The sequence below is a fragment of the Heptranchias perlo genome, chromosome 13, assembly GCF_035084215.1.
Source record: "Heptranchias perlo isolate sHepPer1 chromosome 13, sHepPer1.hap1, whole genome shotgun sequence".
NCBI lineage: Eukaryota > Metazoa > Chordata > Chondrichthyes > Hexanchiformes > Hexanchidae > Heptranchias > Heptranchias perlo.
This window is the reverse complement of record NC_090337.1, coordinates 58266821-58338696: the sequence shown is the minus strand read 5'-3', so window position 1 is coordinate 58338696 and position 71876 is coordinate 58266821. Positions and strand designations below refer to the sequence as shown.

At 46.2% G+C, this 71876-nt stretch overlaps 2 protein-coding genes across 3 annotated transcripts; one reads left to right on the top strand and one right to left on the bottom strand.

Annotated features, from left to right (window-relative positions):
• Positions 1-15290: 15290 nt before the first annotated feature.
• Positions 15291-19464, top strand: LOC137331179 (G-protein coupled receptor 55-like). Of its 2 annotated transcripts, XM_067994777.1 has the most exons (3): positions 15291-15466; positions 16230-16352; positions 17491-19464. In XM_067994777.1, the coding sequence occupies exon 3, from the start codon at positions 17500-17502 to the stop codon at positions 18460-18462; it is 963 nt and encodes a 320-aa protein (XP_067850878.1). In that variant the 5' UTR covers positions 15291-15466; positions 16230-16352; positions 17491-17499; the 3' UTR covers positions 18463-19464. The 2 variants fall into 2 exon arrangements, with proteins under 2 accessions (XP_067850878.1, XP_067850879.1); XM_067994778.1 differs by lacking the exon at positions 16230-16352.
• A 17257-nt stretch (positions 19465-36721) lies between these two features.
• On the bottom strand, positions 36722-71159 carry LOC137331178 (NLR family CARD domain-containing protein 3-like). Its single transcript, XM_067994775.1, has 11 exons — positions 71142-71159; positions 70070-70207; positions 55128-55172; positions 51283-53089; positions 48610-48696; positions 45754-45840; positions 43650-43820; positions 43385-43555; positions 42204-42374; positions 39515-39685; positions 36722-38076 (listed from the first exon to the last, which is right to left on the bottom strand). The coding sequence occupies exons 1-11, from the start codon at positions 71149-71151 to the stop codon at positions 37911-37913; spliced, it is 3024 nt and encodes a 1007-aa protein (XP_067850876.1). The 5' UTR covers positions 71152-71159; the 3' UTR covers positions 36722-37910.
• Positions 71160-71876: the final 717 nt, after the last annotated feature.

Genomic DNA, 71876 nt, shown 5'->3' with positions numbered 1-71876 from the left:
CTGAATGAAGAAATTTCTCCTCATCTCAGTCTTAAATGGCCGACCCCTTGTCCTGAGACTATGACCCTGAGTTCTAGACTCTCCAGCCAGAGGAAACAGCCTCTCAGCATCTACCCTGTCAAGTCCTCTCAGAATCTTATATGTATCAATGAAATCACGTCTCATTCATCTAAACTCTGGCAGATGAATTTTAATGCAGGGAAGTGTGACCTGATTCATTTTGGTAGGAAGAATGAGGAGAGAAAATATAAACGAAATGGTACAATTTTAAAGGGGGTGCAGGAACAGAGAGACCTGGGGATTCACGTACATAAATCGTTGAAGGTGGCAGGACAAGCCGAGAAGGCTGTTAAAAAGGCATATGGGATCCTTGGCTTTATCAATAGAAGCATAGAGTACAAAAGCAAGGAAGTTTCTTTAAACCTTTATCAAACACTGGTTAGGCCTCAGCTGGAGTGTTGTGTTCAATTCTGGGCACCACACTTTAGGAAGGATGTCAAGCCTTAGATTTACAGAGGAGATTTACTAGAATGATACCAGGGATAAAAATACTTCAGTTACGTGAAGAGATTAGAGAAGCTGGGGTTGTTCTCCTTGGAGCAGATAAGGTTAATGAGAGATTAGATAGAGGTGTTCAAAATCATGAATGATTTTGGTAGAGTAAATAGGGAGAAATTGATTCAATGGCAGAAGGGTCAGTAACTAGAGGACACAGATTTAAGGTAATTGGTAAAAGAACCAGGGGCGACATGAGGAAAAAAATGTTCACACAGTGAGTAGTTATGATCTGAAATGCATTGCCTGCAGATAACTTTCAAAAGGGAATTGGATAAATACTTGAAGGGGGAAAGTTTGCAGGACAGTGAGGTAAGAGTAGCAGAGTGAGACTAATTGGATAGCTCTTTCAAAGAGCCGGCACAGGCACGATGGGCCAAATGGCCTCCTGTGCTGTATCATTCTCTGATCCTATGATTCTAAGGAAGCCTTCGGTCTCCCGCAGCCCTGATTGCCAGCCTCTCCCCCCACCCAGCCCTCTCGATCGCGATGCTCTCCCCTATCCTGATCGCGACCTCCCTTCCCTCTCCGAACATGAGCTCACTTTCCCCTCCCAATTCCGGCCTACCTTCCTCCTCCCGATCCTAGCCTCCCTACACCCTCCCGATCGTGGGCTCCCTCCCCTCTCCCGATCGTGACCTCTCTCCCCCTCCCGATCGTGACCTCTCTCCCCTCTCCCGATCGTGGGCTCCCTCCCCTCTCCCGATCGTGACCTCTCTCCCCCTCCCGATCGTGACCTCTCTCCCCTCTCCCGATCGTGACCTCTCTCCCCCTCCCGATCGTGACCTCTCTCCCCTCTCCCAATCGCGGCCTCTCTCCCCTCTCCCAATCGCGGCCTCTCTCCCCTCTCCCGATCGTGGGCTCCCTCCCCTCTCCCGATCGTGACCTCTCTCCCCCTCCCGATCGTGACCTCTCTCCCCTCTCCCAATCGCGGCCTCTCTTCCCTCTCCCAATCGCGGCCTCTCTCCCCTCTCCCGATCCTGGCCTCTGTCTCCTCTCCTGATCGCGACCTCTCTCCCCCACCCGATCGTGACCTCTCTCCCCCCCCCGATCGTGACCTCTCTTCCCTCTCCCGATCGTGACCTCTCTCCCCTCACCTGATCACGACCTCGCTCCCCTCTCCCTCTCCCGATCGCGACCTCTTTCCCCTCTCCCGATCGTGACCTCTCTCCCCTCTCCCGATCGTGACCTCTTTCCCCTCTCCCGATCGTGACCTCTTTCCCCCTCCCGATCGTGACATCTTTCCCCCTCCCGATCGTGACCTCTCTCCCCTCTCCCGATCGTGACCTCTCCTCTCCTCTCCTGATCGCGACCTCTCTCCCCCTCCCGATCATGACCTCTCTCCCCTCTCCCAATCGCGGCCTCTCTCCCCTCTCCCGATCGTGACCTCTCTCTCCTCTCCTGATCCTGGCATCTCTTCCCTCTCCCGATCCTGGCCCCTCTCTCCTCTCCCAATCGCGGCCTCTCTCCCCTCTCCCGATCGGGACATCACTCTCCTCTCCCGATCGCGACCTCTCTCTCCTCTCCCGATTGTGGCCTCACTCCACTCTCCTGATCCTGGCATCTCTTCCCTCTCCCGATCCTGGCCTCTCTCCCCTCTCCCGATCCTGGCCTCTATCCCCTCTCCCGATCCTGGCCTCTATCCCCTCTCCCGATCCTGGCCTCTCTCCCCTCTCCCGATCCTGGCCTCTCTCCCCTCTCCCGATCGTGGCCTCACTCTCCTCTCCTGATCCTGGCATCTCTTCCCTCTCCCGATTGCGGCCTCTCTTCCCTCTCCCGATCGTGACCTCTCTCCCCTCTCCTGATCACGACCTCTCTCCCCTCTCCTGATCACGACCTCTCTCCCCTCTCCCGATCCTGGCCTCTCTCCCCCTCCCGATCGCGACCTCTCTCTCCTCTCCCGAACGTAACCTCTCTCCCCCTCCCGATCGCGACCTCTCTCCCCTCTCCCGAATGTGACCTCTCTCCCCTCTCCTGATCGCGACCTCTCTCCCCTCTCCCGATCGTGACCTCACTCCCGTCTCCCGATCGCGACCTCTCTCTCCTCTCCCGAACGTCACCTCTCTCCCCTCTCCCGATCGCGACCTCTCTCCCCTCTCCCGATCGTGACCTCTCTCCTCTCCTGATCGTGACCTCTCTCCCCCTCCCGATCACGACCTCTCTCCCCTCTCCTGATCGTGACCCCTCTCTCCCTTCTCCCGATCGTGGCCTCACTCCCGTCTCCCGATCGCGACCTCTCCCTCCTCTCCCCATCGTGGCCTCTCTCTCCTCTCCCCATCGTGGCCTCTCTCTCCTCTCCCGATTACGGCCTCTCTCTCCTCTCCCCATCGTGGCCTCTCTCTCCTCTCCCGATTACGGCCTCTCTCTCCTCTCCCCATCGTGGCCTCTCTCTCCTCTCCCGATTACGGCCTCTCTCTCCTCTCCCCATCGTGGCCTCTCTCTCCTCTCCCGATTACGGCCTCTCCCTCCTCTCCCCATCGTGGCCTCTCTCTCCTCTCCCGATCGTGGCTTCTCCCTCCTCTCTCGATCGTGGCCTCTCCCTCCTCTCCCGATTACGGACTCTCCCTCCTCTCCCCATCGTGGCCTCTCTCTCCTCTCCCCATCGTGGCTTCTCCCTCCTCTCTCGATCGTGGCCTCTCTCTCCTCTCCCCATCGTGGCCTCTCTCTCCTCTCTCGATCGTGGCCTCTCTCTCCTCTCCCAATCGTGGCCTCTCTCCTCTCCCGATCGCGACCACTCTCCCCACTCCCAATCGTGGCCTCTCTCCCCTTTCCCGATCGCGGCCTCTCTCCCCTCTCCCGATCGTGACCTCTCCCCTCTCCTGATCGTGACCTCTCTCCCCCTCCCGATCACGACCTCTCTCCCCTCTCCTGATCGTGACCTCTCTCCCTTCTCCCGATCGTGGCCTCTCTCTCCTCTCCCGATTACGGCCTCTCCCTCCTCTCCCCATCGTGGCCTCTCTCTCCTCTCCCCATCGTGGCCTCTCTCTCCTCTCCCGATCGCGGCCTCTCTCTCCTCTCCCGATTGCGGCCTCACTCTCCTCTCCCGATAGCGGCCTCGCTCTCCTCTCCCAATCGTGGCCTCTCTCCCCTCTCCCGATCGTGGCCTCTCTCTCCTCTCCCGATCGCGGCCTCTCTCTCCTCTCCCAATCGTGGCCTCTCTCCCCTCTCCCGATCGCGGCCTCTCTCCCCTCTCCCGATCGCGGCCTCTCTCTCCTCTCCCGATCGCGGCCTCTCTCCCCTCTCCCGATCGCGGCCTCTCTCCCCTCTCCCGATCGTGACCTCTCTCCCCCTCCCGATCGCGGCCTCTCTCCCCTCTCCCGATCGTGACCTCTCTCCCCTCTCCCGATCGCGGCCTCTCCCTCCTCTCCCCATCGTGGCCTCTCTCCGCTCTCCCGATCGCGGCCTCTCCCTCCTCTCCCCATCGTGGCCTCTCTCCCCTCTCCCGATCGTGACCTCTCTCCCCTCTCCCGATCGTGACCTCTCTCCCCCTCCCGATCGCGGCCTCTCTCCCCTCTCCCGATCGTGACCTCTCTCCCCTCTCCCGATCGCGGCCTCTCCCTCCTCTCCCCATCGTGGCCTCTCTCCGCTCTCCCGATCGCGGCCTCTCCCTCCTCTCCCCATCGTGGCCTCTCTCCCCTCTCCCGATCGCGGCCTCTCTCCCCTCTCCCGATCGTGACCTCTCTCCCCCTCCCGATCGTGACCTCTCTCCCCTCTCCCGATCGGGACCTCTCTCCCCTCTCCCGAATGTGACCTCTCTCCCCTCTCCCGATTGCGACCTCACTCCCCTCTCCCGATCGCGACCTCTCTCTCCTCTCCCGAACGTGACCTCTCTCCCCTCTCCCGATCGCGACCTCTCTCCCCTCTCCCGATCGCGACCTCTCTCCCCTCTCCCGAATGTGACCGCTCTCCCCTCTCCTGATCGCGACCTCTCTCCCCTCTCCCGATCGTGACCTCACTCCCGTCTCCCGATCGCGACCTCTCTCTCCTCTCCCGAACGTCACCTCTCTCCCCTCTCCCGATCGCGACCTCTCTCCCCTCTCCCGATCGTGACCTCTCTCCTCTCCTGATCGTGACCTCTCTCCCCCTCCCGATCACGACCTCTCTCCCCTCTCCTGATCGTGACCCCTCTCTCCCTTCTCCCGATCGTGGCCTCACTCCCGTCTCCCGATCGCGACCTCTCCCTCCTCTCCCCATCGTGGCCTCTCTCTCCTCTCCCCATCGTGGCCTCTCCCTCCTCTCCCGATCGTGGCCTCTCTCTCCTCTCCCGATTGCGGCCTCTCCCTCCTCTCCCCATCGTCGCCTCTCTCTCCTCTCCCCATCGTGGCCTCTCTCTCCTCTCCCGATTGCGGCCTCTCCCTCCTCTCCCCATCGTGGCCTCTCTCCCCTCTCCCGATCGCGGCCTCTCTCCCCTCTCCCGATCGTGACCTCTCTCCCCCTCCCGATCGTGACCTCTCTCCCCTCTCCCGATCGGGACCTCTCTCCCCTCCCCCGAATGTGACCTCTCTCCCCTCTCCCGATCGCGACCTCACTCCCCTCTCCCGATCGCGACCTCTCTCTCCTCTCCCGAACGTGACCTCTCTCCCCTCTCCTGATCGCGACCTCTCTCCCCTCTCCCGATCGCGACCTCTCTCCCCTCTCCCGAATGTGACCTCTCTCCCCTCTCCCGAACGTAACCTCTCTCCCCTCTCCCGATCGCGACCTCACTCCCCTCTCCCGATCGCGACCTCTCTCTCCTCTCCTGAACGTGACCTCTCTCCCCTCTCCTGATCGCGACCTCTCTCCCCTCTCCTGATCGCGACCTCTCTCCCCTCTCCCGATCGTGACCTCACTCCCGTCTCCCGATCGCGACCTCTCTCTCCTCTCCCGAACGTAACCTCTCTCCCCTCTCCCGATCGCGACCTCTCTCCCCTCTCCCGATCGTGACCTCTCTCCTCTCCTGATCGTGACTTCTCTCCCCCTCCCGATCACGACCTCTCTCCCCTCTCCTGATCGTGACCCCTCTCTCCCTTCTCCCGATCGTGGCCTCACTCCCGTCTCCCGATCGCGACCTCTCCCTCCTCTCCCCATCGTGGCCTCTCTCTCCTCTCCCCATCGTGGCCTCTCTCTCCTCTCCCGATTACGGCCTCTCCCTCCTCTCCCCATCGTGGCCTCTCTCTCCTCTCCCCATCGTGGCCTCTCTCTCCTCTCCCGATTACGGCCTCTCCCTCCTCTCCCCATCGTGGCCTCTCCCTCCTCTCCCCATCGTGGCCTCTCTCTCCTCTCCCGATGGCGACCTCTCTCCTCTCCCGATCGCGACCTCTCTCCCCTCTCCCGATCGTGGCCTCTCTCTCCTCTCCCCATCGTGGCCTCTCTCTCCTCTCCCCATCGTGGCCTCTCTCTCCTCTCCCCATCGTGGCTTCTCCCTCCTCTCTCGATCGTGGCCTCTCCCTCCTCTCCCCATCGTGGCCTCTCTCTCCTCTCCCGATGGCGACCTCTCTCCTCTCCCGATCGCGACCTCTCTCCCCTCTCCCGATCGCGGCCTCGCTCTACTCTCCCAATCATGGCCTCTCTCCCCTTTCCCGATCGCGGCCTCTCTCCCCTCTCCTGATCGTGACCCCTCTCTCCCTTCTCACGATCGGGACCTCTCTCCCCTCTCCCGATTGCGACCTCACTCCCCTCTCCCGATCGCGACCTCTCTCTCCTCTCCCGAATGTGACCTCTCTCCCCTCTCCCGATCGCGACCTCTCTCCCCTCTCCCGATCGCGACCTCTCTCCCCTCTCCCGAACGTGACCTCTCTCCCCTCTCCCGAACGTGACCTCTCTCCCCTCTCCCGATCGCGACCTCTCTCCCCTCTCCCGAATGTGACCTCTCTCCCCTCTCCTGATCGCGACCTCTCTCCCCTCTCCCGATCGTGACCTCACTCCCGTCTCCCGACCGCGACCTCTCTCCCCTCTCCCGATCGCGACCTCTCTCCCCTCTCCCGATCGTGACCTCTCTCCTCTCCCGATCGTGACTTCTCTCCCCCTCCCGATCATGACCTCTCTCCCCTCTCCTGATCGTGACCCCTCTCTCCCTTCTCCCGATCGTGGCCTCACTCCCGTCTCCCGATCGCGACCTCTCCCTCCTCTCCCCATCGTGGCCTCTCTCTCCTCTCCCCATCGTGGCCTCTCTCTCCTCTCCCCATCGTGGCCTCTCCCTCCTCTCCCGATCGTGGCCTCTCTCTCCTCTCCTGATTGCGGCCTCTCCCTCCTCTCCCCATCGTGGCCTCTCCCTCCTCTCCCCATCGTGGCCTCTCCCTCCTCTCCCGATCGCGGCCTCTCTCTCCTCTCCCGATCGCGGCCTCTCTCTCCTCTCCCGATTGCGGCCTCTCCCTCCTCTCCCCATCGTGGCCTCTCTCTCCTCTCCCGATTGCGGCCTCGCTCTCCTCTCCCGATCGCGGCCTCTCTCCCCTCTCCCGATCGTGGCCTCTCTCCCCTCTCCCGATCGAGGCCTCTCTCCCCTCTCCCGATCGCGGCCTCTCTCCCCTCTCCCGATCGCGGCCTCTCTCCCCTCTCCCGATCGCGGCCTCTCTCCCCTCTCCCGATCGCGGCCTCTCTCCCCTCTCCCGATCGCGGCCTCTCTCCCCTCTCCCGATCGCGGCCTCTCTCCCCTCTCCCGATCGCGGCCTCTCTCCCCTCTCCCGATCGCGGCCTCTCTCCCCTCTCCCGATCGCGGCCTCTCTCCCCTCTCCCGATCGCGGCCTCTCTCCCCTCTCCCGATCGTAGCCTCACTCCCCTCTCCCGATCGTGGCCTTAATCTCCTCTCCCGATCGCGGCCTCTCTCCCCTCTCCCAATTGCAGGCTCTCTCCCCCCTCCCAAGTGCCAGGGACCATGCTCAAAGTTACCCTGCTGCGGCTTCCTGCCACTGGTTTTTCGCTCCTGGCCGTCGGCTCGGCTTTCCATTTGGCCGGCTGCCGAAGGGAAACGGATATAGAAAATGATAGTGAGATCCCGCCTTTAAGTTTAGGCCGGACCTCTGCGTCCCCGGCCCTGCCTGGTTCTTCGGCCGTTTTCGGCCTCCACAGTATGTATCAGGGCCATTATGTCCGTTAGCTGCTTGACACTGTCGGTATCTGCCAGGTCCAAGTTATGCAAAAATCTCCAACATGTTAAAGCAAACAACAGGAAACCAAACTCTGAGGAATCAGAGATAGAAATTTCTGTTTTTGGTTTTGGAAAGGAGTTTCTAATGGCGATACTTGTGGGTATGCTGCAGTTTGAGTTTGTTTTTAAAGTAAATCAATGCGAATTAATAATCTCAATCTTTTAACTGCCGTATTAATAAAATAGCTGAGAGATTTCACAGCTTTCATTATTACTCAATGATGTGCAGCTCGAGCACATTTTGAACAATTCTGATTTGTTACTCAAACTAAAGGGAAGTGGTTAGGGACAGCACGCAAAGGCCCTCCTTCAGGACATTGGCTAAACCACAACCTCACCCCTGATAGATGCCCTGCGCAAAGCAGTTGTTGTTTTCAATATTTCTAATTCTTGCTGAATGAGGTTAAACCAGGTGTAGACACAGACTCTAACAGGGGTAAACAGCTCACTCATCACAGACCCCAATAAACCCAGGGTGTAAACAGCTCTACGTGAATTGCTTGGTCCCTGCATTGATTTTGCATTGTTGGAACCCAAAGTATTGTGCTAACCTGCTACATTAATTGCCATCATCAATTTTAGCCATTTCAGGTATTCTGAGACAGTGGGATATTTTTGTCCAACTGTGGACAAACTATGCTTCCTATTGAAGATCTCATGAAGTCTACAAGTGCATACCTGAATTATAAGGATTGAGAATTGGTGGACAGACAGGAAACAGAGAGTAGGAAAAAACGAGTCTTTTTCGGGGTGGCAGGCAGTGACTAGTGGGGTACCGCAGGGATCAGTGCTTGGGCCCCAGCTATTCACAATATATATCAATGATTTGGATGAGGGAACGGAATGTAACATTTCCAAGTTTGCAGACGACACAAAGCTGGGGTGGAATGTGAGCTGTGAGGAGGATGCAAAGAAGCTCCAATGTGATTTAGACAAGTTGGGTGAGTGGGCAAGAACATAGCAGATGTAGTATAACGTGGAAAAATGTGAGGTTATCCACTTTAGTTGTAAAAACAGAAAGACGATTATTATCTGAATGGTGACAGATTGGGAAAAGGGGAGGTGCAACAAGACCTGGGTGTCCTTGTACACCAGTCACTGAAAGCGAGCATTCAGGTGCAGCAAGCAGTTAGGAAGGCGAATGGTATGTTGGCGTTCATTGCAAGAGGATTTGAGTAAAGGAACAGGGATGTCTTACTGCAGTTATACAGGGCCTTGGTGAGATCACATCTGGAGTATTGTGTGCAGTTTTGGTCTCCTTATCTGCCCTTGCCATGGAGGGAGTGCAACAAAGGTTTACCAGACTGATTCCTGGGATGGCAGGACTGACGTATGAGGAGAGATTGGGTCGACTAGGCCTATATTCACTAGAGTTTAGAAGAATGAGAGGTGATCTCATCAAAACATATAAAATTCTAACAGGACTAGACAGACTAGATGCAGGGAGGATGTTCCCGATGGCTGGGGAGTCCAGAACCAGGGGTCACAGTCTCAGGATACGGGGTGTGCCATTTAGAACCGAAATGAGGAGAAATTTCTTCACTCAGAGGGTGGTAAACCTGTGGAATTCTCTACCACAGAAGACAGTGGAGGCCAAGTCATTAGATGTATTCAAGAAGGAGATAGATATATTTCTTAATGCTAAAGGGATCAAGGGATATGGGAAAAAAGTCTGGCAGTGTCATCACCTTAAGAAATGCTTTGAATAGATGAAATTAATATGTTAAGTTGTTCACAATCATGTTATTTTGTGGGCTTTGATTAGGTAAAGGACATCGTGAAATGTAATCTGCTGAGCTTATCTTGGGCATGGCTGCAAAATCGATCGGTTGCAAAGTATCCTGCTATATGACCGGATAACTCTGACCTTGCATTCTTGAACATAAACTGCAGCGGCTGATGATCGGTAACCATTGTAAACTGAGCTCAGCACAGGTAAATGTGGAAATACTGGCTGGTTCGTACAGCAGCTGATGTCTTTCTGTTTGTGACTAGTGTTCAATAGGTGACAATGCTTTGCTTGTGTATGGTCTTACTCAGGTCATATGCTGAGATGAATTCCTTTTGACAAATGCAACACCAAAGATGGGGAGGTTGGCATCTACTGTCACTTCTATTGTTTTCCATGGGTCACAGTAAACCTCTGTTGCTCACTTAATAATCCTTCAGCATTGCTAGTGAGGACAGGCAGTGATAGTCATTAATCAAGGCTGATAGTAGAGAGATAAAGCTGGCTATCATCGATATACAAAAGAGGACTTACTCCCTGCTAATGTATAAAGTCACAGAGGGGCAACATATAATTAAGGAATAGGAAGGGGGCAAGGAGGTGACCACATGGGCACTGGAGGAGAAACCACTGCAGAAGATGTGCTGGCCATGTTGGGATTGGCCAGAAGGAGTCATGGAAGTAGGCGTGGGCTATGTGAGGCAAGTGTCACTGTGGTAAAACACGGAGGAGAGGCTTTGGTGGAAGACAGTGCAGTCAATGATGTCAGAGTCAGCAGAGATGACAAAGAGGACAAGGAGGGATAACGCATTTGGTCATAGTTACACAAAATGTCATTAGTAACACTGCCCAGAGTGCTCTCAGTGCTGTGAGAGGGACAGAAACTAGACTGATGGGATTTGAACAGGGATTGGTGAGGAGGTGTACATGGAGTTGGGTGGTGATGACATTCCAAAGCCTTAGGAAGAGGAAGTTCGAAATGGGGCGCTGGATAGAGTGGATGGAGTAGTTGAGGTTAGGCTTTTTAGAGCAGGGAGATTATAACAGCTTTGAAATAGGAGGAACAGCACCTCAGGTGATGGAAAGTTGACAATGTTAGCAAGAATTGGACCAGGGACAATAGTTGAGTACTCAGGAGCTAAGCCCAGAGGGAGTCAAGGGAACAGGAGATGGGTCTTGTGGGAGGACATAAATCTGGTCCTCATTCTGAATTCTTTATTAATATTTCTCATCCATCTGAGCATGTCTTAGAATGCCTGGAGGACCCACCCATCTGCTCTATTTAAAGGGACTGTGCAGGATTTACAGGTTAGTTGCTAAATTATTGTTTCTGGCTGCTGATGCATTTATAACTGTTTTTGGAGCTCTCCTATACTTGACTAGGGGACATAGCCTAACATTTAGAGCCAGGACATGCAGGAGTGAAGTTAGGAAACGCTTCTACACGCAAAGGGTGGAGATGTTTGGAACGCTCTTCTACAGACGGCAGTTGATGCTAGCTCAATTGTGAATGTTAAATCTGAGATTGATACATTTCTGTGAACCAAAGGTATTAAGGGATATGGGGCTAAGGCGGGTATATGGAGTTAGGTCACAGGTCAACTATGATCTGATTGAATGGCAGAACAAGCTCAAGGGGCTAAATGCCACTGCCACTTGCTGCCTCCTAATATGCGCCACCTTCTTCTGCAAGAAAATGGGACGTGTGTATGGATGATGTGCCTGTCATGGTTGAATAGCTGCCAATGTTTGTGGCCTGTGAGTTGTGGGTGGATAGCTTGAAACAGTGGTAATGTGTAAGGGTGAGAGGAAGTATTTGATTGGCAGAGTTAAGTACTGATGGAAAGAGATTGTTGGTATGTGGGTGATGGGGGGTGTAGTGCGTGGTGCAGTTGGTTGGAGACGCCACTTGACAGTTAACCTCACTCACCTTGCCCACTCGTGTCAAAGCATTGAACTTCTTCCTGCACTGCATCCATGTTCGTGATGCTGTGCGCCTGGCATTGACTTTGCCCCCGCTGCCTCTCACTGCCCTTTCAGCCTCTGCCTGGAGGGCCTCTTGCCCCCCCCACCAACCCCCACCCAGCGGATATAGGATGTCCCTCCTTCAGTCCACCTCCTGCACCAAGGCCTCTAGTGCATCAGCAGAGAAACTTGGTGCATGCTGTCTTGCAGACCTGGTACAAACTCAGATCAGCAGATTGGTGAGGTCTGGCATGCAGATTGGAGGATGTGGGATTTAGTAGTGCGCAACCTTTATTCAATATTTTAACATAACTCATCAGTTTGTAAACATAGGGACGGGAGCTGTATCTGTGCTTTACATCTGCGATGTCTGATCTCTGTTCAGACTCCGTGCAGACAGCAGACTGTTGTTTTCAGCCAATAACAGGTACTGGCTACCTTTAAGAGATTTTAAGAGACATCCTCCCTTTAAGAGATTTGGGCTCCCCCTGCTGGTGGAAAGTGAACATTTCCTTGAATCCTCATGTCAGGCCTGGTTTTTAACGCTGCTTGCAGGTAAGTGCTCAGGTCGGACAAATGTCTCGTCCTGCCTGCGCAGGAAACACCAGGCGCGGGTTAGTCGCGGATCGTGGTCTCGTCGAATATAACCCCATAGAATCTTATAGCACAGAAGGAAGCCATTCAGGCCGTCTTGCCTGTGCCGGCTCTTTAAAAGAGCTTTCCAATTAGGCCCATTCCCCTGCTCTTTCCCCATAGCCCTGCAGATTTTTCCCTTTCAAGTATTTATCCAATTCCCTTTTGAAAGTTACAATTGAATCTGCTTCCACCACCCTTTCAGGCAGGGCATTCCAGATTATAACAACTCACTGCGTTAAAAAAAAAATCTCATCTCCCTTCTGGTTCTTTTGCCAATTATCTTAAATCTGTGTCCTCTGGTTACAGACCCTCCTGCCAATGGAAACAGTTTCTCCGTTTTTGTAAAACACTTAAGTGTTCCCTTTTATGTTACCTGCTAATATTTTCTCATATACTCTCTTTGCCCCTCTTATTTCCTTTTTTGATTTTCCTCTGCTGTTTCTATATTCAGCTTGGTTCTCTACTGCATTATGAACCTGACTTTTATCATAAGCCTCCTTTTTCTATTTCATTTTAATCTCAATTTCTTTAGTCACCCAGGGAGTTTTAGCATTGGATGCCCTTCCTTTCCCTCTCATAGGGGTGTGTTTACTCTGTACCCAAACTGTCTCTTCCTTGAAGGCCTCCCATTGCTCATTTACTGTTTTACCTGCCAATCTTTGTTTCCAATCTACCTGGGCTAGATTCCTTTTCAACACTGAAATTAGTCCTCTTCCAGTTGACTTTCTTCACCTTTGATTGCTCCTTGACCTTTTCCGTAACTACTCTAAACCTAATGATATGCTCTTATGGAGGCAGAGGGGATGGCTGAGGTACTAAATGAATACTTCACATCTGTCTTCACTAGAGAAGAGGATGCTGCCATTGTAGCAGTAAAGGAGGAGGTAGTAGCGATATTGGATAGGATAAAAATAGATAAAGAGGAGATTCTTAAAAGATTGGCAGTATTCAAAGTAGAAAAGTCACCCGGTCCAGATGGGCTGCATCCTAGGTTAGTGATGGAAGTAAGGGTGGAAATTGCGGAGACTCTGGCCACGATCTTCCAATCCTCCTTAGATGTGGGGATGATGCTGGAGGACTGGAAGATTGAAAATGTTACATCCCTGTTCAAAAAAGGGGAGAGGGATAAACCTGGCAATTACAGGCCAGTCAGCCGAACGTCGGTGGTGGGGAAACTTTTAGAGACAATAATTCGGGACAAAATTAATTGGCACTTGGAAAAGTCTGGGCTAATAAATGAAAGTGAGCACGGATTGGTTAAAGAGAAATCGTGTTTTACTAACTTGATTGAGTTCTTTGATGAGTAATGGAGAGGATTGATGAGGGTTGATGTTGTGTATATGGACTTTCAAAAGGCATTTGATAAAGTACCACATAATAGACTTGTTAGCAAAATTAAAGCATATGGGATTAAAGGGACAGTGGCAGTGTGGATACAAAATTGGCTAAGGAACAGAAAGCAGAGAGTAATGGTGAACGGTTGTTTTTCGGACTTGGGGGGAGTATACAGTGGTGTTCCCCAGGGGTCAGTATTAGGACCACTGCTCTTTTTGATATATATGAATTACCTGGACTTGGGTATACAGGGTGTAATTTCAAAGTTTGCAGATGACACGGAACTCAGAAATGTAGTAAACAATGTGGAAGATAGTAACAGACTTCAGGAGAACATAGACTGGTGACATGGACAGACACATCACAGATGAAATTTAACACAGAGACATGTAAAGTGATACATTTTAGTGGGAAATGAGGAGAGGCAATATAAAGTAAATGATACAATTTTAAAGTGAGTGCAGGAACAGAGAGACCTGGGGGTGCAGATACACAAAACTTTGATAGTGGCAGGACAAGTTAAGAAGGCTGTTAAAAAAACATACAGGATCCTTGGCTTTATTAATAGAGGCATGGAGTACAAAAGCAAGGAAGTTATTCTAACCCTTTATAAAACACTGGTTAGGCTTCAGCAGGAGTATTGTGTTCAATTCTGGGCACCGCACTTTAGAAAGGATGTCAAGGCCTTAGAGAGAATGCAGAAGAAATTTACTAGAATGGTGTCAGGGATGAGGATCTTCAGTTATGTGGAGAGACCGGAGAAGCTGGGGTAGTTCTCCTTGGAACAGAGATTTGATTGAGGTGTTCAAAATCATGAAGGGTTTTGATAGAGTAAATAAGGAGAAACTGTTTCCGGTGGCAGAAAGGTCAGTAACCAGAGGACACAGATTTAAGGTGATTGGCAAAAGAACCAGAGGCAATATGAGGAAACTTTTTTTTTACACAGCGAGTGGTTATGATCTGGAATGCACTGCCTGAAAGAGAGGTGGAAGCAGATTCAGTAGTAACTTTCAAAGGGGAATTGGATAAATACTTGAAAGGAAAAAATTTATAGGGCTATGGGGAAAGAGCAGGGAAGTGGGACTAATTGGATAGCTCTTTCAAAGAGCCGGCACAGGCGCGTTGGGCTGAATGGCCTCCTCCTGTGCTGTACCTCCTATGATACTATGATCACTGTTTCCCAAATGCTCTCTCACTGAACCATGCTTCACTTGCCCCACTTCATTCCCCAGAACTAGATCCAACACTGCTTCCTTCCTCATTGGGATGGAAACGTACTGATCAAGAAAGTTCTCCTGTACACATCTCAGGAAATTCTCCTCCTCCTTGCCCCTTTACATTGTTTTTTCCCAGTCTATATTAGGATAATTGAAGTCCTCCATTATCACTACTCTACTGTTATTACACCTTTCTGAAATTTACTTGCATGTATGGGATAATTTAATTTGCATGTTTATTTATTAAGCTATCGACAAAAAATAGCAACACTCCTGCTTCAACTATATTTTCTTTTTCTAAATGACCAGAAATCAATAATTTTAGGTTCGCCCTCCTACCATATTTCTGAACAGGTTCCTCCCGGGTAGACCTCCTACATTGGTTGCTCGACTAGATGCCCTGGCAAGATTCCTTTGCTTCACTGCCAATCTGCTGTACTGGTGTTTGCTGATCCCATTTGAACAGGGGTTGGGCTTAAACTGGGTTTATTTAGCTCGGTATTTTGTATTCCTTCTGTTCAGTTACCGTCTCAGATTGCTGTTGGTTTCACTGTCTAGCTGGGCACGATATTCTCAAAACGTTCTTTCATTTTCAAAAGCTGTTATGACTCTAACACCCACATGAAGAAAACCTGTTAACCACTAAATTTTTCTCAGTCACGCCAGGAATATTTACAGCCCAGCAGGTCCTGAGCTGGGTAGAGGGAGAGTTAAGAAAAAAATGGAACAATGCTGGGACTGGGGCAGGCAGGGGGTCAAATATGAGCTCAAAATCACTCCAAAATGGATGCGAAGTGCCACGCCAGACACAGAGGGAGCACGGCAAAAATCATTGCGAGAAAAGGAGCCTAAATCAGAAATCATCTGAATGAGAATGGAGCCAGGGAGTTGCAGGGGCACTGGCCGGTGAGTTTTGCCGAATTGTAAATATTTTTTTCTGGGCTAAAAGAGCCTGGGGAGAGAGGCAATGGGCATCGGATGTGGTTAGAATTTCTAGTGTTGTCAAGCATTTTAGATGACGTACAGATATTTATACAAGAGTGGCCGAGGTGTACTCACTCACCTTCCAGTAAGCCTAACATTGACTAATATACTGTAAGTACACCTATGTGTTTAGAAATAATTCTAATGAAATGGAATGATGCATTTCTACGTGTTTTAGAAGTTTGCTTGACGCGCTGGTGGTTTTGTGTTGTGAGGTGTAAAGATTCTTCAAGGTGATTTAACTACTGGGGGCAGAAGGTTTTAGAGAAAATGCATGCACACAGCTTATAAAATATATTTTATATAATAAAATACACCCATATATGTAGATACAATTGGCAGCTTCGCTTTTAGAATTTATAGGTAGAAATGTTTTCAAAAACCACTAAACAGAAACAGATTTAACTCAATCACGAATGCAGTAAAGCCGCTACTAATTCAACAACCTGAGACGACCGATTTACAGGGAAGAGCCGGGTTGGAGAGAAGATTGAGTTGGAGCAGTGGTCAGATTGTGGTCAAATGAGAAGAAAATTATTCCTGAAATGACATGTTTAAATTGATTATCTCAACTATGTAATATACAGCCATGTAAATTTCACAATTTGCAGCATAAAAATCATTCAAAAAGTATAATTAAAAACCACATTCAAAACAATCCCCTTTATGTCATAAAATCTATCAGGAGTGGAACGCTCACTGACCTGGGTCTTCTCGAACTCGATTGTCCTGCTGGATCTGGCCCTCCAAAACAAGGCAACTCTCCATCCACAAGAGTTAGCTCAGTTGCTGGGTCATTGAATTTCAGGTCAGTCTGAACATTAGATTTGCTGATGTTAAATTCTTTGCCTAATGATCTCTGACTTTTGCTAGTTCTCTACACTACCATTTTCACTCTGCCCTGTTGATCGTGCCGAAGCCATCCTGTCTTTGTTGCTGTAGAGAATGCAATTAATTTTTTCAAATTCCCTGATGTATTTATTACACGGGGCACAAATGCTGCTGAAAACTGAGCATCGAATTGATGGATTGCTTGATACAATCGATTAGTCGTCATTGTTGGGGGGGTGGGGTGGGGAGGTTGGAGGCCAATCAAGATTGAGATGGCCAACTTGTTGGGACAAAGAAATGAAGCATGGAACCAAAATAAATGGTTGACATCCTGAACAGAGGAATTGGTGAGTTAGTTGAATGCAATTTATACAAATGACATTGATTTTTGACCAGGAATTTTTAAAATTAGTTGGTTCAGTGGATATTTCAGCATTTGAAAACATCCGACAATATCACAGCTCAGAAGCCTTACAAATGTTAAAAGTTCAAAGGAACTGCTGATGTGTAAGTATCTGCAAGCGAGCGACGGTAGGTCTTGTGCATAATGTTTGAGATAGAATCATAGAATCATACAGCACAGAAGGAGGCCATTCAGCCCACAGTGCCAGTGCCTGCTCTTTGAATTACTCGCCCGCTCTTTCCCTATAGCCCTATAAATGTTTTCCTTTTCAAGTATACATCCTTTTTGAAAGTTACTATTGAATCTGCTTCCACCACCCTTTCAGGCAGTGCATTCCAGATCATAACAACATGAGATAAGAGAAAGATATAATAGAGGGTAGAAAAGATGGCGTATCGTACGAATGCTTAACAAACTCGTCCCAAACTCCTCTCTCTCTGCTATTTTATTGCAGGCACTAGCCTGTTTATTTTTAACACCTCTGTTAAAGCAGATGAGGGAGGAATTTGATATGAGCGCATTAAAGGGGTAGCTTTACGAGTCTATGCTGCCTGAATTTCTAATATGTTCTGCTGGTGGTTGAAACTGTCTGTCGGCAGTGCTGTAAATGTACCACTCGCGTCTTTGTACAGTATCATCATCAGCCGCGATTTCTACCCTCGCGTGATTTAAAGAAAGTGATTGGGCTCTAAGACATGCTTCCCCTTTGCAGGACCAGGCCATGGATCTGGGCCACCACGGCAACTCAAGCCCACGCTGTGAGTTCAACACGAGCAAGGAGGAGAACACTATGCAGCTGGTTATCTACATCCCCACCTTCATCCTGGGGCTGCCCTTCAACCTGCTGGCCCTCTGCATGTTCTGCTGCAAGATCAAGAGATGGACCGAATCCACCATTTACATGAGCAACCTTGCCCTGGCGGACATCTTGCTGCTGTTCTCCCTTCCTTTTAAGATGCTTAACCAGGATGGGGGCTGGCCCTTTGACAGGGCCTTCTGCTCCTTCGTAGAGTCCCTCTACTTTGTCAACATGTACGCAAGCATCTTCATCATCACTTCTATCAGCATCGATCGCTATCTTGCCATCATCCACCCTTTGAAGGCGAGGGCTTTCCGATCCCCCCGGAACACCGTGGCAGTCTGCCTCACCATTTGGGCTTTTGTCTGGCTGGGCAGCATCCCCATCTACAGGTTCCACGAGAGCCCGGACTCCAGCGTAAAAAGCATCGCCTGTTTCCATGGGTTCTCCGATAAATCGTGGAACCCGGGCCTGATTGCTTTCGTGGAACTGGTGGGCTTTGTGATTCCGATGTTTGTTATGGTCTTTTGTTCAGTCCGAATCATTAGGAAACTTCTGCAGAGACAAAGTGAGATCCCCGGAGACTGCCAGGCCTGCATCAGAATTATCACTGCCAATGTGGCAATCTTCATCTGCTCATTTGCGCCCACCCACCTTGGCATCTTCCTTCAGTTTTTAGTGAGGCAGGACATCATTGGCACTAATTACTGTTCGACTCGAAGAGGCATCAGTTTATTCATTCAAGGTGCCATGTGTTTAGCCAATGTCAACTGTTGCCTGGATGCTATTTGTTACTATTTTGTGGCGAAGGAATTCCGGGACCAGGGCTCACGCACCAAGAGATCCTTGGCTTCCATTTTCTCAATCAATGAAGTGAATGTTTAACCAGATTCAGAGCTGCTTTGCCGCACTCACTGAGAGGTCTGTGCCACATCTTCCTCTTACACGCTTGGCCCTTGGTATTTCATTAGACTACACGCTCGCTATCACTGTGGTTTATTCACCATACTCCCCTGACTATTTTTTCAGTGTTTTTTCTATGGAAAGAACTTACATTTATATAGCACCTTTCACAACCTCAGGACATTCCAAAGCGCTTTACTGCCAATGTATTTTTAAAGTGTAGTCACTGTCGTAATGTAGGAAACACGGCAGCCAATTTGCACGCAGCAAGGTCCCACAAACAGCAATGTAATAATGACCAGATAATCTGTTTTAGTGATGTTGGTTGAGGGATAAATATTGGCTCAGGACAACGGGGAGAACTCCCCTGCTCTTCTTCCAATAGTGCCATGGGATCTTTTACGTCTACCTGAGAGGGCAGATGGCGCCTCGGTTTAATGTCTCACCTGAAAGACGGCACCTCCAACAGTGCTGCCCTCCCTCAGTACTGCGCTGGAGTGTCAGCCTAGGTTTTGTGCTCAAGTGTCTGGAGTGGGACTTGAACCTCCTGACTCAGAGGCAAAAGTGCTACCACTGAGCCCCTGCCCCTAACCCCACAGATTCTTAGAAGGTTCAGTATTTATTCTGCACAGTCCCTAATTACAGGTGTAGTATCTTTTGGGGGGTGGGGTGGGGTAAGATTTTTGTGACATGGTCCCTTTAAGGATAGTGAGGGGGACAGTGAGTGATATGTTCTGTGTGGTCATAGCTTTCCTTGATCGTCAGTGCTGTGAATGTCTTTGTCAAATATTGAGAGAACAAAACTATAATGCATTAAAGATCATACTGTGTCTCAGCGTTAGCCAACACTTGTAACAGCAAACTCAAAACCTGAGCACCAACTTCAGTCAGGAACAGTCACAGGTAATTGTGTGAGTGCATTTAGGCTTTCCCTCTGCAAGAGAAACAGGCAAAAAAGAAATAAAGTATGTTAATCTTAATCCACATCTTGTAGTAAGAGTCATAAATGTTGTCTTAAAGATAATCTGTTCTAACTCACTTTTACTGATATTGTGCCTCTATATGGGTTGAATTTTCCTTTTACATTTTTAAAACTCCACCAATCCCTTCACTTTGTTTTCATTTCAAACATTTCTGTCTCTTATACGGTTGGCTCTTTGAATATTAGAACAGCAGCACTTAATGTTTGTAGGAAACTCCTTTGGCTACTTCTTGATAGAGTTGTTAACCCGTTTACTTTAAATTAGGTAGAAACCGCGATTAAAATAGGAGGTTGAGGGATGCCATTGCTCTTAGCACAATATTTGAAGAGCCTGTTTTCAAGGTACTTGAGTTTTTACAGGTGCCTAATGATGTCCCAGTGGAAAAAAACACTCCTCAGTGTGGTCCTGAGCCATATAGATTGGGAAGGTCTCAAATTCGATGCCTGCTATTTGCTGAATCATCATTGGTGATGGGGGAGGAGGGGCTACAATTGGCCTCAGCACCCCTAGACTAGTGAGAACAAAAATCAGCTTGGCTTCCTGATCCCTGTTGGAGGTGTGTGTGTGTGTGTGCACGCGCACTTGTGCATGGGTCTGTTTGTGTGTGTGTGTGTGTGCGCGCGCGCACTTGTGCATGTGTGTGTTTGTGTGTGTGTGTGCGCGCGCACACTTGTGCATGTGTGTGTTTGTGTGTGTGTGTGCGCGCGCGCACTTGTGCATGTGTGTGTGTGTGTGCGCGCGCACTTGTGCATGTGTGTGTTTGTGTGTGTGTGTGTGTGCGCGCGCACTTGTGCATGTGTGTGTTTGTGTGTGTGTGTGTGGGTGTGCGCACAGACATTAGGTGAAGGCAGGTTTGGGCTTGGTTGTGATGCTCTCCACTGTAGAATAGCCTGCTGATACTCATTACCTGAACTCACACATAAAGAATGGCCATTTTAGTCAGGCACTAGATGGATCTAGGCATCCATAGAACTATACCCCAGCAAGAGTCAGTGTGGGAGCCACACATGCTCCACCCATTGGTACTGGGCATTTAACAGCCCAGCTCTAATTTTAAGGTTATGTCCTCCCTTGTTCTGAAGGACCTTGCGTTTAGATAGCACCTTTAATCAGTAAATACCTGGTAGATGGATGAGTCCAGTTGTGCCTTCAAATCAAAGAATAACAAAGCCATAAAATACTGGAAACACTCAGCAGATCAGATTGCATCTGTGGAGAGAGAATCGTAGAGTTAATGTTTCAGGTCGATGGCCTTTCATCTGACCAATTGACCCAAAACGTCAACTCTGTTTCTCTCTCCGCAGACGCTGCCTGACCTGCTGAGTGTTTCCAGCATTTGCTGTTTTTGTTTCAGATTTCCAGCATCCGTAATATTCTGCTTTAAAGAATATCGAAGCTTCATGTGAAGTATGTAACACCCTGCTTGTTAATTTCCTTACAAGAAAATCTAGTGCACTAATATTGTGTTACAATCTGAAGCAAAAGTGATGTAATTTTAACAACGAACCATGACTAATAGTAATAATTGCTAGCCTACTGCCCAGGGTTGTAAACTTTAATTGTGTGCCTGCAGTCTGCTTGACAAATTTTAGTACAAATCGATCAATCTAATGGCCTAATATTCTTGTATTTTAAAATGTGTTAAAGAAAGGAAGAACTTACATTTATCTTGCGCCTTTTACGACCTCAGGATGTCCCAAAACGTTTCACAGCCAATGAAGTACTTTTGAAGTCCAGTCACTGTTGAAATATAGGAAATGCACAGCAAGCTCCCACAAACAGATAAATGACCAGATAATCTCTTTTAGTGATGTTGATCCAGGGATAAATATTGGCAAGGACACCAGGAAGAACTCCTTGCTCTTCTTTGAAATAGTGCCATGGGATCTTTTATGCCCACCTGAGAGGGTAAACAGGGCCTCGGTTTAATATCTCATCCGAAAGACAACACCACCAACAGTGCAGCACTCCCTCAGTACTGCACTTGAGTACCAGCTTAGATTTTATGCTCAAGTCTGTGGAGTGGGACTTGAACCCACAAATTGTGACTCAAAGGAGAGAGTGCTACCACTGAGCCACAGCTGACACCTCTATTTCTGTATTCATTTTTAACCAGTTATTGCAGTATCTCCATTTTAAAAGCGGGCCACCACAGCTTTGCAAAGCATTAAGCGCCATTGATGGCAGAAGGATTGAATACCAAAACCAAAGATAAATGTAGACAAGAGTCGGATTTGTTAACCTTGTACGGTAGCCAAGGTTTCTGTTTCTGGTAGATTTCCCTTTGACTCATAACATTATTTTACCAGTGCTGCTGAGTTGGTAAAACGTTCAGGGCCAAGAGCGTGAGGAAAGCCACTGAGATAAGTCTTAAAGATTGTGACCATTTAGGAAGATAAAGTCTGTGTAATCTTTCCCTATCTAGTGTGCACACAGGTTCTAGACGTACCACGCAGTAGTACTTTGCATACTATGCATTAGCAAGTATACTGGGCGCATTGCGCAGTAACTAGTATAAAGAAATGCTTGTACAGACCAATCATAAAAAAAATCATAAAGCAAAAATAGGGATTTTGCTGACTAACAGGTTCAGAGAAGCTATTAATATTGCTCGAGTGTTTATTTCGGAGCCAGATAGAAATTAAATGTAGACATTTTCAGAACGTATTATACGAGAAGTAAAGTCACATTGAAAAAGGGCTGTTTCAAATGTGAATTAGCCAAAGGGATCTTGTTATAAATGAAGCTTTAATTAATTTACAGTTTAATGGAGATGAGTGGCCATGGCCAGTGCCAAGTGTTAACAGACAGTAGCCATGATGTGGAGATGCCGGTGATGGACTGGGGTGGACAAATGTAAGGAATCTTACAACACCAGGTTATAGTCCAACAAATTTATTTTAAAATCACAAGCTTTCGGAGATTATCTCCTTCGTCAGATGATTGAATGAAAAATCATCTGACGAAGGAGATAATCTCCGAAAGCTTGTGATTTTAAAATAAATTTGTTGGACTATAACCTGGTGTTGTAAGATTCCTTACAACAGACAGTAGAACCTACTTCCCTAAAACATTTTAAAAACAGTTTGAAACATTCTAGACGTTGAATGCTGAAAATAAAGCTTCTTCCTGTCAGGAACCACTGTTTTCACAGATGAGATACACTTATACAACATGCACAATAAGAAACTTTGTTAAATTTCCTGTTGGTTTGTCATCTCATTATGAATATTCATCTAAATGTACACAAAATGGTTAATCTTCACAGTGAAAGAAAAAGACTTGCATTTGTATAGCAACTTTCATGACCTCAAGATGTCCTAAAGCACTTTACAGCCAATTAAGTACTTTTTGAAGTGTAGTCACTGTTGTAATGTAAGAAATGGGGCAACCAATTTGCATACAGCAAGATCCCACATACAGCTATGTGATAATGACCAGATAATCTGTTATTAGAAGTTGATTGAAGGATGAATATTGGCCAGGACACCAGGGAGAACTCCCCTGCTCTTCTTCAAATAGTGCCGTGGAATCTTTTATGTCCACCTGCAGAGGGTAGATTGGGCTTCGGTTTAACCTCTCATCTATAGGACAGCACCTCTAACAGTGCAGCAAGCCCTCAGAAGTGCACTGTAGTCTCTGCCTAGATTTTGGGCTCAAGTTTCTGGAGTGAGGACTTGAACGTACAACCTTCTGACACAGAGGCGAGAGTGCTACCACTGAGCCATGGCCGACAGTGATTCCTACTGTCATCATCACTGTGCAGAGTAACCATTTTGTGTAGATTCATTTACTGGATGATCTTGCCTGACTGAATTGTTTCCCTGGTTCTGTTCTTCCACCTCTCTCCCTTTCCTCCTCAAAGGTGCTGACTCTTGCTGGAGAATTACAGGTGCAGGTTCCTAAGGTAGGGTTGCCAACCCTCCAGGATTGTCCTGGAGTCTCCAGGAATTACAGATTAATCTCCTGAACACTGCTGCGAGCAACTCGGGAGAAAAATCATAAGGGCATTAAAAAATATTGTTTATTTTCATTTTCTTTGGACACTTTCGCTTATTAGTTATAAAAATATTGGAGATGGGAAAAAAGGCTGCATGACTGGGCGGGGCAGTTTGAGGCAGGAGGTCATGTGATGAAACCTCCAGGAATATATCCAACCAGAGTTGGCAACCCTATCCTAATGTGACTGAGCTAGTCTCACACCAGTCATATTACCATGGATCATGAAAGGCAGTTTTTTATTACCAATTTAAAAATCCAGATTGATTGAGGTCTCATTTTTGACATTGAAAAAAGGGAGAAAATGAGCTGGAAAAGAACTGGAGCCCAAGAAGCCCAGTGAAATTCAGAGAAAATCAATAAAAAGCAGTTTTTATGTTCAACATTTTTGATCCACAAGAAAACTAGGAGGAGGGGGATAAGGAGTGAAAAAAGGAGGGGTGAGGATCTTCATTTGACATGAGTGCAATTTGAGACATGGGGCTTGATGTTAGCAGGGCTGCGGGTTCGCGGCGGGGGGGCTATTGGGCGCGTGGGTAATGTGCCCGGTGAAATTAGTCTGCCCCCCGCGCGATCGCAGCCCAATTCGATCCACTTACCTGGTCTTCCGGGTTCCCCACTGCTGATCTGCGCGTTGGGTGGGCTGCGCATGCGCAGTAAGCTCTGTCAGCTGGAGGAGCTCTATTTAAAGGGGCAGTCCTCCACTGACAGATGCTGCAACAAATAGCAAAAATTACAGCATGGAGCAGCCCAGGGGGAAGGCTGCTCCCAGTTTAATGATGCCTCACTCCAGGTATCAATACACGGGGTGAGGAGGAGGAGGAGGACAGAGATCTTCCCCCCGGCGGGCGGGAGGAAGCGGCCTGCCTCTGCCACCAGGAAGGCCTGGCTCGAGGTGGCAGAGGAGGTCACCAGCACCACCAACATATCGCCCACCTGCATACAGTGCAGGAGGCGCTCCAATGACCTAAGTAGGTCAGCCAAAGTGAGTATACTTACTCATTCCCCTACACTCCATCTGCCACATCACCACCCCCACCCCACATCTCCTTCTGCACTGCCAACACTACTCTGTCACGTCACCCCTCATACCCACTCAAACCTCATCCTCATCTTACCTGCACTTACTCACCTCGCCAGTACTCATCCCGCCACTACCACTCAACCCAATCCTCATACAATCTCATGGCTCTATCTCATACTCACCCTCTCGTGCATCTCTTTCACAGTCAGCCTCACTCAACCAGCCACTACCTGTGCTGCAGCCACAGGGCATGCATCACATATGTGCAGTAGGCAGCATAAGGCAAACGTGTCGTGAGCATGAAGGGGATGCACAAGGGTGTTTGAGGGTTTGTCATGGTTTCTACTTATATTTAATTTCCGACCAACTCACATCACATATTATATTGGCACCACTACTGCCAAGTCTTTGCGAATCTTGTCTGGTTTGTGCAATAATGCCCTTTCCTGAGGATCACTATGGAGACCCACAACTGATGCCACCCATTGTGTCACTGCAGAGTGGGTGTAGGTGTATTTGCAGGGCTCTTTTGTGCAGACGACTGAGAGACGTCGGCGATGTCCCCGGTGGCACCCTGGAAGGATGCGGAGGAGAAGTTGTTGAGGGCAGTGGTGACTTTGACAGCGACAGGTAAGAAGATGGTGCTCGGGACAGCCGGGTGCAGCTCGGCATGAAGGAGGCTGCAGATGTCCACGACTACATGTCGAGTGACTCTGAGCCTCCGTGTGCACTGCTGCTCAGAGAGGTCCAGGAAGCTGAGCCTCGGTCTGTGGACCCCGTGGCGAGGGTAGTGCCCTCTGCGACGCATCTCTATCTGCGGTTGCCCTCCCTCCTGCTGTACAGGTGGATGTGTCACAGCACTGTGTTGTGGAGCTCCACGTGTCAGAGGTGGACGGCGTGGACGGCGAGGCTGGTGATGCTGTTCGCCTTCCGAGGAGGTCATGACTGCAGCTACGACGGCCCCCATCCGGAGGATGTACATCTGAGGGGGTCCGCAAGGTAGGTAATTGTGTCCTCACACCGGGGTTACGGTTCCAGGTCAGTGAATTTTATTGTTAGGAGGAGGGTGGTGGAGGCCAACCTTTGTCCAATGTGACGGAGGGGCCACCTGTGGAATGCACCTTTGCAGCTGCCACAGGCTGCTGGCTGCAACACCTCCGTTTGAACTGGGAGTGTTTCCCCCAGTATGGGAAACAGTATCAGTTCAGTGTAAAATCCCACCCCTCCTAATAAAACAGCTCAATCAGGTCTGTAAACGACCTGAACAAGCAACATAAATACTTTCAAGTGGCATCCCGCTGGCTTTAATTGCCTGCGGGATTCCCACCTGCGGGGGCTGCGCGCGCACGCCAGCGCGTCAGTGGGGAACCCGGAAGTAGGCGGGTTGGAGCCGGGCTCCGAACCCGCTCCGGGATTCCCCGATTTTCGGAGCCTCCCCACCAGGAACGCACCCGATAGCGGGTGCTAAAATGATGCCCATGAATTTCTTTGTGCACATTTGCCATTTTTATTACTTGTACAAAAGAGAAGAGTAAATAATTACAGAGCATTGCAAAAAATGTAAAAATATGACAGTATCAAGCTGGAACCGACTCCCAAGGCAAACTCCCCCCAGAACCATGTACCCCTTTTCAGTCAGGACGTTCATTATTTATATATTTATTAAAGTATGACAATCGATAGGTTACCGACGACAGGGGTGATGGTCGTTGGGACTAGGTGAGGGATAGGATACAAACTGCAAAAGTTTTGGATGAGCTGAAGTTTACCAAGCTGGAGAATGGGAGGCCAGCAAGAAGAGCATTGGAATAGTCAAGTCTGGAGGTGATGAAGACATGGAAGCCTAGAGGAGTATAGAAAGTACAGGGATGACGTAAAAAAGGAAATAAGGAAAGCAAAGAGAGAGCATGAAAAAGTATTAGCTAGTAAGCTTAAAGAAAACCCAAAGATGTTTTATCAGTACATTAAGAACAAGAGGATAGCAAAGGAAAAGGTGGGACCTATCAGGGATGATAAGGGTAACTTGTGTGTGAAAGCAGAGGATGTGGGTAGGGGTTTAAATGAATATTTTGTCTCCGTATTCACAAAGGAAAGGTATGATCCAGACATAGCAGTTAAAGAGGAGAGGTGTGAAATATTGGATATGGTAAACATTACGAGGGAGGAAGTACTAGAGGGACTGGAATCCTTGAAAGTTGATAAGTCACCAGGGCTGAATGGATTGTTTCCTAGGCTATTGAAGGAAGCCAGGAGGAAATAGCGGATGCTCTGAGGATCATTTTCTAATCCTCACTAGATACAGGGGAGGTACCGGAGGACTGGAAGACTGCAAATGTAGTACCATTGTTTAAAAAGGATACGAGGGAAAGGCCGAACAATTATAGGCCGGTCAGTCTTACCTCGGTGGTGGGAAGACTATTAGAATCAATACTGAGAGGTAGAATAAACTGTCACATGGAAAGGCATGGTTTAATCAGGGATAGTCAGCATGGATTTGTTCAGGGAAGGTCATGCCTTACAAATCTGATTAAATTCTTTGAGGAAGTGACAAGGAGGATTGACGAGGGTAGTGTAGTGGATGTTATCTACATGGATTTTAGTAAGGCATTTGACAAGGTCCCACATGGCAGACTGGTCAGAAAGGTAAAAGCCCATGGGATACAGGGAAATGTGGCGAATTGGATCCAAAATTGGCTCAGTAACAGGAAACAAAGGGTAAAAGTCGATGGATGTTTTTGCGAATGGAAATCCGTTTCCAATGGTGTGCCACAGGGCTCAGTGATGGGTCCCTTGCTGTTTGTGGTATATATTAATGATTTGGACTTGAATGTAGGGGGCATGATTGGCAAATTTGCAGACGACACAAAAATTGACTATGTAGTTGATAGTGAAGAGGATGGCTGTAGACTCCAAGAAGATATCAATGGGTTGGTGGAATGGGCGGATAAGTGGCAAATGGAGTTCAACCCGGAGAAGTGTGAGGTAATGCACTTAGGGAGGGCAAACAGTAAAAGGGAATATGCAGCAAACGGGAATATATTGAGAAGGGGTAGAGGAAGTGAGAGACCTTGGAGTGCATGTACACAGGTCCCTGAAGGTGGCAGTACAGGTAGAATCATAGAATCATAGAAGTTTACAACATGGAAACAGGCCCTTCGGCCCAACATGTCCATGTCGCCCAGTTTATACCACTAAGCTAGTCCCAATTGCCTGCACTTGGCCCATATCCCTCGATACCCATCTTACCCATGTAACTGTCCAAATGCTTTTTAAAAGACAAAATTGTACCCGCCTCTACTACTGCCTCTGGCAGCTCGTTCCAGACACTCACCACCCTTTGAGTGAAAAAATTGCCCCTCTGGACCCTTTTGTATCTCTCCCCTCTCACCTTAAATCTATGCCCCCTCGTTATAGACTCCCCTACCTTTGGGAAAAGATTTTGACTACCTTATCTATGCCCCTCATTATTTTATAGACATCTATAAGATCACCCCTTAACCTCCTACTCTCCAGGGAAAAAAGTCCCAGTCTATCTAACCTCTCCCTATAAGTCAAACCATCAAGTCCCGGTAGCATCCTAGTAAATCTTTTCTGCACTCTTTCTAGTTTAATAATATCCTTTCTATAGTAGGGTGACCAGAACTGTACACAGTATTCCAAGTGTGGCCTTACTAATGTCTTGTACAACTTCAACAAGACATCCCAACTCCTGTATTCAATGTTCTGACCAATGAAACCAAGCATGCCGAATGCCTTCTTCACCACCCTATCCACCTGTGACTCCACTTTCAAGGAGCTATGAACCTGTACTCCTAGATCTCTTTGTTCTATAACTCTCCCCAACGCCCTACCATTAACGGAGTAGGTCCTGGTCTGATTCGATCTACCAAAATGCATCACCTCACATTTATCTAAATTAAACTCCACCTGCCATTCATCGGCCCACTGGCCCAATTTATCAAGATCCCGTTGCAATCCTAGATAACCTTCTTCACTGTCCACAATGCCACCAATCTTGGTATCATCTGCAAACTTACTAACCATTCCTCCTAAATTCTCATCCAAATCATTAATATAAATAACAAATAACAGCGGACCCAGCACCGATCCCTGAGGCACACCGCTGGTCACAGGCCTCCAGTCTGAAAAACAACCCTCTACAACCACCCTCTGTCTTCTGTCGTCAAGCCAATTTTGTATCCAATTGGCCACCTCACCTTGGATCCCGTGAGATTTAACCTTACGTAACAACCTACCATGCGGTACCTTGTCAAAGGCTTTGCTAAAGTCTATGTAGACCACGTCTACTGCACAACCCTCATCTATCTTCTTGGTTACCCCTTCAAAAAACTCAATCAAATTCGTGAGACATGATTTTCCTCTCACAAAACCATGCTGACTGTTCCTAATCAGTAGATAAGGTTGTGAAGAAGGCATACGGAATGCTCTCCATTATTAGCCGAGGTATAGAATAGAATAAAAAGCAGGGATGTAATGATGGAACTGTATAAAACGCTGGTAAGACCACAGCTGGAGTATTGTGCACAGTTTTGGTCACCACATTACAGGAAGGACATAATTGCTCTGGAGAGAGTGCAGAGAAGATTTACAAGAATGTTGCCAGGGCTTGAAAATTGCAGCCACGAGGAGAGATTGGATAGGCTGGGGTTGTTTTTCTTGGAGCAGAGGTGGCTGAGAGGTGACTTGATTGAGGTGTACAAAATTATGAGGGGCCTAGATAGAGTAGACAGGAAGTACCTGTTTCCCCTAGCGGAGAGTCAAGAACTAGAGGACATAGATTTAAGCTGATTGGCGGAAGGGTTAGAGGAGACATGAGGAAAAACTTCTTTACCCAGAGGGTGGTGGGTGCATGGAATTCGCTGCCCAAATTGGTGGTAGAGGCAGGGACCCTCAACTCTTTTAAAAAGTACCTGGACCTGCACCTAAAGTGCTGTAAGCTGCAGGGCTATGGACCGGGTGCTGGAAGGTGGGATTAGAATGGGCACCTGGTTGTTCTTCGAGCTAGCACAGACACGATGGGCCGAATGGCCCCCTTCTGTGCTGTATCTTTTCTATGGTTCTATGGTTCTATGGATGAGGGCTTCAGTTGCAGATGGGCTGAGGTAGGGGCGAAGGTGGACAATGCCATGGAGCTGGAAGTAGGCAGTCTTTCTGATGGCTCAACTCTGGGTTCAATATGATGCCAAGGTTGTAACAGTCTGACTCAACCTGAGATAGTGGCTGGGAAGGGGATGGAGTCAGTGACAAGGACATGGCGGGGGTTGAAGACGATGGCATCGGTTTTCCTAACACTTAGCTGGAGGAAGTTACGGTGCATCTAAGACTGGATATCGGATAATCAGTCTAACAACACAGAGGCAATGGAGGGGTCGAGACAGGTGGTGGAGATGTAGAGCTGGGTTTCATCAGCATACATGAGGAAGGTGATTGTATTTCTGCGAATGATGTCACCAAGTAGCAACATGTCAATGACGAAAAGGAGGGGGCCAAGGATAAATCCTTGGGGGAATCCAGTGGAAATGTCGGGGGTAGGAAGCAAAACCATTCCTGCAGGTGCTCTGGCTGTGATTGAATAGGTAAGAGTGAAGCCAACCATGAAGCTGGGCAATGAAGGAGAGGCGTTAGAGGGAGATGATGTAGTCAGCCAAGTTGAAGGCTGCAGAGAGGTTGAGGAGGACGATGAGGTCACTCACAAAGAATGTCGGTTGTGACTTTGGTTAGGACTGTTTCCGTGCTGTGGGAAGGATGGGATTGGAGAGATTCATACGGGGAGTTGTGGGAGAGATGGACACAGATCTGGGACCTTGTGGAGGAAAGGGAGGTTGGAGATGGGGCTGTAGTTGACGTGGCCAGAGGGGTTCAGAGTGGATTTTTTAATGAGGAGGTGGTGGCAGTGCTTTTGAAATGGAGGGGCACGATACCTGAGGAGAAGGAACCATTTACATTGGGCCTGGAAGGGAAGTTGGGTGGTCAGCAGTTTAGTCAAGGCAGCAGCAGCTGGGTCTCATGAATGAGATGAGATGGAGAGGGCATGGAGGAGATGAGAGAGAAACTAGCGAGTACGGGAATTAGGGATAGGTCAGGATGGGGACTGGGGAAGGGTAGGTAGGGTGGTCAAAGAGAAGGGGGATAGCAGCAGAGGCAGTAGATTAATAAAACAATGTAAAGTAAACAATGAGCATTATGAGGTTTTGTTAAAGGTGATGGACTGAAATTGATCGATGCCAGTAGTGTGAAACAGAATCATGGAAAAGAAAATCGGGCTAAGTGTAAACGGGCTGCTGATTCGCGATGGGCCCGTTTCACGCTAAAGCCGTAGACCAATTTCACCTTTAATGTTTATGTTAATTTAGAACTGACTTGTCTTTCTCTATATTGATAATAATAATGTTTAATATATTGAATTTAAATAAATATTCAGTCCCCTTCCCAACTCGCACCTGTAATTCCAGTTTTATGTTCTGAAGTGTTGGAATAAACCTACAGTTTTGCACTGTGACGCGGTTTCTGTCTCTCATTTCAAGCAACCTGTACGTTCATGTGGATTAGGAACAAGGACCCAGAAACTGCCACGATCCTGATCTCCTGCCATAACTTTGGAGGGAGATCAGGATCATGGAGGGAAAATGGTGAACCCCGGAGGAGCCGCGTAAACAGATCAGGGGAACCCCTGCGGGAATCCCAGGCCAAGGAGCTTTCCCTATTCCCTATTCCAATATTAAAGATGCTCCAATGGTCACGTCAGTGTCAGGTGGGCTCGGTTAGTAGTTCTCACCCCTCTGAGTCAGAAGGTTGTAGATTCAATCCCACTCCAAGGCTGCACTGAAGCCCCTAGAGTGAACGCTGTGCGTAAGCAGTGTGGCGGAATAGTGCTTCGCCTGACGTCTCTCCTCTGCACCCTGATTTCCTCATGGGGCTAATGTGCATATCCAGGGTGTTGAGTGGGTTGTCCCCACTGTTAAAATTAGACAGCCATGTGGTGAAGGATAGAATACTAGAGCCTGGTCTTTGGCTGTTTCTAAGCCTTTATTCATAGAGATTCCCCTTGCACACACCACACCCTAGCTAAGCTCTCCTATAAAAAGGATACAAGAGAGTCCCCAATTGATACCCACCACCTGAATACAATTAACACTAATTGATATAAATTATAGAATTAACACCCACAGCCTCCTGCTGGGTGCATTCTTGAGAGCCACAGGGAAATGAAGCATCGCTGTAGGCTTTGAAGGCCTGTGGCTGCTCAAATGGGCTAGAGAGTCTTGGGGCCACGGGAGAGCCTGTGGAGGGAACATGGGAGATCGAGCTGGGGCTGAAAAGTGTGGAAGTGTATGACTTCCATGGAAGGAGGGTCATGAAGATGGGAAGCACACAGGGGCTTACAGTCGATATAATATAGTAGCTTATAGTAGACAAAGTAGCCCACTGACTCCCACAGCTCCCTTGTTTATCCTTCCTCCCATCCCGCTTTCTGCAAGGACTCTATTCCATTCTCCCACTTTCTCCATCTCTATCGCAACTGTTCCGACGATGTCACCAGAGCTTCTGAAATGTCTTCTTTTTTCCTCAGCCGAGGATTCCCCTCCGCAGTGGTTGACAGGGCCCTCAACCCTGTCCATCTCATTTCCTGCACTTCCGTCCTCACTCTTCCCCTCCCTCCCAGAACCATGATAGGGTCCCCCCCTTGTCCTCACCTTCCACCCCACCAGTCTCCACATTCAACAGATCATCCTCCACCACTTCCGCCACCTCCAGCGCGATGCCACCACCAAACACATCCTCCCCCTCCCCTACCATTTCAGCATTCCGAAGGGACCGCTCCCTCCTCGACATACTGGTCCACTCTTCCATCACTCGGTCTCCAGCCAAAGGCACCTTTCCGTGCAAGCGCAGGAGATGCAATACCTGCCCTTTCACCTCTTCCCTTCCCACTGTCCAGGGCCCCATACACTCCTTCCAGGTGCAATAGTGATTTACTTGTACTTCCACCAACTTAGTATATTGTATTTGCTGCTCACGATGCGGTCTCCTCTGCATTGGGGAGACCAAAAGCAGATTGGGTGATCGCTTTGCTGAACACTTCCGTTCAGTCCGCAAGCCACTTTAATTCTTCATCCCATTCCTAAACTGTTCCAATGAAGCTCAACACAAGCTCGAGGAACAACACCTCATCTTTCTCCTAGGCACTCTACAGCCTTCCAGCCTTAACATTGAGTTTAACAACTTTAGATCTTAAACACTGCTCCCATTTTCTCGGACAGCAGGTAGGCTGCATCAGAGCTACTGGGAGTGGAGGGGATGTGGGCTGGTGCTTGGGGTTGGGATACCCCTATTGGTACACGGCTAACGGGGTGGTCCGCACTCCCCGGGTCTGCCTACCTTTCTCCGCCACCTTCCCAGGCCACGGGAGCCTTCTCTTCTTTGCCAGATTTTCCATGTTTCCCTCTTCCTCTGCTGTTCCACTGGAAAAGTGGGAGGATATCCATCTCATCAGGTGTCTGCCATGTTTGTGTTGCACATCATTGTCCAGCTAACCTTTTCAGTTAGCATAAAGTGCTCATGCCCAAAACAGGCAAGGGCTACATTTAAATATTATAATTTATGTAAATTATTTCCTGTCTGCTGCAATTAGGATCGTGTTCGGCCCTGTGCCCATCTGCAGTGTGTGATGGAGCTCTTAAAGAAGCAGAGGCATTTTAGCCTCTTTTTGGAGGGTAAATGTGAGTTTTACGGTATATTTTTAGTACTAGTTTGTTTTTTTTTATGCAGAATCTAAAACAGCCGACTGTTGCCTTGAAATTAACTGGAAAGCTTGAGGCTTTTACACAACTTTAGCAGAACAGGAAGGTCTGGGGACAAAAAGTGTGGATATGAAAAGCAGACACTTACAATACAAACTTCCGCAGGAGCTTAGGGAACTCCAAGGCACCTGGGTACAAATTACAAAAACTTGTGGTCAGCAAGTAAATTGAAAATTAATGATGGGAGTAGTTTTTTAAAGTGCCTGAGATATAGGGCAATGTAAAATCTAATCTCTCACTTTGTTTTATCTGATTGAAATTGTCATGGTAACCAAATTTATTTTGTGAACAGCTGAGGGGAGATGTGGAGGCGGTTGTGTGTGGGGTTCCGTATTTGTTTATCTGATTTTTGTTCTTCTCCGCACTGAATGTTTCAGAGGTTTCGCTGGTGATTGCTAGCGTTCAGTCAGAAACTACATTGCAGCTCGACCCTATGCTTCCACCCCTCCCTGCTGCCAAGCAAACACCATATCTCAACGGCCAGCCTTCCTTATTCCTTTATTTTTTTTTGCACAGACTTCAGATCCCGCTAAGCATCCAGTTCTTATCCGGCTCCATACGACGTCACTGTCAACACTTACTCAGCTTCTTAATCGTTGTTTAACCAAAGGGTAATAGATAGGGTTGCCAACTCTCCAGAATTGTCCTGGAGTCTCCAGGAATTAAAGACTAATCTCCAGGACACTGCTGTGAGCAACCTAGGAGAAAAGAGTGCATTCACTTTCCCATTGGTGTAGGAAGGTAGTGCTGCATGAAGATGGATATGTCGGGTGACCAATGGCGGGAGTGTGGAGGTGGGGCAGTTGGAGGCAAGAGGTCATGTGATGAAACCTCCAGGAATATGTCCATCCAGAGTTGGCAACCCTAGTAGTAGACTGTGGAATGAGTTACCAGGGACTGTCACTGAAGCAAACCTTACTACCATGGACACAGGCTTAATGCATTCATGCTAACTTCCTCTCTGAACTTTTTTTTAAACACACAAGCATTAACCCCCAATGGGAACAGCGCTGGTTGGAAAACCAACCCTGGTTTAAATAGGTTCAAGAGACAACTAGATGCATTTCTGAAGAGAGATCGGTTTCGGGGATAGGGTGTGAAGGTGGGTTGAAGGGATTGGTCTACATAAAAAGGTGATGTTGGGTAGTTCAGGGGACTGTACGCTGGACTTTAGGCCCAAAGTGTTTGGCTTGAGCCTTCTGAGGTGAATAAAATGAATTGCACATCTTAAAATGGAGGCAGAGTAGTATTGATCATCTCTCTCAGCTGTGACATTCTCCAGCTTTTCTACCTCACTAGGAGGAATACCTCTCTCCAGCTGTGCCATCTTACCTTTGCAATGTTACGTTGCACTCAACAATCAGCGGCACATTATGAAAAGCTCCCCGAACTGATCCAGAGTCTGCAAGTGTTGCTTGAGGATCCCAAAAGCCGACACTCTGTCAGCCCTCAGTTTCATGTGTGACTGATTATCTATCGCAGTACAAATTTCCTCAGTGAAGATATGAACCCCACGGGGTAGCACGGGGTAGCACAGTGTAGCCCTAGTCCCTCAGAAACCATCCTTCAATTTTGCTTTCCTCAGCTGAAAAGGTTAGCGGAGGATTACTGTAAAACGAAAGAGTCATACGAACTGCCAAGCAACTGGGCTTTGATGTGCCGATAGTCACAACCCCCTCCCAGTACTAAGAGAGAAAAGGATGAGATTTGTGAGGCACTGATGATCATTGTGAGGGAGTTGAACGCTCTGGTCGCCCAGTGTTTGGAAAGAGGCTAATGTGTTGTCTAGTTTCAACAAGGGTGCCAAAGCAGATGCAGCATACACAGACCCATTAGTCTTACTCAGTTCCGTGCTAAATAATGGAATCGATTGTCTTGAGGATGACCTGTATGAAGATAATCCAGTGAACAGTAGCCTACAGTAGACTTTTTTGACATTACAATCCATGTGGACTGTAAAAAGCCCTACGACGAACCTGTAGAAGGAAAAGGACTGAATGCATTGCAAGCTTGACCAAAATTGTAGAGGATGATGGGCCTATTGACCATTTTAGTTAACAGTCCGAAGATATTGCAGATTCGGATGTTCTCATGGCTTGCATTGATTATGTTTACTAACTGCAAGAACAAATGGAGGCTGCCCAATAATAGACAATGGGTGATTGTAGAGAACGAACGTGTCAAAGGTCGGACAATTGCGGTTGAGGAAGACAATTCAATGTGCGAGAATGATGCATGTGACCAGCTGCCACAAAAAACAACAACAATTTGCATTTATATAGCACCTGTAACATAGTAAAACATTCCAAGGCGCATCACAGGAGCGTTTTCAAACACAATATGAAACTGAGCCACATAAGGAGATATTAAGCAGGTGACCAAAAGCTTGGTCAAAGAGGTAGGTTTTAAGGAGAGTCTTAAAGGAGGAGAGAGGTAGAGAGGCGGAGAGGTTTAGGGAGGGAATTTCAGAGGTTAGGGTCGAGGCAGCTGAAGGCACGACCGCCAATAGTAGAGCGATTAAAATTGGGGATGCGCAAAAGGCAAAACTGGAGGAACACAGAGATATCGGAGGGTTATAAATGCTTCCAAAAAAAGCATTTGACAAAGTCCCTCAAGCAAGGCTACCAGTTATGCTCAAAGCAGTGGGGGTTCAGGGTAAAACTTGGGAATGGATAAGAAATCAACTGATGAAAGCACCAGAAACTTGTTGGAGATGTTAGGGTTGGGGGGGGGGAAAGAGAAAGAGGAGGTGGGGGGAGTTTTGAGTGAGATGCCCAAGAGATTCGTGTCGGGACCCCTATTGTATCCACTTTGCATTCAGAAACTCAATGCAAATTGGTCAAATTCACAGATGATACCAAATGAGATGAGGCAACTGATTCTGAGGAGGCAGCTCTACAAGTTGGACAAAATATGTATGTGGGCGGAACAATGGCAGATAAAATTTAAAGGTGTATAGTAATGCACAGAGGCAGGAGAAAAGGGCAATAAATGTACTATATGAATCATATCAAAATGGTTAAGGAAGATGAAAAAGATCTGGAGGTGTTGGAAGATATGATGCTCAGCGTATCCAATTACCCCAGAGGATCAATCAACAAGGAATAGAAAATGCTGAACTATGTTGTTAACCTCCTTCCACTAAGGTTCACAACGACATGCTTCGAGTAAGTACAAGACACTTGATAGCCATGCAAGAAATGAGCATCAATGGTAAAAGAAACTAAAAATACAGTACTGGAACCATACTTACAAAAAGTATCTATATCAAGATCAGCCAAAAGACAATATAACTCACATTAAAAATTCATATATATAGTGTACTTAATATACATTCTGGTGTACCGGGTATAAATTCCTATATACAGTATATATTCATATGCATGGTATAAATTTATATATAGTATAAATTAATATGTACAGCATATTTTCCTATGCACAGTCTAAAGTCATATTTGCAATGTAAATCCTATGTACAGTATATATTCCAACACAGTAAAAAAATTCTCATACACAGCATACACTGCTATATACAGTATAAATCTCCTTACACAATATACATTGTTATATACGGTATACATTCATGGCAACACTCATCTGTTGTGATGCTCTACTGCCCTTTAGTGGATGCAGAGTTGATGTGCACATAATAGACCACTACTACAGGGGTATCACAATCATACCTGGAAGCCACCTCTAGCAACCATCCCCTCACCCTGGCCATTGCTGGTTCATCTATCCCTGAACTTCCAGTCACTGAGAAATTGCCAAAGGTGGGATTCAGTACTGCTTAGTCCTACTCCAGGCAGAGGATGGAATGGAATGCTATTTGGAGGCATGGTTAACCAGGCATCAGAAAACAAGTGAAAGGGACATTCAGCAACTCTGCACTATGACACCTTGGAAACCACAATCTCAGCATGTGAGGAGTCATGGGGCACAGCCATTTCCCAGAATTCCACAGCATCTGGAGCATTGGCCCTTGAGTAAATAAGTCTTAGTGAGTTTAATTGCTACAAGATAAGGAGACCTGAGCCCGGAATAACAATCTGAGCTTATAAATCATGGGTTTGAGAATCTTATGAAGGAACCGGGAGATGTTCTGGCTGGTTTTAGTCAGTGTGTTTGCCTCATGCCCCTTGCACCTGTGTCATGTTGGACACAATATACTGGCTCTGCCCTGCCTGATACAAGCATGCTGGGGGACAGTTAAAAAGAGGCTCATCGCTTAGTTTTAAAAGTAAACAGTAGTATAGAATTAAACGTCTATCTTATTCTCCATCATTCACGCTGTTACAAAACATTAACCCAACTACACACCATTCGTCCTTTTAACACATCATGTGTCTTGCTAGGCACCATTTCCCCTCCTATGCATCACTCATCCTCAAGAGGCTGTGCTTAATATAATCTACAACATCAGGAGGCTGTGAGGTCGGCAATGTGAATTCTCAGACATGTGATGTGTCCAGAACAGAAAGTGGGGTGGTAGGTGTTCTCAGACCCTGCTGTCCAGAGCAGGACATGGGGGGTGAGCAGACAGGAAAATGATACAGGAAAAGTAATTTTAATGAAAATAGAAACAGTTACCCACTTTGCATTCTACAGGTAGAGTTTGCAGTAGGATTGTTGTGCAAAGTGCTGCAATTTATTTGCTGACCCATCCAGGTTGTTGGAGCAGAGATTCAGCTTTCTGAGTGTACGCGACACTCTCAGGGCAGACAGAATATCATCACAACAAGCACCGGTCAGACCATTGCCCTTTAAGCTGTAGGAAACAAGCAGAGACACACATGACAGCAGCGTTTAGTAAAAGTACTCAGCCAGCATCACAACTTGCACAAAATCAGATATTACAGAAGTCCCAAATATTACCAAATCCTGAAACGTTACCACAAACTACCAAATATAAAGAATATCCTGAAATATTACCCAGACTCTCAATGGCTCAATGGCTGATTTGGGCTAAAAAATATAGACCAGAATTGTGAAGTTGGAGGAACTCTTCTGAGATTTGGTTAAGTCACATAGTTAGCGGGAAGTAGAGTAATTATTCTAATCAACTTCCTGCTGTCCTTGACCTGAGCGTGTTTGATGGGACAGTGTAGAGGGAGCTTTACTCTGTATCTAACTCATGCTGTACCTAATCTGGGAGTGTTCGATGGGACAGTGTAGAGGGAGCTTTACTCTGTATCTAACTCATGCTGTACCTGATCTGGGAGTGTTTGATGGGACAGTGTAGAGGGAGCTTTACTGTGTCTCTAACCCATGGTGTACCTGATCTGGGCGTGTTTGATGCAGCAATGTAGAGGGAGCTTCACTCTGCATCTACCTTGTTCTGTACCAGGTCTGGGAGTGTTTGATGGGGTATTGATGAGTGAACTTTACTCGTTATCTAACCTGGGAGTGTTTGATAGAGCAGTGTAGAGGGAGCTTCACTCTGTATTTAACCCATGCTGTACCTGATCTGGGAATATTTGATGGGACAATGTAGAGAGAGCTTCACCCTGCAGCTAATTCGTTCTATACCTGACCTGGGAATGTTTGTTCCTGACTAGGTCTCTGATATTCCTTGTGCTGGTTAGGAAGATTATACGTAAAGAGCGCTGTGCCTACAATTGTGAGTTCAGGCCCTTAGCACAGCCCCAGTGTGCCACTACATAGACCCATCTCTTGACAAGAGATCTACGTCCAGACTCGGGCAGAAATGTAACTGCCACTTCAGGCCTCAGAGCTTGCTGGCTTCTGACTTCTGTCTAAAAACAGCAGCCAGAGGGCCTCCAGTCCAAATGATTCAATGGGTACCTGTAGGAACAAAAAGATAGTCCTTGCCTTTTCAGGCCCCCACCACTTCCCCATTTCCTCAGATCTGAGGGGGACCAGGCACAAGGAATATTGCTAGCTTCTTTGGGCAATCCTCCAAATAAATGCCGAACTGACATTCCCAGAGGCAAATGAGGTGGGAGCCCTCCACCCCATGTCCATCCCATTACAATGCCTGATGTAGGTGCTGACATTGTAATGACATGGAAACGAGGGTCTCCTTCCCCTTGTGTCTAGGAACTGAGTGATTCCCAGGTGCATGAAAAAGGAACATCGGGGCTAGAATGACTGAAATGAGTAGCATTCCAATCTGCAGCATTAAGGACCCCCATCTTGAATATGTTTATCAGAAGGATAGAAACCAGTATTGAAATCAGCCTTACTTTACTTCCTGTATCGTGCAGCATGGATTCCTCAGGGCAGCAAAGAGTGACTTCGCTCCTGAATCTTGCAGGCTGTTGCTGGTCAGGTTGAGTTCAGTCAGTGTGGAACTGGCAGTGAGGGCATCAGCAAGATCTGGGCAGCAGGCACTTGTCAGGTTGTTGCGATACAATCTGCAGGAAGCAGAGAAACAGCAGTCTCGCTGCCTGTACTAACCTTTGCACATCCTAGCAAATCCCTACATGAGTAATACTGTAGCCTCACTGTAGTGAACCAGCTGGGGAATATCAAATCAGAAAGAAAATATTTGCATTTATATGGCGCCTTATCATGTCCACAGGATGTCCGAAAGCACTTCCTATCCAATATATTACTTTTGAAGAGCTGTGACTGCAGTCATGTAGGCCAAGAATTTTCTCGGAGCTGCTCCCATTCCGCTGCCATAACTTTACTAGAAGTGCAACAGAAATCTCGTTTACTTGTGTAATTGAGGCTTCCACTGCACTACCAGTGAAGCTATGGTGTTAGAATGGGAACAGCTCAGAGGAAATTCCCAGCAGCCAATTTGCACACAGCAGGACTAACAAATATAAAATGGGCCGAATAACTAGTGAATGTGTTTTTTGGTGGTGTTGGTTGAGGGACGAATGTTGGCCAGAGCACGGAGAACTTCCAGACATTCTTCGAATAGTAACATAAGATCCTTTACATCCATCGGAACAGACAGACAGGGCCCCTGACTTTAGTGTATCCTTTGAAAGGCAGCATCTCCGACAATACAACATTCCTTTAGTAGTACACGGAAGTGTTAGCCTGGATTATCTGCTTAATCCATAACCTTCTGACTCAAAGGCAAGAGTGCTACCAACTGAGCCAAGCTGACATATGCTTGTTAGCCTGAGATATTCACTTTATTGAATTACTGTACCTTCTGACGTACCTGTCATGCTGTGGTTCAGACTCACTTAGTGTTTGGCTACAGAATTCACAGGTACAGTAATTAACCTTCACCTGGAGTGGGACTGAGTTGGATTAGAGACACATCAATGCTATTAACAAGCATAACTACCCTTTGCCCCACAAAAACCTTTTTAAAAAAAAGACACAAAATTCTTACCTTATTTGAAGAGGCCTCTCAACACCTGGAGAAATGGGACTGGCGTGTGTCATGCATGCTCTGCCTATTTCTCTTTGAAAGTTGAAATTGGGGTCCTACAACAGGCGTTATGACCCCCAATTTGCATAGCTAAACAACATCCTGCATGTTTTGGGTGCGAATGCTGGGCACCCATTTAAAGGCCTGCCTGAAAGTTGATTCAGGTGGGCAAATGGGTGCACAAGGTTCCCAGCGGACTTTCAACTGCCGGTCGCCTATTTTTCAGGTGAGACACGGGCGGCCAGCAATTGAAAGTTTCCCCCAATGTTTCTCTGGATTGTATCAGGTCCATCTAGAAGAGTATATTACATTGTGCAGTATTGCAATGATTTAGATCAATGTTATACTTCATAGTATTACAGGATAAAGTAATTGTTAGGTTAGTTGTTATCATATTGATCAAGAACAATAGGTTAGAACATTATAAAAATTAGCAGATGATAAAAGAGTTGTTTAGTTTTTGGTTTTTACTTAGCTATATCACTTGCATTCAACATTAATAACCACTCTTAAGTGGACCTTGTGTTCCCTATGAATTAGAGTGCGTCTCTATCTACCCAATATCTTAATATGTGTAGCAAGCCCCAGGGATCGAACAGAGAACCCTTGCCACGATATTGAGTCAATGGAATATATCAAGTGCTGCCTTGTGATTGCCACGACTTCCACAAAAAAGTGAACATACATTCTAACAGACCAAAGTTCATTCTATAAATCAACAGACAAATTTATTTAACATTAAACTGGTAAAGGAGCAGTATACAGTATAGAAGTACATTTATAGCAAATTTGCAAACTTTGCTTTCCTCCTTGAAATAGCACAACAACAAAGATACTAACCCTCAACATAAAATCAATCCTTGACAAATCGGGCGCTCACTTCTTACATGGTGAAATGCTTCAATGGTGCCAGATCTAGCCCAGTCTCTCTACTAGCTTTAGACTGACTCATAAGCTGAGCACAGGATGCCAAATAAAGTCCCACAATTGAAAGCTCCTGGTCACAGAGCTGCCCATCAGAAGGACAGCAAAGAATCATGAGTTCTGCCCTCTCACAGACCTGACCCCTGTCTTCGCAGTGGTCAATCAAACACATTATCCCAGGTCAATCACCTAGGATGGTTGGACAGCTTGATTTACTGATCTGTGACAAAAATTTTGAATTACCTGCTAGATGAGCACCAACCAGGAAGCATGCGAACAAGAAAATTTTGCATACCAAGGGCTTCCAGAACTCGATAGGTCCCTGCCTTGCGCTGAGGTGTGAATAATAGATAGACTGTAATGAAAATTCTATCTAGCTTGAAAAATCCACTCCCAGTGCCTAACTACAGTCTTGTGTGTGCTGTGGCCAATAAGAAGGAATCTAAAAAGTAACTCAACAAAGTCAAAAATACTTCATTTTTCACGGGCCAACAAAGGCAGTAATTGAGTCCCAGAAATCTGAGAAAACCCATAAATCACTTCAATTTTACCCTTTCATCAGAATCTTTCGATTAAATCACATTGCACAAGCCAATTACAATTGTACTTACCCCAGAGTTTGTAGTTTACAGTTCGGATCTTTCAGTGCTGCAGACAGTCGTTGTACTCCTACATCTCCAAGGTTGTTGTAGCCCAGCTCCAAGGCTGTCAGTCTCTGGCTTGTTCTGAGAGTGGAAGCGAGATCCTCACAGCAGCCTTCTGTTAAACCAGTGTGGTGTAATCTACAGGGGTTAGGAGCAGAGGTCAGCAACAGGATTCAAGGACAGAGATCAGGGAGAGAGGGCAGGGACAGCATTCAAGGACAGCGATTAGCACCAGAGGTTGGTAACATTAACAGGGTATTTTAATAAATTCAAAGGAGGAGCAGAACACAGAAACATAACAAGAAGTAACATACGGTATGTTTTGACAGTGATGGGCAAGGACTTTCTTCTTGACGGTTGCTACCTGTATGATGGTCAGTTGATGTGAATGTGAGATGAATTCAATAAACCCATCTCTTCCCCCTACCCTCAACTCATCTTCAGATAGTTTGTTGAACAGTTAATAAAAGCATCTGAAGGCATATCAGGACTAGCATTTGATGTGAATGTGAGATGAATTCAATAAACCCATCTCTTCCCGCTACCCTCAACTCATCTTCAGATATTTTGTTGAACAGTTAATAAAAGCATCTGAAGGCATATCAGGACTAGCATTCACCTCATTAGATTTGTCTATGCCTAAATGGTAAAATTGACACTAGGTTCTGGTGCAGCATGGGTTGGATACAGAGTAAAGTTCTCTCTATACTCTCCCATCAAATACTCCTAGTTCAAGTACAGCATGGGTTAAATACAGAGTAAAGCTGCCTCTATACTCCCCATCAAATACTCCCAGCTCAAGTACAGCATGGGTTAAATACAGAGTAAAGCTGCCTCTATACTCCCCAACAAATACCCCTAGCTCAAGTATAGCATGGGTTAGATACAGAGTAAAGCTCCCTTTATACTCCCCCATCAAATACAGCATGGGTTAGATACAGAGTAAAGCTCTGCAATGTGCCTAACCCGTGATGTATCTGATCTAGGAACATTTGATGGGACAGAGTAAAGCTCCCTTTACACTGTCCAACAATGTGCCTGAGCCCAACTTCAGAATTGTAGTCTCTACTGTATCAATGTGACATCTCCATTTCATAGTTCAGTTAGCCTGTTGCCTCATTGACAGTGAAAATTAATTTAGTACCTACCCTAATTTCTCTATTTTACAGCCATCATCCTTAATCGTGGTGCACAGCAGTTTCATTCCCAAGTCACCAATATTATTGTACCCGAGATCCAGGCTTTTCAATGACTGGTTGGTTTTAAGGGCCAGGGCCAGTTCCTCGCAGCAGCAGTGTGTGAGATCATTGCCCCACAACCTGCATAAATCACACAGATATCATTAAGTTCTGCCAAAAAGGTTTGAAAAGAACAGCAGCCAGATCGGTATTACCTATGACAGCGTTCACCTACCCCAGTGTCTCGATCTCACAGTCATAGTCCTTTAGTGCGACAGAAAGCTGTTTCACCCCTGCGTCTCTCAGCTGGTTGTATTTCAGGTCTAACTCCTTCAGAATCCGATTTGTCCTTAAAATGGAGATGAGGTCTTCACTGCACTGGTCTGTGAGAGCATTTGTACGCAGACTGCAGATGATAGAGAATTTATTAGAGTAATCATTTTTTAATCCACACACAGAATTCAATTAGACACAGCATCTATGTGTGTGAGAATCACAAAAACATTAAAAAATTTCTCTTATGGTTCACATTTCGTTTAAAGACTCTCTTGATGAGGGGTCTTGTCTTAAGTACAAGTACCTCAATTTTTCAGGAATGTATTTTGTGGTCATCAAAGTGAGGCTTGCCTATCACAGCATGTACTGTCAGCACCCTGTCCACCCAGCTCAGGTACAGTACAGGTTAGAGACAGAGTAAAGCTCCCTCTACACTGTCCCATCAAACACTCCCAGCTCAGGTAAAGCTCCCTCTACACTGATCTTTGATCTGTCCCTATCTCGTGCTGTATCCAACCTGAGATTGCTTGATAGGGCAGTAGAGAGCTTTATTCTGTATTTAGCCTGTACTGTACCTGACCTGGGAGTGTTTAATGGGACAGTGTAGAGAGAGCTTTACTATGTATCTCACCCGTGCTGTACCTGAGCTGGCAGTATTTGATGGGACAGTGTAGAGGGAGCTTTACTCTGTATCTCACGTGTGCTGTACCTAAGCTGGGTGTGTTTGATGGGACAACTCAGGTACAGAACAAGCTAGATACAGAATAAAGCTCTCTACACTGCCCTATCAAGCACTCCCAGGTAGGATACAGCACAAAATAGGGACAGATCAAAGATCCTTCTGCACTGTCTAGTCTACGTCCCCTATCCTTTTCTCAAATGCAAATTTCTTAACAATTTGTGGAAAGTTACTAATTTAGAAACAGTCTGTAGGTACTTTTGTGCTGATGCTTGTTCCAACCAGGATTGAGATAATTCAAAATAATTTCAAGTAGGACCCTTATAGCCAGCAGAGAGTTTAAAGCTGCAGCATGAAAATTTCCCAGCAACCAAACATAGAATCATAGAAAGGAAGGAGACCATTCAGCCCATGGAGTCCACACCGGCTCTATGCAAGAGCAATCCAGCTGGTCCCATGCCCCCACCTTCTCCCCATAGCCCTGCAAATTTTTTCCTTTCAAGTACTTATCCAGTTCCCTTTTGAAAGCCATGATTGAATCTGTCTCCAACACCCCCTCAGGCAGTGCATTCCAGATCCTAACCACTCGCTGTGTAAAAAAGTTTTTCCTCATCTCATCTTTGGTTCTTTTGCCAATCACCTTAAATCTATGTCCTCTGGTTCTTGACCCTTCCACCAATGGGAACAGTTTCTCTCTATCTACTCTGTCTAGACCCTTCATGATTTTGAATACCTCTCAAATCTCCTCACAACCTTCTCTGTTCCAGGGAGAACAACCCCAGCTTCTCCAGTCTATCCACGTAACTAAAGTCCCTCATCCCTGGAATCATTCTAGTAAATCTCTTCTTCACCCTCTCTAATTGGACACCATACTCCAGTTGTGACCGAACCAGTGTTTTATAAAGGTTCATCATAACTTCCATACTTTTGTACTCTATACCTCTATTTATAAAGCCCAGGATCCCGTATGCTTTTTTAACCACTTTCTCAACTTGCCCTGTCACCTTCAATGATTTGTGCGTTGTGACTGCATAGCTGAGCGGAATTTAAGAAGGGAACAGTGGCCCACTAAAGGGCTTGCCCAGATGGTCTAATATGAAGTTGATTTCCATTTTACTGACTGTTTACTGACTCAATTAGCCAACTTTCATGTAAAAGCCTAAGAAGGATGTTCAGTGGGTAACTGTAGTACACCAAAGTGCTGCCAAAGCTGAGACCAGGCCATGGATGGGACCTGAGGCCTTCCTGATACATCATTTACCCACTGAGCCATCTGGGGACCTCAACCTGCAAGTGTCCTAATACATGTGTGACCTGGATACTTGCTGCATTTTGTATCCTGCAGTAACCACAAGGTTTTGAGAAGTAGAAAATGTTTCCTTACAGCAGCGTCTTCAGTCTGCAGCTCGAGCTCATCAGTGCAGCAGCCAGCTTTTTCAGGCCTGTATCTCCCAGTGTGTTATTTGTCAAGCTGGAATGCAAATCATATTACATTTACAATAAGATCATAGAACAGGAGCATACAGTCCTAGGGTCACATGTGGCCCATGATCACTGGCAATCCGGCCTTTGAAGTGCAGGAATCTCAGTCCAAGTTGCACTTCCATTTCTTATTGATTGATTTGTCCTGTTTGAATTGTGTGGGCCTAGAGGTTTGGAAAGGGCTGTTACTAGTGCTGTAGCCTCTTGGTGGATAAATGCCAAATCAGAACACCCAAGATCTGTCATCATCAATAACTTGAGTTAATGGGAACGGAGATTTAAACTCTATATGTGGCCCCGAAGGCTCCATGATAAGCACCAATGTGGCCCACGAAGAAAGGCTTGGACACCCCTGACACAGAGGACACAACATTCCTAAGCTGCACTTTTGGCACTGTACACGGTGAAGGTCAGAGTCAGACCAGCAAGGGATGGTTTGGTACTGAACACTAAATATAACAGTTTATACTCTGAGATTCTCCATTGGGTGACTGTCAGAAGATTTTCACCAGGGGGCATTCAGATCAAGGTAATCAAGGAGAGATAGTGAAATGTTGAACCCATATCTTGGGAATTTTTATTTTTTAAAAAAATGAAGCAGCCAGTTGCTGATGGCTTGGAGAGTATTCTGAGCAGATGGCTGAGTCAGACACAGCAGGAATACCCCAGGCTTAATCCTTGATCCTTGTTGAGTTAGTTGATCCCACTTGGGGCAGCAGTTGGGGTGCTACAATTGGGTTCAGCATCAGTTAGGAAGTGGGAAAAATCAGCCGTGGTTCCCACTCCTGATTACTATCCAGTGACTAGGAAAGTTTCTATGTGGATGTCAGGTTATGAAAGAATTAAGCTTGGCTGCGATGCCCCCACAGTTAAATAGCCTGCTGATGTTTATTCGCCTGGAAATTACTGTGAATGAGGTTATTAAGTGTTCAGACAGCAGCCAATCCATGTGTTAACGGACTTTCCACCTACACTCAGCTGTCCGCTGAACCTGCTGAGCGGTCACTCAACAGATTCTTTATCCCCAGTTTCCTCCCCTCTCCTGAAGGTGCTGACTCTCAATAGGGTATGGCTACCATGGTTGGCGGACACCCTTCAGTATATCACCCAAGTGATCCATTCTTTGTGCGTCAGCGTAGTCAGTGAATAGCAGCACGATATCCCATATCACGCTATATGTGGTGGGGGGAGGGGAGTCACAGCCAACTTAGATCCCGTCCTTACCCAGCGTCCACACGTGTGCAGTTTCCAGTAGGGGTCACTGGACAGAGATCAGGAGCAGGAACCCTGGCTCTCTAGACCAGGGGAGCAGAGGCCAGTTGTAGTCCTGTACCACTGCACCAGCAGAGACCAAATAACTCACCATGGACTGGGGATGGAATTAAGGATTGTCTGGACCTTATGGCTCAGTACTACACTTGGTAGTGCATTGGCCCTGATGTTGGTTGAAGGATAAATATTGGCCTTTGACACCAGGAGAACTCCCCTGCTTTTCTTTAAGTAGTGCCACCGACTTTACATCCACCTTCGAGGCCAGACAGGGCCTCATCTGAAAGATAGCCGCTCCAGCAGTGCAGCACTGAAGTGTCAGCCTACAGTATGTGCTCAAGTCTCTTGAGTGCACCTTCAAACCCACAACCATCTGTCACAGAGGCAAGAGTTCTACCACTGAGCCAAGGCTGACACCTGACTCTTGCACGTTGCTAAGAATTGTTCACAAATTCGCTCACAAAGGAGTTCCTCAGGGCATTGTCCTCGGCCCAAACATCTTCAGCTGCTTCATTAATGACCTTCCCTCCATCATAAGGTCAGAAATGAGGATGTTCGCTGATGATTGCAGTGTTCAGTTCCATTTGCAACCCCTCAGATAATGAAGCAGTCCGTGCCCGCATGCAGCAAGACCTGGACAACATTCAGGCTTGGGCTGATAAGTGGCAAGTAACATTCGTGTCAGACAAGTGCCAGGCAATGACCATCTCCAACAAGAGACAGTTTAACTACCTCCCCTTGACATTCAACGGCATTATCATCACTGAATCCCCTACCATTAACATCCTGGGGGTCACCACTGACCCGAAACTTAACTGGACCAGACGCATAAATACTGTGGCTAAAAAGCAGGTCAGAAGCTGGGTATCCTGCGGTGAGTGACTGACCTCCTGACTCCCCAAAGACTTTCCACCATCTATAAGGCACAAGTCAGGAGTGTGATGGAATATTCTCCATTTGCCTGGATGAGTGCAGCCCCAACAACACTCAAGAAGCTAGACACCATCCAGGACAAAGCAGCCCGCTTGATTGGCACCCCATCCACCACCCTAAACATTCACTCCCTCCACCACCAGTGCACCATGGCTGCAGTGTGTACCATCTACAAGATGTACTGCAGCAACTCGCCAAGGCTTCTTTGACAGCACTTCCCAAACCCGCGACCTCTACCACCTAGAAGGACAAGGGCAGCAAGTGCATGGGAACACCACCACCTGCACGTTCCCCTCCAAGTCACACACCATCCTGACTTGGAAATACATTGTCGTTCCTTCATCGTCACTGGGTCAAAATCCTGGAACTCTCTACCCAACAGCACTGTGGGAGTACTATCACCAAACGGACTGCAGCGGTTCAAGAAGGAGGCTCACCACCATCTTCTCAAGGACAATTAGGAATGGGCAATAAATGCTGGCCTTGCCAGCGACGCCCACATCCCATGAATGAATAAAAAAAACACAAATGGTTCCAATATCAAATTACAGCTTACCATAACTCCTTGATTTGGTTTTTACTGGAGAGCAGGAGAGCACTGATGGAATTGATCATTTCCACATCCATGATACTGCCCGTTAACCTGGAGTTCAATGAACAGGTCAAATAAATCAGATAATGTCCAGAAAAGAGTTGCAAAGAAACATGGAGTCAGATACGAATAACATTCCTGAGTTGGAACCTGCTGTTTGCTTTTGTCCTGTGACATTGCTCATGGGTAGCCTGAGGTCTGGGCCATGGTTGTGACGTTTAACTGTTAAAGTGGAGCTGTGTTTAACCTGGTCTGCCCCTTGAAGGCCACTGCTCAAGTACTCGCTGTGGGAAAGTGGTTTAAATAGGCATTTTGTGAGGTCAGTTAGAGGCTAATTGCACACAGGTTTCTATGGTTGGCAGTTGTTATTGAGTCCTGATTCCTAGACTAAGCAAGAGACCACATTTTTAAGGCCATAAAAATCAGCATGAAATAACTAGCTTTATTTCCACCTTCGTTCTCTTTCCCAACTTCAAGTTATCTCAATGGAGGGGCAAGACCTTGTAGTGGCCTTCTCTCCTTCTGGTCAGCCCCAAACAATTACCAGCTGAAAGTCTAGGTCCCGACTGAGGCCTTTAATGGGAACCTTCCATCTTTTCTTTTGGCTGCTTCTGCCCCTATTAAGGTCTTAATGCAGCACCACCAGAGTTTCCTACCTTGCACTGCTTCTTGATGGCAGCATATGCAATGAGACCCGCCCCAGGAAAATGGGTTGAGGCTGGAGTGGATCCAGAGTGGCAGGTGGAAGTCCCGCCCCCAATGGAACTCCCTGAAGAGGAGGATCCAGCCCAAGTATCACCTTCATCATAATGACGTCCAATGCAAGTGACATGATGATGCACTTGAACACAGAATACATCATCGTACTGTAGAGTTACAAGCAAACAAAATAAAAATATCCCTTTATTTTGATGGAGCTACTGGCAGCAAAATATAAAATAATTTACTGCATTGCTGCTCCAGGTTTTTAAAAATCATATTTTGTGAATTTTTCTGTTGCTCAATGTGAGGGACGTTAGTCCTGGGGAATGGAGCCTAACTTCATTCAGTGTCAGTAAAATAAAACTATGCCTGACCCACTGTACCACCCAGTCCCAGAGTGCGAAAGGACAGTGTCTGAATCACTGTACCACCCAGTCCCAGAGTGTGAAAGGACAGTGTCTGACCCACTGTACCACCCAGTCCCAGAGTGTGAAAGGACAGTGTCTGACCCACTGTACCACCCAGTCCCAGAATGTGAAAGGACAGTGTCTGACCCACTGTACCACCCAGTCCCAGAGTGTGAGAGGATAGTGTCTGACCCACTGTACCACCCAGTCCTAGAGTGTGAAAGGACAGTGTCTGACCCACTGTACCACCCAGTCCAGAGTGTGAAAGGACAGTGTCTGACCCACTGTACCACCCAGTCCCAGAGTGTGAAAGGACAGTGTCTGACCCACTGTACCACCCAGTCCCAGAGTGTGAAAGGACAGTGTCTGACCCACTGTACCACCCAGTCCCAGAGTGTGAGAGGACAGTGTCTGACCCACTGTACCACCCAGTCCCAGAGTGTGAAAGGACAGTGTCTGACCCACTGTACCACCCAGTCCCAGAGTGTGAGAGGACAGTGTCTGACCCACTGTACCACCCAGTCCCAGAGTGTGAAAGGACAGTGTCTGACCCACTGTACCACCCAGTCCCAGAGTGTGAAAGGACAGTGTCTGACCCACTGTACCACCCAGTGCCAGAGTGTAAAAGGACAGTGTCTGACCCACTGTACCACCCAGTCCCAGAGTATGAAAGGACAGTGTCTGACCCACTGTACCACCCAGTCCCAGAGTGTGAGAGGACAGTGTCTGACCCACTGCGCCACGCAGTCCCAGAGTGTGAAAGGACAGTGTCTGACCCACTGTACCACCCAGTCCCAGAGTATGAAAGGACAGTGTCTGACCCACTGTACCACCCAGTCCCAGAGTGTGAAAGGACAGTGTCTGAACCTCTGTACCACCTAGTCCCAGAGTGTAAAAGGACAGTGTCTGACCCACTGTACCACCCAGTCCCAGAGTATGAAAGGACAGTGTCTGACCCACTGTACCACCCAGTCCCAGAGTGTGAGAGGACAGTGTCTGACCCACTGCGCCACGCAGTCCCAGAGTGTGAAAGGACAGTGTCTGAACCTCTGTACCACCCAGTCCCAGAGTGTAAAAGGACAGTGTCTGAACCTCTGTACCACCCAGTCCCAGAGTGTGAAAGGCTGCAGGTGGGCTAAATAGACTGAGTGCAAGGCACCACCTGATGCACTGAATAACTCGGCAGGCTTAGTGCCCCTCATTAGAATGGACAAGACTAAATTACATAAGAAAGTACAAGACCAGAAAAGACTTTGCAGTCTATCTGGCCAGTCCGAGAAACTAATACCTGTCAAATCGCTCACTCCATCAGATATCTATCCAATTCTCCCTTGAATGTTTCAACACTGTGTGTCTCGCTGGGTAGTCAGCTCCACATACTCAGCATCCTCGTCCTAAGGAGCTGAATCTAAACTGTTTGTGCACCTTTCCTCTTCTAAGCTTGAATTTAAAATAAAATGTATAATCCCTGTGTCGCAGAAAAATAATAAAATGAGCTCTACCATTCCTGTAGGGCAAAAATACTTACATTATTTTTTGGAAGAATTTAATAACCGGTAATAGTCTTTTCAAACCATCTGGTGATGTTCTGTATGCAGATAAATCGAATTCTTCCCTGTCCATATCTGATGTTTTCAGGACAAAGGCCAATGCTGAATAATCGGCGAGCGTCAGTTTTTGGGAGGACAGCACTCCATGCTGGAGGGATTTATTTATCTCCGTCACTACTGACTTGTCATTCAACTCATTCAGACAGTGGAACAGGTTGATGCACCTCTCCGGAGGGATGTCCTGCTGCAGAAGCTCCTTCATGTAGCTTATGGTGTTCTGTAGGTCGTCTTTCTGCTCCTCGATGTGGGTTAGGAGACCTTGCAGGCAGTTCTGAATCCTTCTCCTTCCCAACCCACAGAGAAATTGGAGAAACAGGTCCAAGTGGCCAGTGTGACTCTGAACCACCTCATTGCAGGCACTTTTACAAATTTGAAAGAAGGTGGGCCTTGTAAAGATCTCCCTTAGCTGACCTAGCATGTTGGATGTCATCAGGTTGCGTTTCTCATTGTGGTAGGAGACAAAAACATAGAGAGCAGCAAAGTATTCCTGGACTGTGGCGTGGACAAAGGAGTAGACCCTCCTGTGGGAGAGCGCGGAGTACTTGATGTAATATTCTCTACAGAACCCACCACAGATAGATGAGATGTCAATATTGAAGGATTTAAAATCCTCCTCATAAAAGACAAAGGTTTGCGCCCTCAGATACTGGAATGCGAGTTTGCCCAGATTGAGTATCGTCCTCTGATTTGACTGCAGTAACTGGCGGGTCTTCTCAATCTTTTCCTTTCCATGTCCACGGTGCTGGTGGTGGTATGTCACCATGACAACCAGAAAGTTGGTATAAACCTCGGTTACCGTGTCGCCTCTAAATTCCTCCGCACAGGATGACTTGAAAACATGTTCCAGAACAGTGGCCAGGATCCAGCAGAAAGCAGGCACATAGCACATCATCCAAAGGCTACTTTGCTTCCTCACTAGTGTTATGATTTTCTCTGCCAATTGTCTATCCTGACATTTCCTCCAGAAATATTCTTCCTTTTCCTCATCTTGGAATCCCTGTATTTCGGTCACTCTGTCCATGTAACGGGATGGGATTTGATTCATTGTTGATGGGCGTGTCGTTATCCAAACAGATGCCGAAGGAAGGAGGTTGCCTCTGATGAGATTTGTCAACAATGACCTGAGAGGCACGGGCTCCCCTACATCAGAACACACAGGGTTATTTTCAAACTCCAAGGAAAACCGGCTTTCATCCAGGCCATCAAAAATAAACAGGGAGCGGGTGGAGTCCTCTGGATAAGTCTCGCCCAGTTGCTTCATGTGTGGGTAATGTTGCTGCACCAGCTGCATGAGACTCATGCTTTCCTCAGAAATCAGATTGAGCTCGCAGAATGGAAAGACAAACACAAAATCATACTCCTGGTATGCATTCATCATTGCCCAGTCGAGGAGGAACTTCTTTACGTAAATCGTCTTCCCGATGCCCGCAATCCCTCTGGTAATGACGACTCTTGGTTGCCGTTGCCCATGCATGGGTCTGAAAATGTCTTTGTGTTTTATAGATTTAAAAAATACCTTGCCGTGCCTGGGCGAGGATGATTCAATCTCTGTTACCTCGTGCTCCTTGTAAAGCTCATTGCATTCGCCATCGGTGATCCAAAGCTCCGTGAACCTCTTAAGGAGATAGATGCGCTCCCCTGCTTTAGATGTGTAATCTGTGATGTATTCAAGTTTTTCCTTCAGGACCTTTTTATGATAGTTTGTAAGTTGATCATGTGATTCTTCTGTAAGTAAAATAGGGTGAAGATTTTACATTCTACTTATATTCCTGGCAGGGAATACTTGTGCTGATCTGGACAACCAATATCAGCACTTAAAAATGGAATTCTTCTTCTACATTACCGCATCAAACACCCACTGGCACAGATTAGATACAGAGTGAAGTTCTCTCTGTGCAGTCCCAAAAAACGCTCCTAGGTTAGGCACAACACATGTTAGATGTGGGGTCAAGTTCACTCCAAAATGTCACAACAGTATACTTGAACCCCCAAGCACCATTTCTGTACCAGTGTGATATTTCCACTTGCTGATTCAAACCCAGGTCCCAGAGCTGAGAGGACAATGTCCAACTCACAGTACCCACGCAGTCCCAGAGTGTGATAGGACAGTGTCTGACCCACTGTACCACCCAGTCCCAGAGTGAGAAAGGACAGTGTCTGATCCACTGTACCACCCAATCCCAGAGTGCGAAAGGACAGTGTCTGACTCACTGTACCACCCAGTCCCAGAGTGAGAAAGGACAGTGTCTGACCCACTGTACCACCCAGTCCCAGAGTGAGAAAGGACAGTGTCTGACCCACTGTATCACCCAGTCCCAGAGTGTGAAAGGACAGTGTCTGACCCACTGTACCACCCAGTCCCAGAGTGAGAAAGGACAGTGTCTGACCCACTGTACCATCCAGTCCCATTCTTGTGATCTATGTGAGATTGAAAATTTTAGTGCCAATAGGACTGAAGAGTGGGCAACTTTGTGTTAGAAATTAGCAACACCTGTGAATTGGGTTCAAACTGATGTTAGCTGGCAGAAAAAGGAATCATTCTTCCATTAGTCATGGCTGATTCAAACCCAGGTCCCAGAGCTGAGAGGACAATGTCCAACTCACAGTACCCACGCAGTCCCAGAGTGTGATAGGACAGTGTCTGACCCACTGTACCACCCAGTCCCAGAGTGTGAAAGGACAGTGTCTGACCCACTGTACCACCCAGTCCCAGAGTGTGAAAGGACAGTGTTTGACCCCCTGTACCACCCAGTCCCAGAGTGTGAAAGGACAGTGTCTGACCCACTGTACCACCCAGTCCCAGAGTGTGAAAGGACAGTGTCTGACCCACTGTACCACCCAGTCCCAGAGTGTGAAAGGACAGTGTCTGACCCGCTGTACCACCCAGTCCAGAGTGTGAAAGGACAGTGTCTGACCCACTGTACCACCCAGTCCCAGAGTGTGAAAGGACAGTGTCTGACCCACTGTACCACCCAGTCCCAGAGTGAGAAAGGACAGTGTCTGACCCACTGTACCACCCAGTCCCAGAGTGTGAAAGGACAGTGTCTGACCCACTGTACCACCCAGTCCCAGAGTGAGAAAGGACAGTGTCTGACCCACTGTACCATCCAGTCCCAGAGTGTGATGGTACAGTGGATCAGACACTCACCTATCTAGTCCCAGATTGTTATAGGATATTATATTAATAGAATTTCTTGCTCGGTAATTCTGTCTGCCCGGGCTATGGAGAGGTTTATCTTCAGACTATTTTTTTTCCAGTACTGATTGTGTCCACAGCAATCACACTCTGGGATACATGAGAACCTGTCCCCAGACTCTACATTGCCACAGTGTTCAAAGTGAGAGGGTGCACAGTGAGGGGGGGCGCACAGTCATAGGGGGGCATAGTCAGAGAGTATATGGTGATGCTGTTATTACCAGTTTGTGGCAAGTGCTGCCCAAACCCTATCCCACGAGCCCTGGCAATCTGGTCCACAGTGCCCAGGGGACTCCGTGTTATTGTCGCTTTTATTTATTTTTCCGGTTTGTCCTTGCTGAACTTCTGGGGCCTCCTTACAATTCCTTTTAGGACTGGGGAGTCACAGAGTTCATTCAGAGACAGATTACCTGACTGACTCTGCAGCATAAAGTTCATTCGCAATGCATAGGATTTGAATTGTAACTGAGTGGGATTTTACTGCCTGATGTTCAACCACAACAACAACTTGCATTTATATAGCGCCTTTAACGCATTAAAACGTCCCAAGGCGCTTCACTTACTTACTAGTTGGGACAGGTGGGGGTGAAGCCATGTAGCGAAAACAACCGCCTGGAATCAAAAACAAACAAGGTTCATGTTAAAGTGAAATGTTTGCTTGGAATTATATTTGGGCCAAACTGAAAAAAGAAAACATTGAACCTTCTCGTACTCTAATAAATTATTTCCCAAGAGCTGCAAATTGTGGGTCCCTGCACTGCCCTACGTCTTCCCTTCCTCCCACAATCTTTTGGCTTTTAAACCCCTGAGTTAATTTGTCCTCTTTGCCCATAAAACAACACTAGGATCAGTTTCATGAATGCATGGTGCCAGTGTGAAGCCTTGCCTGCTGACAGCAGCTGTTGGGGCCTGATGTTATGGGGGGAGGTGGGGGGGGGGGCGGGCGCACAGGAACATAGGAAGAGGAGTAAGCCATTCAGCCCCTCGAGCCTGTTCCGCCATTCAATGAGACCATGGCTGATCTGTATCCTAACTCCATCCACCCCCCTTGGCTCCATATCCCTTAATACCCTCAGCTAGCAAAAATCAATCAATCACAGATTTAAAATTATTAATTATAATAATTACTTATAATCATTAAATTATCAATTATTAATACATTATACATTTATTTTTATATATTAATATAATTATTAATCTACTGCTTTTTGTGGGAGAAAGTTCCACACTTCTACCACCATTTGCGTGAAGAAGTGTTTCCTAACTTCTCTCCTGAATGGCCTGGCTCTGGTTTTAAGGTTATGTCCACTTGTCCTAAACTCCCCCATCAGCAGAAAAAGTTTTTCTCTATCTACCCTATCAATTCCTTTCAAAATTGTAAAAACCTCAAACAAATCACCCCTCAACCTTCCATATTCAAGGGAATACAAGCCTAGTTTATATAATCTCTCCTCATAATCTATGATGTGGAGATCTCTCCTCATAATCTATGATTTTCCACATTCACCTGAGGAAGGAGGAAGCCTCCGAAAGCTTGTGATTTTCAAATAAAATTGTTGGACTATAACTTGGTGTTGTAAAATTGTTTACAACTCATAATCTAACTCTTGGAGCCCTGGTAACATTCTGGTGAATCTGCGCTGCACTCCTTTCAAGGCCAATATATCCTTTCTAAGATGCAGTGCCCAGAACTGTACACACTACTCCAGATGTGGTCTAACCAGGGCTTTGTATAGCTGTAGCAAAACTTCCTTCCCTTTATATTCTAGCCCTTTAGTTATAAAGGCTAACATTCCATTAGCCTTTTTGATTTTTTTTGTACCTGACTACTACATTTTAATGATCTGTGTACATGGACCCCTAAATCTCTTTGGACTTCCACCGTTCCTAGCTTTTCACCATTTAAAAGATACTCGGATCTATCCTTTTTGATCTAAAATGGATGACCTCACACTTACTGCATTGAAATCCATTTGCCACAGTTTTGCCCACTTACTTAATCTGTTAATGTCTCTTTGTAATTTTATGCTCTGTCTACATTACTTACTATGCCACCAATCTCTGTGTCATCAGCAAACTTGGATATGTGGCTCTCTATTGTCTTACCTAAGTCATTAACAAATACAGTGATTAGTTGAGGTCCCAGCTCAGATCCTTGTGGGACACCACTGGTCATCTCCTTCCAATTCGAGTACATACCCATTATCCCTGCTCTCTGTCTTCTACCGCCTAACCAATCTCCTAACCAGGTCAATAATTTGCCTTCAATTCCATGAGCTTTAATTTTAGCTAACAGTCTCTTATGTAGAACCTTATTGAATGCTTTTTGTATAAACTACATCCATAGACATTCCCATGTCTACTACTTCAGTTACTTCATCAAAAAATTAAATTAGGTTCGTTCGACATGACCTACTCTTTACAAATCCAGGTTGGCTCTCTCCAATAAGCTCAAATTTCTCTAAGTGCTCAGTCACACTGTCCTTAATTATAGATTCCAATAACTTTCCCACAACAGATATTAGTCTAACAGGTCTATCATTTCTCTTTCACACTTTTCTTAAATAATGGAGTTACATTTGCAATTTTCCAATCTAAAGCACAATTCCTGAATCGAGAGCGCTTTGGAAGATTTTGGCTAAAGCACCTGCAATTTCCTCACCTACTTCCTTTAAAACCATAGGGTGGAAACTACCAGGTTCTGGGGATTTGTCAGTCTTGAGTGCCATTATTTTTTCTAATACTGTTTTCTTGCTTATGTTAACTTTAGTGAATTCCAGTCCTTGATTCATTATTAGTTTCCTTGGAATGTCAGGTATATTATCCTCTTCCTCTATTGTGAAGACTGACATAAAATTATTCAACAAATCTGCCATTTCCTTATTTACATATATATTACCCACATCTGTTTTTAAAGGACCCACATTAGCCTTTACTACCCTTTTTCTTCTAATATAATTGTAAAAACTTTTTGTGTTAATCTTGATATCCCTCACAAATTTCTTTTCGTATGGTTTTTGCAGCTCTTACTATCTTTTTTGTCTTCTTTTGCTGTTCTTTATATCTCTCCCAGTCCCCTGGATTTACACTATTCGTTGCACTTTTATATGCTCTTTCTTTTAGTTTTATATGATCTCTCACCTCTTTTGTCGATTATGACTGTTTTATTTGGTAAGTAGAGCTCCTGCCCCCTAGGGGTATATACTGGTGCTGTATTAAGCTAAATTATTTTTTGAACACCTCCCACTGTTCATCTGTAGTTTTACCTGATAACAGTTTTGACCAGTTTGCTGTTGTCAGTCTCTGTCTCATCCCATTAAAGTTAGCCATACCAAAATCTAGAATCTTTGTAACAGTGTTAAGTTTCTCTTTTTCAAACCTAATATTAAATTCGATCATATTATGATCATGGTTAGATGAATGTTCCCTTACTGTTAGATTCTTAACTAAAACTGGCTCATTACTCGTTACTAAACCTAGTATGGCCCTCTTGTTGGTTCTAGAACATATTGTCCCAGTAAAATATCTTGAGTGCACTCAAGAAATTCACTACCTTTCTGACTTGAGCTACTCTGCTCTTCACAATTTATATGAAAATCAAAGTCTCCCATTAAAAGAACTCTGCTTTTGCTTCAAGCCTCTCTAATCTCTGAATTAATACATTCTGCCACTTCATTGCTGCTATCAGGAGGCCTGTAGCCAACTCCAATTACAGTTTTAAGTCCTCTCTTATTCCTCAATTCCAGCCCAACCAGGAAGGAAACAGTGCTGGTTCTCAGTTCTGGGGAATGAAGTGGGGCAGCCAGAGCATGTTCAGTGAGAGAGCATTTGGGGGAACAATAATCATAATATCATTAGGTTTAGAATAGTTATGGAAAAGGACAAGGTACAATCAAATGTGAAAATACTTAACTGAAGGAGGGATAATTTCAGTGAGTTAAAAAGGGATTTTGCCCAGGTGGATTGGAATCAAAAATTGGCAGGCAAAACAGTAATTGAACAATGGGAGGCCTTCTAGGAGGAGTTGGTTCGGGTACAGAGTAGACACATTCCTATGAGGGGAAAAGAAAGGCATCCAAAGCTAGAGCTCCCTGGATGACTAAAGATATAGAGATTAAAATGAAATAGAAAAAGGAGGCATATGACGAATGTAAGGTTCATAATACAGTTGAGAACCAGGCTGAATACAGAAAGTAAAGACGAGGTCTAAAAAAGGGAATATGAGGGGCAAAGAGAGAGGATGAGAATAGATTAGTGGCTAACATAAGAGGGAACCCAAAAGTCTTTCATAAACATATAAATAGTAAAAGGGTAGTCAAAGGAAGGGTGGGACTGATTAAGGACAAAAAAGGAGATCTTCTTGTGGAGGCTGAGGTACTAAATGAATACTTTGCATCCGTCTTCACTAGAGAAGAGGATGCTGCCATTGTAGCAGTAAAGGAGGAGGTAGTAGCGATATTGGATAGGATAAAAATAGATAGACGAGCTGCTTAAAAGATTGGCAGTACTCAAAGTAGAAAAGTCACCCGGTCCAGATGGGATGCATCCTAGGTTGCTGAGGGAAATAAGGGTAGAAATTGCAGAGGCTCTGGCCACAATCTTCCAATCCTCCTTAGATATGGGGACGGTACTGGAAGACTGCAAATGTTACACCCCTTTTCAAAAAAAGGGAGAGGGATAAAGCCAGCAATTACAGGCCAGTCAGCCTAACATCGGTGGTGGGGAAACTTTTAGAGACAATAATCCGGGACAAAATTAATTGGCACTTGGAAAAGTCTGGGCTAATAAATGAAAGTCAACATGGATTTGTTAAAGGAAAATCATGTTTGACTAATTTGATTTGAGTTCTTTGCTGAAGTAATGGAGAGGGTTGATGAGGGTAGACTTTCAAAAGGCTTTTGGTAAAGTACCACATAATATATTTATTAGCAAAATTAAAGCCCATGGGATTAAAGGGACAGTGGGACTAAGATCGATAGATTTTTGGACACTAAGGGAATCAAGGGATATGGGGATAGGGCGGCAAAGTGGAGTTGAGGTAGAAGATTAGCCATGATCTTCTTGATTGGCGGAGCAGGCTTGATGGGCCATATGGCCTACTGCTGCTTCTATTTCTTATATTCTTATGTTCTTATGCAGCAGCGTGGATACAAAATTGGCTATGGGACAGAAAGACAGAAAGCAGAGATTAATGGTGAACGGTTGTTTTTCAGACTGGAGGAAAGTATACAGTGGTGTATTAGGATCACTGTTCTTTTTGACATATATTAATGACCTGGACTTGGTATAAGTTTGCAGATGACACGAAACTCGGAAATGTAGTAAACAATGTGGAGGACAGTAACAGACTTCAGGAGGATGTAGACAGACTGGTGGAATGGGCAGACACATGGCGGATGGAATTAACGCAGAGAAGTGTGAAGTGATACATTTTGGTAGGAAGAATGAGGAGAGGAAATATAAACTAAATGGTACAATTTTAAAAGGGGTGCAGGAACAGAGAGACCTGGGGGTGTATGTACATAAATCTTTGAAGGCTGTTAAAAAAAACCTATGAGGTCCTGGGCTTTATTAATAGAGGCATAGAGTACAAAAGCAAGGAAGTTATGCTAAATCTTTACAAAACACTGGTTAGACTCAGCTAGAGTATTGTGTTCAATTCTGGGCACTGCACTTTTGGAAGGATGTCAAGGCCTTAGAGAGGGTGCAGAAGAGATTTACTAGTATGGTACCAGGGATGAGGGACTTCAGATATGTGGAGAGGCTGGAGAAGCTGGGGTTGTTCTCCTTATAACAGGGAAGATTAAGGGGAGATTTGATAGAGGTGTTCAAAATCATGAACAGTTTTGATAGAGGAGCGGGCACAGAGTGAACAGCTTGAGAGTTTGGTAAGTGTGGGAGTTTCAGGGTTAGTCTCTTTTAAAATCTAGTGTAAATTGCTATCAACTTTAAGTTCAATTTTAAACTTTAAATTTTTAAGTTTCTGTCAGGCTTAAGCAGAGACAAACAAGCAAGCTCTCCTACTGGAGAGCTGCTGTACTTAGTTAATTGGTTAGATAGATTAAATTGGTTCCTGAAACATTAGCAGAGCAGGGCTGAGTCACAAACAGTAGAAATACTGGGGCCTGAGAGTGCAGCGGGCACAGAGAGAACAGCTTGAAAGTTTGGTAAGTGTGGGAGTTTGGTGAAGTGGGGGAAGGAGGTGCTGCTTTGCCTTGCTTTTCCTAACTTTTTCTGCAGAGTGACGGCGGACCTGAGCAGCAGAAGACTGAATATGGGGATAAAAACAGCAGCAGATCTGCAACAAGAGAAAACTGCAGTGTGACATCACTGAGGCAGGTAAGAGATTGGTAGTGACTGTGGGCTAAGTTTTACGTTAACATATAGCATATAACTAAATTTAAAAAATTAAACTTAATTTAATTAATCTAATTAAACAAGGTAAGTAATTTGATTAACACTAAATTGATTAATTAAATAAATAAAATAATGGGAGAACAGGAGATGTGTTGCTGCTGCAATATGTAGGAGCTTGTGGACATTTTTGTCCAGGGCGACTACATCTGCAGTAAGTGTCTGCAGCTCGAGGAATTTCAGCTCCGAGTTGAGGAGCTGGAGTCCGAGCTGCAGATATTGCGAGACATCAAGGAGGGAGAAAGCTACCTGGACATTTTGCTCCAGGAGGCAGCCACACCCCTTAGATTAAATACTTTAGAATTGACATGTGGTCAGGGACAGGAGGGTGTGACTGCGAGTGAGGCAGGTACGGGGATCCAGGAGGTAGTATTGCAGGAGCCTCAGTCCCTGCGCTTGTCCAATAGATTTGAGGTTCTTACGACCTTGTGGACAAGTGCGGGGACTGCAGGGAGGACGAGCAAACTGACCACGGCACCTTGGTACAGGAAGTCATTCAAGTGGGGGGAGTAAAAAGGAAGGTGGTTGTAGTAAGCAACAGTACAGTTAGGGGGATAGACGCTGTTCTCTGCAGACAGGAGCATAAGTCCCGAAGGCTATGTTGCCTACCCGTGCCAGGGTTAAGGACATCTCCTCCGGGCTGGAGAAGAACTTGGAGTGGGAGGGTGAGGATCCAGTTGTCGTTGTCCACGTAGGTACCAACGACATAGGTAGGACTAAGAAAAAGGTTCTGATGGGAGAGTTTGAGCAGCTAGGGACTAAATTAAAAAGCAGAACCACAAAGGTAATAATCTCTGGATTATTACCTGAGCCACAAGCAAATTGACATAGGGTCAATAGGATCAGGGAGATGAATGCGTGGCTCAAAGATTGGTGTGGGAGAAGTGGGTTTCAATTCGTGGGGCACTGGCACCAGTGCTGGGTAAAGAGAGAGCTGTTCCATTGGGACAGACTACACCTGAACCATGCTGGGACCAGAGTTCGAGCGAATCGAATAACTAGGGAGGTAGATAGGCTTTTAAACTAAATGGGGGGGGGGGGGGGGGGGAGGGTCCAGTGGAGAGAAATCTAGAATGCTAAAGAGAAGAGACAAAGAAGCAGTGCAGGAAAGTGATTGGGGTAAGGATAACCGGATTGTGTCAGGAAGGGACAGAGCATACAAACAAAAGACAACAGGTAGGGTCCGGGTAAGAAAAAATGGTAATAAGACAAATAGGGCCAAAATACAGAAAAATGTTAAGATATCTAAAAATGTTAAAAAGACAAATCTAAAGGCACTGTATCTGAATGCATGAAGCATTCATAATAAGGTAGACGAATTAACAACACAAATAGACGTAAATGGATACGATATAATAGCAAATACAGAGGCATGGCTGCAGGGTGACCAAGGCTGGGAGCTGAATATCCAAGGGTATTCGATATTTAGGAAGGACAGGCAAAAAGGAAAAGTAGGTGGGGTGGTGTTGTTCGTAAAGGATGAAATCAGAGCAATAGTGAGAAAGGATATTCTCTCAGAAAATCAAAGATGTAGAATCAATCTGGGTGGAGTTAAGAAGCACCAAGGGGCAAAAAACACTGGTGGGAGTTGTCAATAGACCTCCAAACAGTAGTGGTAATGTAGGGGATGGGATCAAACAGGAAATTAGAGATGCATGTAACAAGGGTACTACAGTAATCACGGGTGACTTTAATCTGCATATAGACTGGCCAAACCAAATTAGCAATAATATTGTGGAGGGTGAATTCCTGGAGTGCGTACGAGATAGTTTTTTAGACCAGTACGTTGAGGAGCCAACTAGGGAACAGGCTATCCTAGATTGGGTATTGTGCAATGAGAAGGGTTCGTTAATAATCTTGTTGTGCGGGGTCCTTTAGGGAAGAGTGTTCATAACATGATAGAATTCTTCATTAAGATGGAAAGTGAAGTTGTCCAATCCGAAACTAGGGTCCTAAATTTAAACAAAGGAATCTATGAAGGTATGAGGAGTGAGTTGGCTATGATAGATTGGGAAGTTTCATTAAAAGGCATGACGGTGGATAGGCAATGGCTAACATTTAAGGAACAAATGCATGAATTGCAACAATTATACATTCTTTTCTGGCACAAAAACACAAAAGGAAAAGCGGCCAACCATGGCTAACATAAGAAATTAAGGATAGTATTAGATCCAAAGAGGAGTCATATAAAGTTGCCAGAAAAAGTAGCAAGCCTGAGGATTGGGAGCAGTTTAGAATTCTGCAAAAAAGGACCAAGAGATTGATTAAGAGGGGAAAAATAGAGTATGAGAGTAAACTTGCAAGGAACATAAAAGTGGATTGTAAAAGCTTCAAGTATGTAAAAAGAAAAAGATTAGTGAAGACAAATTAGGTCCCTTACAGTCAGAAATGGGAGAATTTATAATGGGGAACAGGGAAATGGCTGAGCAATTAAACAAATACTTTGGTTCTGTCTTCACAGAAGAGGACACAAATAACTTCCCAGAAATGCTAGGGAACCAAGGGATAGTGAGAAGGAGGAATTAAAGGAAACTAGTATTAGTAAAAAAATAGTGCTGGAGAAATTAATGGGACTGAAAGCCGATAAATCCCCAGGGCCTGATAATCTGCATCCCAGAGTAGTAAAAGAGGTAGCCATGGAAATAGTGGATGCATTGGTTGTCATCTTCCAAAATTCTATAGATTATGGAACAGTTCCTGCAGATTGGAGGGTGGCAAATGTAACCCTACTATTTTAAAAAAGGAGGGAGAGAAAACAGGGAATTACAGACCGGTTAGCCTAACATCAGTAGTAGGGAAAATGCTAGAGTCTATTATAAAGGATGTGATAACAGGACACTTAGAAAGTATTAACAGGATTAGACAAAGTCAACATGGATTTATGAAAGGGAAATCATGTTTGATAAACCGACTGGAGTTTTTTGAGGATGTAACTGGTAGAATAGATAAGGGAGAACCAGTGGATGTGGTTTATTTGGATTTTCAGAAGGCCTTTGATAAAGTCCCATATAAGAGGTTAGTGTGCAAAATTAAAGCACATGGGATTGGTGGTAATATACTGGCATGGATTGAAAATTGGTTAACAGACAGGAAACAGAGAGTAGGAATAAATGGAGCTTTTTCGGGGTGGCAGGCAGTGACTAGTGGGGTACCACAGGGATCAGTGCTTGGGCCCCAGCTAGTCACTATATATATCAATGATTTGGATGAGGGAACCAAATGTAATATTTCCAAGTTTGCTGATGACACAAAACTAGGTGGGATTGTGAGTTGTGAGGAGGATGCAAAGAGGCTTCATGGCAATTTAGACAAGTTAAGTGAGTGGGCAAATACATGGCGGATGCAGTATAATGTGGATAAATGTGAAGTTATCCAGTTCGGAAGGAAAAACAGAAAAGCAGAGTATTATTTAAATGGTGATAGATAGGGGAATGTTGATGTACAAAGGAACCTGGGTGTCCTTGTACACAGTCACTGAAAGCAAACATGCAGGTGCAGCAAGCAGTTAGGAAGGCAAATGGTATGTTGGCCTTCATTGCAAGAGGATTTGAGTATAGGAGCAAGGATGTCTACCTGCAGTTATACAGGGCCTTGGTGAGACCACACCTGGAGCACTGTGTGCAGTTTTGGTATCCTTACCTAAGAAAGGATATACTTGCCATAGAGGGAATGCAGTAAAGGTTCACCAGACCGATCCCTGGGATGGCAGGACTGTCATATGAGGAGAGATTGGGTCGGCTCGGTCTGTATTCACTCGAGTTTAGAAGAATGAGAGGGGATCTCATTGAAACATATAAAATTCTGACAGGGCTAGACAGACTGGATGCAGGGAGGATGTTTCCCCTGGCTGGGGGTCCAGGACGAGGGGCCACAGTCTCAGGACTGAGATGAGGAGAAATTTCTTCACTCAGAGGGTGGTGAACCTGTGGAATTCTCTACCACAGAAGGCTGTGGAGGCCAAGTCACTGAATATATTAAGATTGAGCTAGATAGATTTCTAGACACAAAAGGCATCAAGGGGTATGGGGAGAGAGCAGGAATATGGTATTGAGATAGAGGATCAGCCATGATCATATTGAATGGTGGAGCAGGCTCGAAGGGCCGAATGGCCTACTCCTGCTCCTATTTTCTATGTTTCTATGTTTAGTAAATAAGGAAAAACTGTTTCCAGTGGCAGAAGGGTCAGTAACCAGAGGACACAGATTTAAGACGATTGGCAAAAGAGCCAGAGGCGACATGAGGAAACCTTTTTTTACGCAGCGAATTGTAATGATCTAGAATGCACTGCCTGAAAGGGTGGTGGAAGCAGATTGAACAGTAACTTTCAAAAGGGAATTGCATAAATACTTGAAGGGAAAAAAATTGCAGGGGAATGGGTCTAATTGGATAGCTCTTTCAAAGAGCTGGCACAGGCATAATGGGCTGAATGGCCTCCTCCTGTACCATCTATGTCCTCCTGATAGAGTCTCCGCTGATTGCTTTCCCTTACCTAGATCCTCTCTTACCAATGTTGGAATAGTATCTTTAATCAATAAGGCTACCCCTCCTCCTCTTCCAGTTTCCCTATCCTTTCTAAAGATCTTATAACCTGGAATATTTAATTTTCAATCATGATCAGCTTGCAGCCATGTCTCAGTAATGGCCACCATGTCATACCTTCTAAGCTGTATTTGAACCTCTAGTTCACTCAATTTATTTCTTATACTCCGTACATTAGTATATAAACCTCTTATTTGGGCAAGAGACCCTAACCTGTCCTTCTGCCCTAATGCTGTCTTTCTCACACCGTTTAACTTAACACGTTTCTTATTTGTCACTCCTGCTGTAACTACATTAGTTATTTTAGTATTCCCTTCACCTGAAGTATCTATATCACTGTTTGGGACCCAAACTCTGCTTTTATCCCTTTTTAAAAATCATTAAACTATAGTTTTTACAATTGTTTCTAATGGAGACCTCCCCCCATTTATTAGTTTAACGTCCTTTTTACCACCCCATTTATCCTTTCCGGTACCACCCTGGTTCAGGTGCAGCCCATCCGAACAGTACAGCTCCTTCCTGTCCCAGTACTGGTGCCAGTATCCCATGAAATGGAACCCCTCCTTCCCACACCACTCCTTTGGCCACATGTTCACCTTCCTGATCTGTATGTCCTGTGCCAATTAGCATGTGGCTCAGGTAATAATCCTGAGATTACTACCCTTGACGTCCTGCTTTTTAATTTAGCTCCTAACTCCTGATACTCCCTCAGCAGGACCTCCTCCCTTTTCTTCCCTTTGTCATTGGTCCTGACATGGACCACAATTGGATTTTCCTCCTCCCTTTCCAAATTCCTTTCCAGCCGCATTGAGATATCCCTTACCCTGGCACCAGGTAGGCAACACTCCCTTTCGGACTCTCGATCGTGGCTGCAGAGGATTCTATCAATCCCCCTAATTACTGAATCCCCTATAACTAGCACGTTTTTATTCTGCTCCTCCCCTCCTTGGACAGTCCTCTGCTCCACGGTGCCTAGGCCAGCATTGTGGCAGTCCTCCCCGCAGTCTTTCCCCTTATCCTCACAGGTATCAAATACGTTTATACCTGTTGGATAGGACCAGTGTCTGCAGGACCTCCTTCTCTAGCTCCCCTTGGTTCCCCTTACCCTGCTGACTGACAGTCACACTCTTCCCCTTCCTGCACCTGTGCTTTCCTCTGAGGTATGACTGTGCTCTGGAGAAAACTATCCAGAAATTCCTCCCCCTCCCTTATGTGTCAGTGTCTCTAACTCGCTCTCCAGCTCAAGGACTCTGAGCAGGTGTGTCTCAAGGCAGACGCATTTCCTGCAGATGTGGCAATCCGGGACAGCTTCACTATTTACAAACTCCCACATATTGTTGTCCCAACATTTAGCCTGCACTGCTATTTCTAGTTTCTATTTATTTATTTATTTGTTAGTAGTAATTTAATTCTAGATATGATAGAATTACTTGAGATCTAGATTATATTTAGTAGATGGATTTAGCTTGTTTTCAGATTAATTTGTAATTAATTAGTCTTATTTTTTATTTATTAACTTCTTTATTTAAGTATCCCCTTAACTCCTATTTATTATTTATGTATACCAGATTTTTATTTAATGCAATTCGGATCCCTTTAATGTTGGTATCCACTACTTAGTTAATTTTATCCCCTTAGATCTAATTAATTACTCTGATTATTTATTTATATATTTACTGTTGCCCCTTGGTTTAAATTACTTAGCACCTCCTTCCCACTCTCACCAAATTCTCATCGTCACTGTTTAGCAAGCCACTCCATATAGCAGATTCACCCAACTCTCACCCAGCTCTGTGCTACAGTTCTGCGCTTTTGCAGCTTTCCCTCTAAGGCACGATTTTCCTATATGTGCTCTTGGCGAGCAAGGTCCCCAGGAAGGCATGTTCATCTAACTGACTGCACTTCCAAAATATTTCATCAGTTGGGAGGTGTTTGTGACATCCTGAGTAAGTGCTAAGGCACCATATAAATACAAGTTCTTTCTCTATACCCGTTTATAAATTCTAGAATCCCATATGCTTTTTTTACAGCTTCATCAAATTATCCTCCCACTTTTAAGGGTTTGTGTATCTGAACCGTAAGTCGCTCTGCTCCTCTAATTCCTTTTAAAGTTTTACCATTTACTGTATATTTCCGCTTTAGTGAAGATATCTAACTTGTAAGGATAAGCCACATAACTAGTGAAATAGACATGGGGATGGCCTACCATACGTACGGGGTTACCAGCAGTGAATTCAGCATCTCAGGTACCATAGGTTGAAATACTTATCATAACCTTACTGATTACATGCCAACTCCATCCTGCAGCTCACTTCCTGTCAGTAGCGAGTCACTGCCCTCCCCTTTGCTGTTTTCTCCATCAGATTGTCCCTCTCCTACCTCCTTCTCTATCTGTCTTTTTCCTGGTATGTTCCACACTTGTATCGCCTCATCTCATCTCATTTCCTTTCTTTCCAATTCATTTCTTCCCTGCAGAATAACCGGCCCATTGTACGAGGCAATTGGGGGATGGAGCTACAGGCCTAACTGCTAATCCGCTCACAAACAAGACAGAGATAGAGAGGGATGGCTGCGTGCTTTAACTACCCCTTACTCTGTGACTGACGTGATAAAGCTCTGGTGTAAGTAAAGATGTGGGACTAGGAGTGCAGAACATGCTCCATAAGTGGTAGGTATGGGGGGGTGGGGGTGAATGTAAATACATAGACTGCTTTATTTGGTGCCAGCACATCCAGTTCCATTTATTACTTGAAGCTTCACCTAACCTAACCATCCTTCATGGCCATATTGTGCAGGGAGTCACCATACTTAAGAAAAGACATACTTGCTCTCGAGGCAGTACAAAGAAGGTTCACTCGGTTAATCCCAGGGATGAGGGGGTGGACATATGAGGAGAGGTTGAGTAGATTGGGACTCTACTCATTGGAGTTCAGAAGAATGAGAGGCGATCTTATTGAAACATATAAGATTGTGAAGGGGCTTGATCGGGTGAATGCAGTAAGGATGTTCCCAAAGATGGGTGAAACTAGAACTAGGGGGCATAATCTTAGAATAAGGGGCTGCTCTTTCAAAACTGAGATGAGGAGAAACTTCTTCACTCAGAGGGTGGTAGGTCTGTGGAATTTACTGCCCCAGGAAGCTGTGGAAGCTACATCATTAGATAAATTTAAAACAGAAATAGACAGTTTCCTAGAAGTAAAGGGAATTAGGGGTTATGAGGAGCGGGCAGGAAATTGGACATGAAGCTGAGCTCGGATCGTTCAATGCCCTGTGGATGGCGGAGAGGGCCCAGGGGCTGAGTGGCCGGGTCCTGCTCCTACTTCTTGTGTTCTTTAGATTTGTGGTTGGGATCAGATCAGCCATGATCTTATTGAATGGCGGAGCAGGCTCGAGGGGCCGATTGGCCTACTCCTGCTCCTATTTCTTATGTTCTTATGTTCTTATAATTTATTCCATGAATGGATGCTGGGAGATTGTTTTAAGTTCTCAAAATTTGTCCCCACCTCTCCTGAAGGTGCAGGATCTTCAATGGAGTAAGGGTTCCATGGGCACCAACCGCTCTCCAGTACGTCATCCAAGTGATCATTCTTCATGTGTAAGTCTAGTTAGTAGGCTATTCCACTGTGGGAGACATCACAGCCAAGCCTGATCCTGTCCTCACCTGGCAAAGAGCCACAGAAGTTACCAGCACAGAAGTAAGCCATTTGGCCCATCATGTCTGTGCCAGCTCTTTGCTAGATCCAAAACTAGCCCAACTGCCCTGCTGTGTCCCAAAAGCCACATACTTTCCTCTACTTCAAATATTTACCTACTCTTTCCTTAAAAGATGCACTGGTCTTTGCCTGAGCTAAGTCCTATGGCAAAGCATTCTATGTTTCAAGAGCTCTCTAAATAAAGAAATTTATCCTAACCCCTCTCCTCACTCCCTTAGTGACAATTTTAAATTGATGACCCCTTGTCATTGATTCTCCAACTAGAGAGAATAATCTTTTCCTATTCATTCTATCAAAACTCTTCATACATTTAAAATCCTCTATTAAATCTGCTCATAGCCTTCTCCAGTTGAATTAGTCCTAGTTTCTCAAGTGCCTCCTCATACTATAGTTTCTCATCTCTGTTATCACCCTGGTGAATCTACACTGGAGACTCTCTGGTTTTAATGTCCTTTCTAAAATAAGGTGCCCAAAACACATATATACTCACACGCACACATTTGCCAGTGGGAGTCACTGGATAATGATCAGAAAAAGAAACCCTGGCTGATTGTTCCCCTCCTTAGACCTGGGCTGCTAAAGCCAATAGCAGCACCTTACCACTTCAGATCAGTTAACGTGACACAGAACTGAGATAGAACCTGGCACTTTCCCAGTCTGAAAACTGGTGCCTTTCCCCACTGGGGAACACTGGTGAGGTCTATAAAAAAAACAATGTTCTGGAACCTTCCATGTGATTGCACAGTGATGTAATAAAATCTAATGGGAATGATTTATTTTATTCCAGTTGTTGATGCCCATGGATTCTGCATTCGGATACTTGCACTAACAGTGCTGTCTTACCTTCCTGGCCGCTCTTGCAAACACTCTCCACGTTGATTGTGATGGGCATGGAGCTAATATTAGAGTTCTCAATAACTGGTGAAATTATGCTGCCACCTGTTTCTGCCTTCATTGTCATACTGATTGTAGCATTCCTCTCTGAAAGAGTGAAATGAGTTACACTCATCAGATAAACATGTAAACTCACACTGCAACTTCTCAATCTTCACTTTTTCTAGTTTCTCTTATTCTACCCTTTCTGTCTGAAAGTCCCTGACTCTAGCTGGGTGCAGTTGCACAGGCACCAGCCATTGTCTGATACCTCACCCAAGTGAGTACTTTTCATGTGTAAGCTATGCAACTATTGAGGGGCACTACATCTTCATCCGATACCCACATGGACCCACTTTCCCAATCCCAGGGATGCAAAAGGACGCTGTGCAAAAACAACCTTAAAAGGACATTGTCTAACCTACTGTACCACCCAGTCCCAGAGTGTGAAAGGACAGTGTCTAACCTACTGTACCACCCAGTCCCAGAGTGTGAGAGTGTCTGACCCACTGTACCACCCAGTCCCAGAGTGTGAAAGGACAGTGTCTGACCCACTGTACCACCCAGTCCCAGAGTGTGAGAGGACAGTGTCTGACCCACTGTACCACCCAGTCCCAGAGTGTGAAAGGACAGTGTCTGACCCACTGTACCACCCAGTCCCGGAGTGTGAAAGGACAGTGTCTGACCCACTGTACCACCCAGTCCCAGAGTGTGAAAGGACAGTGTCTGACCCACTGTACCACCCAGTCCCAGAGTGCGAAAGGACAGTGTCTGACCCACTGTACCACCCAGTCCCAGAGTGTGAAAGGACAGTGTCTGACCCACCGTACCACCCAGTCCCAGAGTGCGAAAGGACAGTGTCTGACCCACTGTACCATCCAGTCCCAGAGTGTGAAAGGACAGTGTCTGACCCACTGTACCACCCAGTCCCAGAGTGTGAAAGGACAGTGTCTGACCCACTGTACCACCCAGTCCCAGAGTGTGAAAGGAGTGTCACACCCAGTTCCTTTCCTTCTCTTGTTTTCCAGTGTAATACACTTACCTGTTGCCATTGTGACAGGCTTTGCTTTTTAAGGCAATATCTTCAATCACCTGTTGGAGAGTTATGACGATTTGAGACGGTTAAACTCTGGAAGACAGCCAATAATATATGTGAGTAACCTTTCCTGTGAAGATTTAACTTGAGCATTATTCAAAACTTGGTCAAGAAAATCATTGAGTGATAGATAAATGGTTAATAGGGAAAAATCTAAGGAAATGACAGAAGAGGTTGGGGCAGTGGACTCAAAAATGCCAGTTACATCAGTACCAACAGGGTATACATCAGCCATTTGCACCATAAAGTGCCACTATGCCTTCATCTACTTTCAGCTCTTCATTTTAAAACTGTGGGCTCTATTTTACCACCCGCTATCGGGTGTGTTCTCGGCAGGGGGGGGCCCCGAAAATCGGGAAATCCAGGAGCGGGACCAGATCCCGCCTCGATCCCGCCCACTTCCGGGTTCCCCGCTGACGCGCCGGCGTGCGCGCCCAGCTCCCGCTGGTGGGAATCCCGCAGGCAATTAAAGCCAGCGGGATGCCACTTGACAATATTGATTTAGGTATTTCAGGTCATTAACTGACCTGATTAAGGGACTATGTGGGATTTTGGAACAACATGGAACTGTTTCCCACACTGGGATAGAGCCATGAGATTGTATGAGGATTGGGTTGCGTGGTAGTGGCAGGGTGAGTACTGGCGAGGTGAGTAGGTGCAGGTAAGATGAGGATGGGGTTT

Coding starts and splice junctions, on each gene's coding strand:
- LOC137331179 (XM_067994778.1), top strand. CDS start 17,500: ATGGATCTGGGCCACCACGGCAACTCAAGCCCACGCTGTGAGTTCAAC.
- LOC137331178 (XM_067994775.1), bottom strand. Junction 55,173..70,069: donor TTGCAAGAGCGGCCAGGAAG/GTAAGACAGCAC, acceptor TTTTGATTCCAG/GCGGTTGTTTTCGCTACATG. Junction 43,556..43,649: donor TGTGAGATCGAGACACTGGG/GTAGGTGAACGC, acceptor TGATTTATGCAG/GTTGTGGGGCAATGATCTCA.